The sequence below is a fragment of the Patella vulgata genome, chromosome 7 (genome assembly GCF_932274485.2).
Source record: "Patella vulgata chromosome 7, xgPatVulg1.2, whole genome shotgun sequence".
Classification (NCBI taxonomy): domain Eukaryota; kingdom Metazoa; phylum Mollusca; class Gastropoda; family Patellidae; genus Patella; species Patella vulgata.
Genome location: NC_065885.2, coordinates 51,462,338 through 51,530,276, shown reverse-complemented (window position 1 = coordinate 51,530,276; position 67,939 = coordinate 51,462,338). Strand labels below are relative to the sequence as shown.

The following is a 67,939-nucleotide window of genomic DNA, read 5'->3' as shown; positions in this document are numbered from 1 at the left end:
TTGCCCACGTATTAACTGTCTTTCTTCTTCTCTAAGTATAGCTTTGTGTTGTATAAGCTACTGTAAATATGACGGGTCAAAGACCAGGCAGCCAATGGGTACGCGACATTCCAAACTTTGAACCCCCTGAACACTGTCTTTGAAATATTAGTTTTAAACATGAGCCCGTCTTCGTTTATTTCAACAACAGTATTCAGGGTTTTGTGTCACTGAAAGCCAAGAAAGAGCACTGAACATGTCACAAATGCTACAGTTTCCAGTTACTATACTACTTCAATTATGAAAGTTTGGCCTTTAACTTGGATAAAGATTAAAAGGGATTTGAAATAATACAATGCAGCTATATTTTAGACTGACTAAGGATAAAGTAACAATACAAAGTCAGTCTGGTGAAAAAGACAATATCAACAATATGGCATGGCCTATACCTGACGATAAGATCAGCTCTTGTTGATCAATACATCGCAGTGTGTAGCTTACGCCGACAAATTAATAATTTCTTGCGTCGGGGTTTTCGCTCCCGTTAAACTTGTCTGATCGAACATATACGTTTGGCCAAATTTAAAGTTGTATTATGTAAGAGCTAAATCTGCCCATTGCAGGTCTTTTTCTGGCTTTAAATCTTATAACTTATTACTTAACATTTAGTCACATGACAAGCCTATAATCAACTCTCCAGAACATCGGATAGCCGAGATTTAAAGGGATTTGAACACGCGCAAGATTTAAGAATTTAACAATAAAATCGAGACTTATTCATCTTCAGTCATAACTTCGCCCAGAATAAAGTAATCTGAATAAAATTTTCAATATTTTCATTTCTCATAATCTATTTTAAACTGAGTGTAGCCTTTAACATCTCCACAAGGTTTTTTGAAAAGTTGGTGCTGAATATCGACAGGGTTCGTCTTTTTATGACCCCAATGCCTCACACCAAATTTGAAAACAAATTCGCTAAAACTGTAGACTCTATCGCATTTAAAAGGTTTTTCAGTAAAAGCTGAATATCAATAGGGATCGTCCTTTTATGAACCCTTTCGCTTCACACCAAATTTGAAAACTGTAGCCTTCATCATGTTCACAGGGTTTTCTGCAAAGGGGGAATAAGTCTGAAAAGAAAAGTCGCAGAATGCCAAATGTCGGTAGGGTTCCTTGTCTCAAAACCACAATGCTTCACACCAAATTTGAACAGAATGCGTTAAAACCCATAGGATCTAGTGTGTGCACGAGGTTTTCGGAAAATGGGTAGAATAACTCTGGTACAGAATGTTGCGGAAACTGGATATCGACAGCTTTCGCCCATCTGCAACCACAAGGCTTCACACAAAATTTGAAAAGAATCCGTTAAACACTCTATCCTCTGTCGTAATCACAAGGTTTTAGGAAAAGGGGGCATAACCCTGGTAAGAAAGGTCGAGGGACGGTGCATATCGATAGGGTTCGTCCTCTCTTCACCACTATGCTTTACACCAAATGCTTCACAAGAATCCGCAAAAAATGTAGCCTCTAACGTGTTCATCGGCGAACGGGGTAACAGAAATATAGGCGCACAAAAATTACGTTGTTCTCAAAACAACACCTAGTCAAAGGTAACCAAGCCATATGGATGAAATGGAGAAGGTTGAGTGCCGAGGTTTGGTGATGCTCGAAGCCAACTCCTGGTACTAGTAGACCATACAAATAGTGATAATTTCAAATTTTTAAAAAAAAAACTTTAATTAATTTAATTCTCTGATTGGATCACCCTCCCCAGTTCTGAAATGGCTGCCCCGAGGTCGCCACCCCTTCTGTCATCCCTTTGTTTCGTCCATGCGAATAGGATTTTCGCAATGTTACTCCCTGTAAAGAAAAACAGAAATGGCCATGAAATGGGTTTAATGTCCTTTTCTGCACCAACCGAACAAATAAAGATGGCGGGAAAATGCCATGTAATGTTCCATGAGGAGAATTTTGCAAGGATAGTGGTGCGTACGCTGGCTCTTTATCAAATTCCAGCTGTTAAGGTTCATTTACGTAGGCCTACATTTCATCTTGTACACGGGACGCTGTTCCTTGCCAGGTCATACGAAACGTCAACTTTGAACGCTTTGAAGTGTATTAAAAAAATCGGCTTTGCCATACAAGGGAGACAACTAGCGAATCGTCATCAGGATGCAGACCACCATTAATTTCCCCTCTTCTTCCATTTTCGACCAAAAAAATAACCAAAAATGGCCATACAAAAGGGGGGAAATGGGGAGAGGGGGGTTGCTTTAAATAGACGAACCACAATTTGGTGAAATTTTATTGATGGTCTGCCTCCATGACGTTTCAGGCTATTGGCCATTCCTAGGGCCATAACACCTTAATCTCTGTAACCGCAAAAGAGTCGTCTGTTGACCTCCTGGTCCTTCCGGCCCATGAATATTTAGCTAAATCTCGCACTGTATCCGCGCATGGTTAGCTATCAAAATGACCTTCAAATAGGATAAATATGAAAGGGAATGATAGAGTGATAAACTATGGATACACCTGATTGTTTTTTGTTGGTTAGTTATGGGCGGTTTTTTGTTGGGTTTTTTTGGAGGGTGGGGATGGGGGGGATGGTTATGACCAAAGTTAAGATGTAATATTTTTGTGACAAATGGAGGAAGGTCCGAGACGTGCTGGGATCTCTGATGGAGAGTAGGCAGACACAACATATGAAACTTAAGGGGTTGCCGCCTTGCCGGGAAATTGTTGGTTCTGTGACACATGCTGAATTGATTTGACCATGACAAACCAAACCTTGACACCTTGAGGAATTATGATTAAGAACATACTTCGCAGCAACCAAGAACTAAACGGCCTACGGGTAAATAAAAAAACAACCATCAACAATTACTGGTATTTCACGTTTCATTCGATTCTGTTCGCTAGGAGTAGCCCTTAAAGAGAAGGTGATAAAGATTTAGACACAGGTCGTTGCACCGGTGTATAAAGTTTGCTTTAACCGTGGCTGGGGAAGTTACTGGGGACAGAATAAATGCCAAAAGGGTCCGTGGTAACGCTTAGTGTATTGGCCTTGAGTATGCTAACACCTAAAAACGTTCCCGTCGCAATTTTTATTTTTTTATTTTTCATTTTCCTAAATTCATGTAGTGAGATAAATAAAACAAAGACAGGTTAATTGATTCTGAATATTATGTAATTATTAATCCGGCTGTGAAATATAATCTGGAAATCAGGACCGGATTAAGCTGGCATCGGACTCTTGGCTGAAAATATCACCCGGGGCCTTGTATGAATAGTGAAAAACGAACATAATTATTCTGGTCATTGTCCGTCATACACACAAATCCAATGTGTATGTCAGTATGGTTGATACATTTCTTTGGCACAACAGAATAAATCAAATCATAAATTATTTTTGGAACTAATTTGGGGGGCCTCTTTAACATCGGGACATTGCAGTCCGGTTGCACTCCGCCTAACGCGGGCCTGTTGGAAATGGATGTTGGATGCCAAAATAAAATAAAAGATTTCTCAAAATATTAGCCCGCGTCTTTTTCTACAGAAATTTGTACCAAGCTCAGATGCGTTTTGGTCCAAGGCAAGTTAAACACAAACACGTACCGTTATTACTCATCAATTGGTCCAAGGGCCCAGAAGGGCCAGGGATCCATCGGCCCCAATTGCAAATACATAATTTGACATATCATTTTTTCAAAATAACTAAAATTCATCTTGGTACCCATTGAAAAATATAATGGCCTCAATGCGAAGAGAAAAATGACCCATAAGTGAGGTTCAGGAATAGTGAATCAAACTAATTTCGTTTTCTCGTCGTGTCAAGTATTCTTCACCGCAATGAAGATTATATGATTATAATATAAAATAGCCGGTGTTCGATACGAAGCCAGGGGAATGACGAATCGATGAATTACTTTATTTTCACTGCATAAACATACAGAAATGATGTAACCAAACAGGATGCCAGTTAACTCATCCACAAGAAAACTCATCCACACGAAAAGTTTACTTATGTCGTCCACAAATAAAAATATACGTAGAGTCGTCCACACGGCATAACACCATAATAATAGTTGTTCGGATTGGACGAAAAACCGAGGTCACGTGTACATATTGGCGTACACGTAAAAGATCCCTGGGCAGATGGAATTCGATATATGAGTAGGCCGGGCAAAAATTCCCTAATAGCACACTGTATGGCGTATGCCCGTCTTCATTAGCCCAGTCGGAGCAGAACAGTAAATAATAACATAATATTCCATAGTGATTATAATAATATGTACACCATGTAGGTGTGCATATCTGATACGATTTCATTTCATTTCATTGTATACTCATAGCCTACAATATTAGAAATATGTGGTGGAAATTATAATCGTAAATATTTATATTAATTTTGTGCATATAAACTAGTCCCTTTTCTGAATTATGTTAATATATTGGGGTTATTTTTTTAGAAAAGTCGGTGGTCGATGGCGGTCAATTAACAGGAATCGGAGGTCGCCGGATGTCTCCAGGAATGGATTTAGGGAATGGCGGCTGGAGGCGGCACGTTCCGAAGGGCCCTTTACGGGGATTCGAGGGTCTCCATCGCTAGTATGAATAGATGAGATTTAGTATACTTTCATTTCGATTTAGATATCAACTGGAACCGACGATTTCGTTCCCTATATCTAGCGAAAAACAAACATAATTGGGTTTAACATTCTGCTCTTCTGCAACAACTGGATTAATGAAGACGGACAACGTGCGATATGAATGGCCATTTTGCCCGAGCAGTGTCGTTTCCACCTACTCGTCTTCGGGATCCCGATGTTGGGCTTGTATGTTCCTCGGGATTTTCCGGTGAGGTTTCCAGGTGTCAGTGGTGCAGGACGGGGGGTCTGGCAAGCGTTTAGTCGTTTGAATGGGACGGAAAACCGAGGCGTGTACGTGGAATTGGCGGTAGAGCCGCTGCCCGGGCAAAATTCACCATATAGCACACTGTTCTGCAACTTCCACTTCCGCTTAACCGGTCTACTGACCATTCACCGTCTGACTGACAGGTCGGGATAATCATGACTACTATCTTTACGAAACATAACAGAAAGCTGGAACAAGAAATTGAATTTAGAAACAGAAATACGCACGTTGATCAACTCAACAATAGTTTTAAGAACCTTGTAAAAGTAAAATGAAACTACTGCTAGTAATATGTTCTTGCCTAACCCGAGTGTTTCAGAGATATTATTTGTACTAAACCAAAAGATGCTGCTCCTAATGATAAAGCAATTTAAAAAACAAAACGAACGTAATTTCTAAAGCTGGTGTAATAACCAAAAAGTGAAATATTACTGCTATTCAGAATCGTCAACAATAATTTTTTTATAGCTGTAATAGTTGATAGATGTGTAGAGAATTCCACGTGCGATGGCTATTTATAGACTCGTAGACTCTTGTTCTGACTGTTATCGAACCGCTTGACTAGCCAGAAATCACTTTGAGACAAGCCACTGAAGCGTGCACATTCGCCGTGTCGAGTTCAGATTACAGTAGGGAAAATTTTGGCTGCATGGGGCCATAGATATCCTATAAAGACATAGATATCCTATAAAGACTAGATAGGCAATAAGCTGCTGACTTCCGGTAGAATAGAGTCGCCATATTGGAAGTTGCTACGTTGGTTGTAGTCTGTCAAAACACCGAGTGCATAACATAACCGCATGTTCATTTATTTACAATGCCACGGGCGTTCTCGGCTTAGTGTAGGCCGTTAAATTGTAATTTAGCCCCTTACAGCTATCATTTGGCCGTAACCAAGGGGTCTAGCCGAGGTTTAGTTTCTTCGATCCACACTCGTCATTGTATTGGACTATTGTAGGCCTAACGTAAACAAGGAAAAGTGGCCGTGGTACTGTTGATGATTCATAATATTTGTGTCTTAGTACAGGCGGTTACCAGCGGTGAAATGTGACACTGGAATCGGGTTTTATTATTTGTATACATTTTCTCGATCATATGAAATAATTCTGCTTTGTGGTCAGTAATCAAAATCATGGTAACAACAGACAGTGTCAGACTGACGCTTGTGCAACCTTCTTATAATAAATGGGCCTATATAATTACTCAGCCCGTTCTATAAAATACTGTGAAAATGTCTCAATGATGATCATGGATAAATATATTGGTAACTGTTTTTAACACAAAGTTAAATTGGAGAATAAAACTTCACAGCCCACCCGATACAACTACAATCAATATAGAAATAGAAAACCTGATCAACACTCAAACAAAATGAAATGAAATGGGATTAATGTTCTACTGCTCTGCTCCAACTGGGCTAATGAAGACAGGTCACTCAAACAAAATCAACAACCAAACTTTCTGGAACCCAGGAGGTAGAAGAAGTAATTAAGAAAAAAATCAAGGAGGATTTTATTTTTTTTTTTTTTAGCAGAAATGAACTTTTCAATACTGGATTGATTCAATAACTATAAAATTACTTAAATTTGTGATAATCATTTTTTTAAACACAATTTATATAATATTATTTTTTATATAATTTGATTAATCATTTTTTATTTAAAGATGCATTATGTAAGAGCTAAATCTGCCTATTGCAGGTCTTTTTCTGGATTCAAATGTAATATAAATTACTATTTAGACATTTACATAACAAGGCCATAATAAACTCTCTAGACCATAGGATGGCTCCGACTTTATGTAGATTAGAACACCGCACCCATTAAATAATAATATCACCTTAGCGGTTGGTGGACAATCGAGTCTTCGCTTATTATCTTGGGAATATATTGATCGACAATCGAGACTACAAGTATGCTATTTCTTCTCAACATTTCCAAAGCTCATAAATGCGCCCTGAATAAAGTAATTTGACTGAAATTTTCAATATATTCATTTTAAATTATCTATTTTTAAACTATTATAGCGAGAATGGCCAGCTCTTTGTATAAATCTTAAATAATGCATCTTTACCAATAATCATGTAAATCATTAAATTTGGATAAATTTAAAGGAGCTAAATCTCTAATCTTTGGCACCTAAAATGGATCATAAAGCACGTATTAATGTAATATGAGTGTATATAAACTGCTTTACATTCATATTTTCAACATTTTAATTGTAACTTCTAATCAGTTATTTTCGTCGAAAATTGAATGCCAATCGCTCATGCCTGGTAAGTCCAGTCTACATCACAAGTAAGATTTGATATTTCTTTTCTGCACTGATGCTTTGCCTCGTTACTCAATACGCCTCATTACAACTGGCACTTGAGAGCATTAGAGTACACGACTCGTGTTTTGATTTTAAAACATTCATTGTGTCTTAAATATTGGATATCAGGAGCCCTTATGTTCATGGCAAGATAATAACATCAATATTGAATGAAATGGACCAATATTAAATTCTAATTCGTGTCTCTTATGTCGAAGATTATGGATAATACTGAGTTAGAGACTTGGCTCCTTTAATAATCTACTTTTGTTTTAACAATCTTTTATTGTAAATCCTATAAATTTTAAAATCCTGCGATGTCACCACCATTGTATATATAAAGGCGTCGCCTGATTATTTAATGTAATCATGTAACAAAGGGTCTTATAACTCATAATGTTATGATGAATAAACCAACTCTCATTTCAACTTAAAATCTGTTTTTTTACCACTGTTAAGTGCTGATTTTTAAATATCTGTTTTAACATGTCAAACAGGATGCAAACAAAGCAAGGAAGGTTGTCTGTTTATATGGGAAGTAACTCTCATTAAGCTATGAATGCTGCATTTGGCTAACCGAAATGTCGACAAAAGTCGACATATGTACTTTAATGGTAATGTTATAAATGTCCACATGGGTCAGTTAAGAGTTAAACAAAATGGACTTGGTTAAAGTGTGTCTGCAGTTATCAAATTGCTTGTGGAGGTTGCCAATGCTGTCTTAGTTTGAAGAAAACCGAGACAACTGATCTAATTAAAGACAAGTTATGGTTTTCAACACCTTCATGATTTTCATAGCCATGGTTTGAGTCAAATAAATCAACAGCAAGACAGTCTGTTAAAACACATGTTTGAGGCCGCAACAAGTTTAATGAAGAGTTCACACGACAAACATCTGTCAACCTGCTTAAAGATGGGTTCCCAGAAAATTATTTATAGGGTGGTTATTTCCAATAAAAGTATGGCAATTTTGGTATATATGGAAGGTAGAGATATCCAATCTTACTAGAAAAATACTGGATTCCCCGAAAAACACTCATGGAGAGTATACAGGATAAAAATGTAAGGGTTCCCCTAATCAACAGCCCGATGATTAAGAATTTCTGCATGCGTGATGTCAAAGGTCACAAGCGAACAGTGGATAATCCGAGAATTTAATTAGGATTCGATAATAGTAAGCGATAAAAGACAACATCGTCTTATGTATTCAATGAATTCACCTCTGACTTCCAAGACGTGACGTTAACATAACCTGGTTTGATCGAATTTTAATAGCAGGGCATTCCTTCGTAATTACAATGTTTGAGAAGGATTTGAAGCATAATTATGACAAATTAATTAGTTTGAATATGTTTTTAGTCCATATATACCATTAAATCACCCAGTTTGTACGCGGGAACCAATCTTTAAGTGCTTTTCTGCAGACATTACTACATACACCAGTTTTCTAGTAAGATTGGGTGCCTCTACTTTCCATATAAAAAATAAAGGCTCATTGTCCTTTAAACAAAATGGACTTTGTTAAAGTGTGTCTGCAGTTATCAAATTGCTTGTGGAGGTTGTGCAGTTTTACAATGTGATGCTGTCTTAGTTTGAAGAAAACTGAGACAACTGATCTAATTAAAGACAAATTATGGTTTTGAACACCTTCATGAGTTTCATAGCCATGGTTTGAGTCAAATAAATCAACAGCAAGACAGTCTGTTAAAACACATGTTTGAAGACGCAACAAGTTTAATGAAGAGTTCACACGACAAACATCTGTCATCCTCCTTAAGTGCTTTTCTGCAGACATCACTACATACACTAGACTTTGTGATGGGGTCAACAGTCCACCATTTTGCTTGTTCTTCAAAAGATGGAAGACACCACAGTTATCAGAGGGATACCCAGTCAAAGAATCTTTGCAGATTTGACATGACAACTGTGTTGAAAGCTTACGGATGATCCACCCTGAAATGTACACAATGATATTCAGGGTAACCAAAGACAGTTGGTTTTTGCTGTAGCTGTGGTCCAAGAGGTTCCTTGCTTCTACTTCATACAAGTCAAGTTCACCATTACCATCATCATTTTCCGATTTCCCTGCATCTGGTGGCAAGTAAGTCGATGTACTGGCTTGCACAAGACTTGTGTCATCCTGGGCGATACAATTCCCTTCTTTGGAAACCTAAAAATATGTATGGCAAAAATTACTCCCAAAACAAAAAAATGTTTTGTAAATTGGCAATATGTATTCAGCACACTGCATGGATGTGCTTATATTTAGATTGATACCTCTTAATACCTCCATGATGTTTTGCTATTCATGTGAATAATTTGTTCATTCAAAATTACATGATGAAAGTAGCAATATATTAACTAAATCTGAGACAAAACACCTGGAAAGATTTTCTGCATTCAAAACCACTATTACAAATGTCTGAACATTTTTTACTTTGAACAAGATTGATTTGAAAACCAACAGCTACCAAGTTCCAATTGCTGTCTCTTGAAAATTTTTTCCTCACCTTCAAAGCACCACAATGGGTAATGATTCTCTTGAAAGAGCTTTCAAAAACTTTTGCAGAGGGATTGTTATTCCAACCACCTGAAAGAAATTTCAAGCAAAATGTAATGCAAGATAAGCCACATACAGCGAGTCACGAGCTCAATTATTATCTTCAAATATAGGATGGTCCTAAACATCCCTGTAAGGCCGATTTGGTGATAACCTCATCCAAGATCTGGTTGATAAAAATAACAACATACATGTACATCAAATATTGGATGAACAAATTGAGTTGTGGCACCTTGATTTTAAAGGAGCTAAACCTTTAACTTATTATCCATAATATTCGAAATTAAAAACACAAATTAGAATTCCATATTGGTCCCATATGCCCTTTAAGCAAAATTACAACAATTTTTTACTTACCACCCCGCCGGATCGCATTGAAAAACAATTCTAAGTGGTCCTGGCTTAATTTGTAGCATAGCAGATATTTCTGATTACCAAGAACTTGGTGTGCTATGGTCAATGTAGATTCAATTGCAATAATTAAACCTTTCCCACACATTGACCTAGGGAGAAAAAAATAAAGTTAATCTAGTACAAATCCATTACAAAATATAATACATGACGTAGAAAAAATAAGACTGTTGAATAATTTTAGTACATGTATAAATTAGAAGAACAAATCCAGATGCAACGAAAATAGATTTTAAAACATACATCAACGTGAAAATTAATGGGTTAAATATTCAAATCTAATTACTGCAATATCCATTTCATATAATAATAATGTTTGATATTTGTGTCTTTTAAAAATTTAAAGGCAAGTAATAATTGGTATGGCAGTAAAATTTACAGATAAAGAATCAACCTATCAGTTTAAAGACATTTTTTTGCCTATCAGACTAAATGTCCACACAACTGTGATATCAAAATTTCATGGGAAAATAGTCTTAAACAAAAAATAATTCTTTAAATAGAAATTAATAAAACATTAGAAACAATTAAAGATGCATTATGTAAGATTTAAATAAAGGGATGGTCGTTCTTGCTATAATAGTTAAAATAAATAGTTAATGAAAAATGAATATATTGAAAATTTCAAATTACTTTATTCTGAGCTAAGTTATAAGTGTTTGAAGTTTTGACAAGATAGAGCGTAGATTGTTTATTATCCTAGCAACGATATTTGACAATCTAGACTATCCATTTTAATGTTAAATTTTTTTAAATGGCTCTAATCTCGGGCATCCGATGCACTAAAGGGTTGATTATGTCATGTGAATAAATGTCTAAATAATAATTTATATAACATTTGAAGCCAAAAGAAAACGTGCAATAGGCAGATTTAGCTCTTGCATAATGCATCTTTAAGAAAAAAATCATTCCTGCACAGAAACAAATTACAACTCTTGAGAAATTTAATACAGAAACATTAACTGTCTAACATTTCAAAGCCCAACTCTCATTATGCTACCTTTTAGTTGTCAAAAGGGGCTGGCCATCGAGCATTGTGATGTTCAGAAGAAATGCCTCTGTATCTTTCAAAAATGACTCAGTAACAGCCAAGTTGCTAGCATTAATGGGGCTTTTGTAGCCCTTACCTCTGGGAGATCTACTGTTCAATATATCAAACAGTCTGTCGATACGCTAAATAATGGATACAAAAATTTCGATATTTAATTGTCATCCTCTAAACAAAATTAAAATATGTTTTCTTTACTATTGTAAATCTAGGCTGATTGGGATAAAAGCTACATATATTTACCTCAATAAACTTTACAGTTGCAAGACAATCCTCAAACCTCCTATCACCAATATCTTTCATGGTACGTAGAGCCTTGGCAACAGATGAAGAGAATAGCTGTGTAGCTAATGACACCTTCATTTTCTGCTTGAAAAACATGATGTGACGAGATGATATCTTATTACCCAATCTAAGACCGTCCTCTTCCTGCACTGTATTGAGCAAACTCAGGTACTGCCAGGAAACTTTACCATCAGATGTAACTAAAGCACCATAGGCCTGAAGCATGTTTCTCAAAAGTTTTATCATATGGCAGACGTCAAAAATTATGCACGTTTTGTGTGGTAGACCAGTAGTAATGTATGTTTGCAAATTATTTCCTGTGAAATCAAAGTTAGCACCAAGCAAAGTACACATGGAAACATTGGTGGCATGGCCATCCATAGTTAATGCATGCACCTGAAAGCCTAATTCATGCAGTTTATCAATGGTATGATGAACCAGTTGCTTCTGGGTCTCAGCTGTCAAGACCTTGGTGAAGAAGTAAGCAATGGGTGCTTTCCATCCACCACTCAGTCCAACTAACATGAAGACAAGAGCTTCTTTAGCTTCCCCATTTTCAGCACCATGACCCATATCTACATAGCCACTATACGTACCATCATGCCAGTTGTAATCTATGTGGCGACGGATAGCCATAGCATCAATCATTAGGCAACAACTGAAAAAATGTAAAAAGTTATCATTATATTGCTAAATACCGAGCTAAACATACAACTTGCTTGAGAATACTCTACAAAAGGTCACACACAAATAAACAAAGTAACTGTATTCCATAGTTATATCTCAGAGTTTAGTTTCAAAAATAAGATATCTACATACTCTTTTACTTTTAAATAAATAAATAGATTTTTCACAATCTTGCTCCAAAAAGGTCCATTTTCCTGGATTCTCTCAATATTGAAAAAATAAATAGTGGACCAACAAATATCACTTGTTTCGGTACAGTTTCTGGAAATTGAATGGTTTTACACATATAGGACCAAAAAAAAGGGTTCTATTTCCTGTAACGGATGGAAAATAGGTAGGGTAGGTAGGTGTTATTTTTTAAAAAAAAACTCATATCTAGATCCATAATAATTATGTTGTGTGCTTTCAAAGATGATGCAGGCAATATGAAAAATTATACTATGAGTCGGTCGGGTTACCAGAAACAAAATATTTTTATTTTTGGCCTAGTGCATAAGAACAATTATCTCATACCTTGTATATTCATCTGGGGACTGTGTTTTTTTTTTCTAAGTACCTCCAGCATTGCAACATTCAATCCTGGTGCCGAATCCACACTTTCTATCCAACTAAAAAAGACAAAGCATATTTTCAAAAACATACACACACAAATAAATAAACTTCTATGATAGTACTATATGGACCAGAAACCGAGCATGAGGTCATCACCACCAGCTTGGAATTGCGACGTCATATCTAATTCATTAAATCGATGCAGAATTGTTCAAAGAGAGAGAGAGAAATAGAGTTTAACGTCCACTCGACACAAACTAGGTCATTTTGGGACTAACATATGGTTTAATTTTATTTCAATAATTCGCTTGCCCGTATGGGTCTTTAGCAGTGGGGGGAAGCTTGAGTTCCCGGAGAAAACCAATGAGGTAATTTTTCGAAGAACAAGCATGCTATTTTCATGTCGATCAGACTTGACTTGAATTGATGGAGCCTTGGGCTTTTTCGAAGAGCTTCACCATAAGAACAACAAGAAGAAAAAGATGATTAGCGCTTGGGGTCCAGTTCCTGGTCCAAAAATTCTAAATTTGGTGAGGTTCTCCATCATTCAAGAAAGGGAGAAAGTAAGGTAAGAAATTGTTCACAATCACAGATATATAATTTCAAATAAAATTACCGTCTCAGAGATCTTGGGTGCGGAAGACAAATCTTGACAGTTTCACGAAGGTAATCATATGCCTTTGGAAAACTCAAGTGTAAAGACAAGGCAAAATCTCTTTGATCACTAGTGTAATCCTTTGACGGTCTCTTGAAAAGCTCACATGGGATATCTGCCAAAGTAAATAATTATAAAATATTGTGCATAAGAATTGAGAACATAATTAGGTATTTCTGTTATTAGATTAGAATTTAAAAATATTATACTCAAAATTCGATGAATCCATTAAAAATCATATGGTTAAAGAATAGATTATGTTGTTTTGTTTTTTTTAAATGAATGTCGGACTGAATGTTTTACTATCATTTGAAGTAATTGAATAGGATCTATAGTACATGTAGGTAACAACAGACCTCAAGACAACAGTGATATTAACACTTTGAGACTCAGTAAACAGATATTATTCCAAAGTGCAAAAATAAATACCTCCATATGAATCTAGCTTAGAGCGTAATTCCATATTGATCATATTCTTTTCATATAGATCATGCACCAGAACTTGACAAGTTTGTTTTGATCTTTGCTCTCGTCTCTGGCAATTATGTAACTTCTTTCTGGCAGTTTCAAGCTTTGCCTCCGCTTCCTGCAGTTTCCTTTTCCATTTCATTGGGGAACTGGTATATGAATGATCCTACAGATATATGTACAAACAGAAGTTACTATTAATACAAATATCCAGTAATGAAATATATGTAATGCATAACTTAATGCACATTATCACTTAAAGCTAACTCGCCAGAAGAGTACTGACATTGAATTTATGCTGATGATTTGGGCCTTACTCTGGGAATGAACGTGGGTTCAAATACCATTATGGGACAAACCCACTTTCAGTAGCGGAATTCCTACTTTATCCAAAAAGTGTAATCCCTATAAATACCATTAGGTCATAATTCACCTTATGCATGTGTGATAAAATCTCATGTATGTAATAATTTATATCATCATTTTTTATGAGTAAATATCAAGCAGATAGTTTAAATGAATAATTTAAAATATACAACACTGGAAACAATTAATGTTACAGATTATCAATTCAATCACAATGAATAACATACATGTAATTCTTGGTCACAACCATTAAAGGCTCAATACCACTCTTGTTGTAACTGAATAATATGCCCCAATCTTTATTCTGGTCAACAAATTGTACTATTTTACAATATTTCAATTAATTGATGATACAAATTTAATCTTAACACACCTAATTTAAAAATTTTGAAAAATTCAACATAATGGTTTGAAACGTCGAACGTAAACCTTTTATGAAACTTCCGATTTAAAAATATTTTCGAACCCTCTGGACTATTAAAATAGGATGTAATGGATAATTTAGACAACAGGTAGGACACTTAAACATCTAGTACTTAGATAGAGATATTATTTATTTTCTGGAGCTTTCAAGCCAGCAAGAGTGTTATTGTCCCTTTAAGAGAAAGATGGAAATTACCTGATTTATTACAATTTTATCTAAGTACTCTACATCATTTGGGTCAACAGCAGATGATTCAATTCCTTCAAGCTTTTCATTGCATGAATTCAGGGTACTCCTTACTTTGGACGTTTTGAGCTAAAAGAGTAAAATAATGATTTATTTATTGATCACAAAATATGATAGAAACTAGAAATACACTGTAAGGAATTTAATCATCTAGGGGCATGAATTACTTATTCAACAAGTCATGCATTAGTGAATCAATTACAACATTACATGCCAATATCGAAAACAGTCGAGATCTTTTGGGACTGGGATAAACCAACATTTCAAGTTTCGTCAAAATCGGACAAGAATTGTGAACTGTAGAGAGTCCACCCAAAAATTGTGGACGGACGGACAGGGGCAACGACAATATTCGTCCACTTGAAAATGTGGGCGTATAAAAAGCGAATAAAATAATATCACATCGACAATGACAGATAATACCCACGGAATACAACATCTAGAGAGTGAGAGCCAATTTCAGCAAAGTCATACCTGTAAATGAGGAGGCAGATTGAAAATAGTGGGGGCTACTCCTTCTCTCAGGCGAGTTATTTGGCCTGTTCGGTCAAAACAAGCATCTTCAAAATGCTTACTGCACACAAGGCTGTATTTAGACGGTTGTTTCATCCTCTTACAGTTGCGAATCCATACACGCAAAAGATCTGGATTTTTTTCAGCACTTGGAAACCTGACAATTAAAAAAGAAAATTAATTTCACCTTCGGCGACAGCTGTCAAGATCCTCAATTCTTTACTGTTTCATTATTTATTAAAAAATGCGATGGTCAGATCATTATATGAGTCATTTATACTAAAAATGGAGGATTTTCGATTATTGCTGGTACAAAAAAAAAGAAGAAAATCCAAGTCTGACTGAAAGCCATGATCAATCATTGATCGTCTGGCGGTCAGCTTTTGTTTATTGTGAGTTTGTGTCATTTTGAGAGAAGCCTAATTTGCTGTATCATTACAGTACCGGGACTGTACAGCACAGTGGACGCTTACGGCTTGCCCCGGGATCCATTCTCTTGATATAGGCCTATTGTTTATTTTTTTTTTATAATCGTCTCTGTAGTGTATCCGCAGGTTTGTGTGATGACGAGGTCCTCCTTCAAACTTCAACTTCAATGAAATACTCTGTCGCCGTGTCGGCTAATAATAACTTATAATACACTTACTTGTGAAATGTGACGCCTTCCGCTCGGCTCTGTGGATTCTTGTACGTGGTACAATTTATTGCATAGCATTGGGGTCCTTTTGAAGCCATTGCGAAAAAACAAAATACATGAAATCTAACGCTTATGCCCCAATACTTAGTACTTCCTGTTTACATAGACTACAACTTTCAAGATGGCGGCGCGTTGTGACGTTACTGATGATGCGCACTTGGCTTTGTGGCCTATCTAGTCTTTATAGGATATCTATGCATGGGGCACCCTAACATTATGTCTATGAAGCTGATTGTGTCCTCCTGCACTTACAATTAAGGGGAGGCAACCCCTTTTAAAGCGGACAACCGGAAGTCGTATCTTTAAAGAAAACAAGGAAGATGACGGCTTGTTGACATGTGTGACTTGTTGAGAAGAAAAGATGGACAAAGAAAATCTTACTTTGCGAACTGGTTTTGTTCTATCGCAGGTGGGTAGTTTTATCTATGTCGACACTGCCTATTGGAGTGAGAGTGAAATATTTTGGATCAAATACACAACCTTAGAAATTCATGAGACGTAAAACGAAAATTGTTCTGACTCACACTCTCAGTCAGTCACAGCCCCTATATTAGTATATTATGTCAAAGTACATATAGGCCTATACATAGTGGGTTAGTCACATACTGATGTGTATATTGTAAACATCATCTGTCATTACTGCATTTTATTAATGTCACTGTCCGCTGGAAATGTTACCTTTCCCTTTTATGAACAAAGAATATAAATAAAAAGATTTATTTCATTATCATGTCATATTCAAAATAACTATTCAAAATTGAGACACTGAATAACTGGTTTACAAAACATCCTATTATTTATATTTATGATTGCTCTAGAAGTTTTTGTACTCCTCAACCCACGTATGTAAAACTCTGCAATAGCAGTTTTTAATATTATTAACTCTCTCACTCAGAAATATGACACTATAATATTTGTACTGTTTTAAAATGATTCCTGCCCTTTTTATACGCCCACATTGAAATGTGGTCGTATATTGTCGTCTAGAGGCTAAAGTTAATATCCGATTGACTTTAAATTTATATACAGTGTTTAAGGCCATGAGACGAAGAAGCCTATTGATTTTCAGTGATTTCAGATAATTACTGCCAGAGTTATGGCCCTTGATCACTACAAAAAATCTTGTGGACGCTCTAAAGGCCAAAGTTAATTGACATTAAATTTATACACAGTGTTTAAGGTCATGAGACGAAGAAGCCCATTGATTTTCAGCGATTTCCGATAATTACTGCCAGATTTGACTTCAGATTGATACACAGAGTTTAAGAGCTTGAGACGAACAAGTATATTGATTTTCAATGAATTTTTATGACTTGAACAGCTAAATCCATGATATTGAAAGTTTTGTATACTAAACGTTAGCATGGGGCAGAACTTTATAAAAAACCAAACAAATTCTAATGGTTTTCTGATAATTACTTCCTGAGTTGTTACTCTTAATCAGATTTTAGTGTATTATAAATGTTTCATTACCGAAAGAAGTAAAAATATGCGACAACACTTGTTGACTGCCCGGACGATTTAGCTGCTGTGGGCATGTTTCGTTGCCTGGCAACCTATCTTTATACGCTCACATGGAAATGTCATATACATGACGTATTGTTGTTAGGGCTGGACAATAAATCAATAATATCGCAATATGTAAATTTTATTGACAATATTTTTTTGATCATTAAAAATACTGTAATAATCTAATTTATCTTTTTACTCGATATTATAGCAATTTCTTTAATAATATAACACAACACAGTTCTATGGATTAAACAATCACTATATTATAAACAGTAGAACGTTAAACCCCATTTCATTTCACTATATTATAGTGAATTGAAACATAGTGTAAATCAGATTGGTTATAAGAATTTATACTTGATAAATCTGCACTCAACACTGTTTTGTGTTCAACTAAGGCTGGACAGTAATTTCAATAAATCAATTTATCACAATAAGCTTATGTAACTTTTATTGACATTATATTTTGACTATTAAAGATATTGCAATAATTCAATCGTTTGGACTTGTTACAAGTCTTTATATACAGTATTATTGTCAGATGATGTCATGATATATATAAGTTTATATAGCAAGCTCACCACCATCTTTATTTTTCCGCGAAATCAAATTGATATTCCTGTTTTTAATCCCACTGAATCCAAGCAGATAGATTATCTAGCATTGATATTGCAGTAGATTAGGCTGTGAGAAATTTAGAGCTGTGCGATATTTCGTTTTTTCGATATAAAACTGTCACAGAAATAAAAAAACGTCAAAAATACTATCTTCAGAAAATATCGAAAAAATGCATATACATTTTCCGGAATGCAGCTTAGAATTTGGAGACTCGTGTTTAACTGGGGGTTTGGTAGCCGAATGATCTAACGCATGCAGTTTAAATCTTAAGGCCAGCCATTGAGTCATGTGGCGTGATTTCGATTCTGAGCATACATGTATATGTAACATGAGTGGGTTTTTCTCCGGGTCCTCTGGTTTCCTCCCGAAATGACCTAGTTTGTGTCAAGTTGATGTTAAACCCCATATCTCTCTCTTTGGCTCAAGTCAAACATATCTGGAAAGATTGTATTTCTTAATTTTATGTATGATTTGTAGTACAGAGTTTCAGAAGGCTGCAACCCTCTTGTTCTTTAAATCTGTAATAATGATATATACATATGTACTCAGAAAACTGTATTAATTACACATAGTATTGGTAGCATATGTTCAGTGTAATATTGCTATGCCATTATGTAGTTGACAATGGATGTAAAAACTAGAACAAATTGTAGAGATGACTCACATATGTACAGTGTAGCTGTGTAAGTCATTGCATTATATACAATGAACTATAATGATCAGAGTACATGTATTATATTATAATGTTTTGTATATGAATGCATAGAAATATATATTTCTATGATGAACCCGAGAAGAGTTTTTGAGGTGTGTCTAAGTGACATCCAACAGTGATTCAGTCACCTTGTTATTTTTCAACACATATTATTTCAGTTATTGGGGGGAAATTATTTTAAAGGGACTATCCCGATTTGAACAGAGTCTCAAAAATAAAAGTCTGAGTAAGTATAAAATTTAAGCACCAAAATATAGAGGAATGGTGTATTTATCTAGTCCCAAAAATTCAGCCCAAAATATTGAGTCGTTTGGACGTGAACGCCAAAACTGCTTATCCGGACACGTAACCATTTTAAGATTTCGGATCAATTTTTTCGTTGGGTGACCTAATAATCGATTCCCGTTCCTTTAGAGGTCTATACAGTGAATGACCAATGTGCTGTACTTGATAACGAAAGGTAAATTTCACCTACACATTATTTTTATAAAATAAAAATCTGGTTTTATCCAGATACCGAATAATACAGCTTGGGACACCGGTCTCCGTTTCTAGATTAAGACTGACGGGTTTAAGTTGTTTGAAAACGTATCACATATATTGAGTTAGTTGCTCAGCCCTAAGGTAGAGGATTATAAGGGATTTTAACACAAAACTAAGCAGTTTTATGCTCCGAAATATTATAGGGATTGGCTCTTTAAAGAATACATGAAAAATTTTAAGCTACTGAAACCAAATCTACCACATGAACATTTTTTCCAAAATCCTTTTGATACGGCCACTCTGAAATGCTGATGTATTTTTTGTCCCATGATCTCTTAGAAAAATCTTGTGGACTCTCTTAGAGGATAAAGTTATTAATTGATTGCTTGAATACACAGTGTTTATGTTTATGAGATGAATTGATTTTCAATGACTTACAGTGATTACATTCACAGAGTTATGGCCCATGATTACTTTTAAGAAATGAAATGAAATGGGGTTTAGCGTCCTACTTTTCTGCTCCTAACCTGGGCTAATGAAGACGGGCATACGCCATACAGTGTGCTATGAGGGAAATTTTGCCCGGGCAGCGGCGCTATGGCCTACTCTTATATCGAATTCCAACTGCCACGGGATCTTTTACGTGTACGCCAATGTGTACACGGTACCTTGGTTTTTCGTCCCATCCAAACGACTAGACAGCTTTACTTGTCAGCCCCACCGTCCTGCATCACTGACAAGGGAGAACCACGCCGGAAAATCTGGATGAACTTTCTCGGCCAATGCAGTGATCGAACACCCGACCTCCAGGCTAGCGAGCTATCGTCTTACCCACTTAGCCACGTGATCCCCATGATTACTTTTAAAAATCTTACAGATACTTTAATGACTAAAACTATCACTATTATCCAATTGATTTGTAATGACTAGAACTATCACTATTATCCAATTGATTTGTAATTTATACAGAGTGTTTATGTTCATGAGACAAAGAAGTCTATTGATTTCCAATAACTCAATCAGCTAACCTTGTCATCTGACTACATGTATCAGTACATGTTTTGTATAATATATGCTAGTACTCTGAAACCTATTAAATTTTAATTATTTCTGATGATCATATCATAGGTTGTTACTCTGGATCCGTTTTTATTCGCCCACATTGAAATATAGTTGTATATTGATGTCACAATAAATTTTGGTTTTGATTATTGTGGTGAATACTGATTGCGACAATTTCTAAGAATTTATAGAGTCATTGCCTTTGATATGTCATATAAACTTGCCAATCACCCAATGGCATTATACAGTTTAAATTTATTTTTATTATTTACATAAAGAATTTTAATGTGACAACCTATTATGCTTAGCTTGGACGAATTGGCTGATGTTTGCCTCAGTTTTTTAGACTAGCAACCTATCGTTAGTGTCTTGTCTTGACTGGACATTTCTTGTCTTCATCAAGCAATGATAGAATATATGTAAAATCAATACAGTTAACGATGACCAATTAGAGAAATACCCCTAATTACCATGAAGTAGGCTGTTAATTACTACATGTAAATACCATTGAAACAATTATCATTTAACTTGTTAGCTGAAGTTGTTTTCAAATGGCAAACATGCTTATATTATATATGTACCTAGCCATACACCTAGTGTGGAATTTAATCTTTAATTGTCTGACATAATATACTGATTATACTGGTGCATATGTAAATGTATATTACATCATCTAATTTAGATTGGTAAATTACATGAACATGTATGCTAAATGTAGCATGAAGCTTGAGTTATGATTAATGAATGTTAAAACTATCTAAAACTAATTACTATATTTAATTAGTTAGGATAATATATGCTTGTGACCTGGGAGTAAAATTGTTAAATATATACTTACTCATTGATGTTTTTTTTTTTAAGTGCCAACTAATTATAATAACAGTAATGTAGTAATGGGGGGGGGGGGGGTGGGGGATACAATTAGGTAAAGACATGGTGCATTATAAAAATTTACAATTAGACATATGTAAGTACATGTGTAGCAAGGTGATGGTCATTAGAATTGGAACGGCCATAAATTCATTAGACATATGACAGACTCAGTTATAAATGCATCCATTTATTTGCAGATTTACACTGTTTGTCCTCACCCATAAGAAGGTAGGGCTGTGGTTTTGGAATTTGGACATTTTTGCTTTTTTAGAGATTTCAGTCAGATATGACATAATAATGTTCAACAGTTCGAATTTAAAGCAAATGTCTTGTTACTTGTGTAAGCTGGTTATTGACACCCCCTCCCCTCTATTGTGAAAATTTTATAACCCCTAGCAGGTATGACTAAGCTATACTTTTGGTATTTATAATACATGTGTTTTATCTGAAAGAATCTTGTAAGAGTGTTTGTAGTTGTTTTCTCTGCGTTGGTGAGAGGTTATAATTAATGACTTGTTTGTTATATTATATTTAATGACTTGTTTGTTATTATAGAATCCCAGTAAAAGATGGAAAGTACGATGGTTTACATTAGAAGAGGAAATATTATCATGTTATCATAAATCCAAGAAGAATGTAATGATAGAAACATTTCCTTTAAAAGGTTGTGCTATTGTTTGTCCATGTTTAGATGAACCAGGGTTAAATCCTCAGGTAAATATATTGTTATCTATCTGATGTGTGTTTCTTATCCTGGGGGGGGGGGGGGGGGGGGGGTAAAGTCAGGGGAATGAGCACAGGTAAATGTATTTTTATCAGGGTTGTAATGTTAGGCGAACAAGCACAGAAAAAAGAAAAAGGAGAGGTTGCATTTAAATTTGTTGTATGATGGTTGTGATGATACAATAAAATCTTATCTTATAGTTATACATTATGTTTTTTTGGGGTTTTTTGTTTTTTTTAAATTGATGTTTGCTTTTGATCGAAGGAGCACAGTAAAGAGTAAGAAGGTATTATTTCACCAATAAAAAAATATTTGTTTATTACAGTGTCTAGTGAAAATATGTATGCCTACAGGAGAGGAGTTATTACTACTGGCTGCTGGACAAGAAGATAGAGATGGTTGGGCTCATGCTATAAGTGCTGTTATACGCTCATTAACTTCATCAGAAGAGGTAAGTAAACCAATAAATATTTCATTTCCACTAAATATTAAGAGTTATTGCCCTTGATATGCTTTTATTGCATGTAATGACATGAAGTTTAACGTCCTACATTTCTGCACTGACTGGGATAATGAAGATGGGCATATGCTGTGCAGTAGTGTGTGCTGTTACAGAAATTCCAACTGCCAAGGATTCTTTTACATGCTAATATGGCCATATATTAAATCTGGAATGGCTTACCTGAACCCTAACTCTTGTTCACTGCAGTACAAGTAATGTGTCAAGATGTTTTAACATATATTTTATTTTCAGAAATCTCCTCATAAGATGCCTTTTAAAGATTTTAGAGCCTATGCAAATGTGAGGTGGGTATACTAGTGATATAGTATTATATATATAATTATGATATCCTAATTTTAAACTAAAGAGATATAAATGGCATCCATTTTAGCACATAGGGGTGGGGGTGGGGGAATTGCCGAATGGTTAGCATGTGCGCAGCCGCATTGTATCGTAAGGTCTGTCATTGAGTCAACTGACGTGTTTTCGATTCCCAGGTTGTACATGACAGGAGTAGGGTCACCTGTCCAACCTTGTGGGTTTTCTCTCGGTTCTCCGGTTTCCTCTCGTTGCTAAAGGCCCCTATGCGCAAGCGAATTATTGAAATAAAAATTGAACCATGTGTTAGTCCCAAAATGACCTAGTTTGTGTTGAGTGGATGTAAAACCATCTCTCTCTCTCTCTCTCTCTCATAAAAAAATTGGACATCATCTAGTATATAACCATGCAAAAGAAACTAGAAAGACTTTACCAAGGATGCGTAGAGTGTGATATTACAAACATAGAGTTAGCACATGCATTAATATTTGAATATTATTTTATTTAACAGTGAAATTATTGGAGCAATTCAAGAACCAGGAGCTGGTATTGAAACATCTTCACATGTTAGAGGCAGCAATGTTTATAAAAACTGTTTTAAAGGTACATATTCTTTACTTGTTCAGACTGTTCATACTTTGGTCTAATGTTGAATGTGACAAAAAGCTTCTTTTGACATCCATGTTGAAAATCTTATTTAATGACACAGCAAAGCTGTGCTCGATTGCAGTCAATGTAATTAAATAATGGTTCCTTCCCACCCATGTTCCACCCATTTAATGTATTTTTAGTAAGAAATTGGATTGCAGACTGGATTTTATTGAGGTAAACAATTGAATATTAATCGGTTTGATGTTCGTTTTATACATTTTTATTTGTCCTCATTTAATGTGGAAGTATAAATAATTATCCTCAATCTTGTTAGTCAACTAGACATAAAGATGAATCCTAACAAAAGTTGCACATCCGTGAACCAAAGCATTTTAGCACCTTTAAACCTTCCCTTTAAAATGAATGTTTGATAAAATTTCAGGTAGTGATGTAGTTGATTGGTTAATGAGATGGTCAATTGTTCGTAATCGAGGTAATGGTGCTGCCATGGCACAAACTCTACTAAAATTAGGACATTTTCAGGAAGTAGATATGAAAGATGGTAGTGATGGTGTTAGTCAGAAGTTTAATGATAATGATAAACTCTACAGATTTGTAAGTTTACTCTATATAATCCACACTGACAGAAACTACAATATATATTTATCAAATATTTTAACATTCCTATAAAATTAAACATACATTATGCAAGAGCTGAATCTGCCTATTGCAGGTCTTTCTCTAGGCCTGAAATGTTTTTCTAAATTATTAATTAGACATTAATTAACTGATCCATGCCATAATCAACTCTCGATGGCATGGGATTTCTCCGATATGAAATAGATTAGAACGGTTCAGCCATATTTTAATTTAATTTAAAAATGGAGGGGCGAGACTTAGCTTCGAACAATCAGTATGGTGCTTACAATTATTGCACATTTTGTCAAACCTGCAATGGCTAATATCTTTGCATGCAATAGAGTAATTGGAATGAAATTATACATTTTACATTATCTATTTTCGAAGTATTATAGCAAGAATGGCTAGCTCTTTATCTAAATCTTACATAATGCATCTTTAAACTGCGAAATCACTGCCATCAAGAAAAATATCTAAATAACTTCACTACTTTATTTTGACCTAAATAAAATATTATAAGTAATGTAATGTGTGTTATATTTATATAGACATCTATTAATCTGGGAGCTAAGAGAAATAGTTACTATGATAGTACAGACAGTGAATCAAGTTCTTCTGAGGAAGAAGAGGAAACAGACAAAGATGAACAAAAAACAGAAAGATTAAGGAAAGGAAAAATTTTAAAGGAGTCTTTTCTTTTGAAAAAGGTAAATTACATTTGCAATGGATTAGCATATGATTGTTTATTCAATGGGGGATCACGGTGGCTAATGGGTAAGACACTGGAGATCGGGTGTTCGATCCCTGCATTGGCCGAAAAAGTTCATCCAGATTTTCCGGCCTGGTTCTCCCTTGTCAGTGATGCAGGATGGGGGGCCTGACAAGAACAGCTGTCTTGTCGTTTCGGATGGGACGCAAAACCAAGGTCCTGTGTACACATTGGCGTGCACGTAAAAGATCCCTTTGACAGTTGGAATTCAATATAAGAGTAGGCCGTAGTGCCGCTGTCCAGGCAAAATTTCCCTCATAGCACACTGTATGGTGTATGCCCGTCTTCATTAGCCCAGTTCAGAGCAGAACAGTAGAACATTAAACCCCATTTCATTTTATTTTCATTTCATTTGTTTAGTCAAGCTATATGTGATGTGGTCACAGAATTACTAGAGACATTTATAGAGTTGTAACTAACAAAACAAAGGTTAAATATAAAAGTCCATTGCATAAAAAATGAAACAAAATTTAGATCTGTATTTTGACATAACGATTTTAAAAATATTTTTGATATCATCCTGTAGATACTGTCACAGCCATTTGTCACAAACTATAGGGTTAATGTTGCATTTGAAAGTGTGTTTGATGAATCATCAACTTGAAAGTGTTTTGTTTGATGTATATATCTCATTGTAAAAATGCTTGTATCACATATAGATAATGATGAATTATTTATGACTAATGTATATTCTATTCAGGAAGACAATATGCAAGGAAATGACTACTTTGATTCAGTAAAAGACATTGATAATCACCTACATATAAAGATTGGGTTGTAACCGGATCCTAGACTCACTTGAAATTGTATTTTTATACATGGACTAATTATTAATATTTATTGTTAATAATTATTTTCAGAGAAATTTAAGAAAAGGTTGGAGAGTAATTAAAGCTACATTAAAAGATAGCCCTTTACATATACAATACCAAAAGGCAGCTGATTCTGTGGTAAGATATTAGATAATAAGTAAAAAAGGCATGATGGGAGCACCGACAATTCAAGTTTCCTGGAGGATTGGGGTGCATGCTAACCCTCTGCACCCCGGAGAAAATTTTGACTCCATTAAAGGCTCAATACCACTCTACAATACTACTTTACAATATTTCAATTAATTGATGATACAAATTTCATCTTAACACACCTAATTTAAAAAATTGGAAAAATTCAACTAAATGATTTGAAAAGCCTGACGTAAAGCTTTTCAAATGTGACTTGGATTTATATATATTTTTGAACCCTTTGGACAAGTAAAATAGGATTTAATGGATAATTTACACAACAGGTAGGACACTAACACATCTAGTACTTAGAATAAGGCTATTTATTATTTTCTGGAGCTGTCAAGCCAGCAAGAGTGTTATTGTCCCTTTAAACTCCTCCTCCCTCAAACCATTGAGAACATTTTTAAAATTGGACTCCATTTAAAATAATTGCAGTGAATTTGATACCAAATTTGGGTTGAGGGGGTGCATGCCAACCTCCCATACCTCCCCCAAATTTGGGTATAATAGTTTGATAAATACATTTTCTTTTTGGATACAAAATAGATTGTCTTGCATTAGATGTGCAAGCTTTTTTGAAGTTGGATGAAAGGGGAGGTGTCCCGATCACACCTTTTTTAGGCTATGTGGGGTAATGACCCCCTTCTGGCTATGCCAATGTTGTTTTGATGTTTCAAGATATGTTATATTATATTGTAGTTGATGAGTCCAGTTAAATCAAGTAAAGTATTTTATCTAGATGATAGTACCATAACAGAAACAGTCAAACCTGCTACAGAAAAAGGTAAAATATATCATTTTTTCTATTTACATCCTTATCTTGTTTCAAAGCGAAAAATCAAATATCTATAAAAGTATGCACGAGTTGTTTCATTCAGCTATTGAATGGCATCAAGCTCCATATAATGTTGTATTTATCATATCGAACAGTTGAATAGGTGATTTATCTCCCTTGATAGAATCTACTTTAACATAGGGGATGCTCGATTGAACGTTCCAGAATTGAATTCTCTCAATCCCAAAAATAGTGTCAATCGAGTGAAAAGGAGAATTTCGGAGTACAACGCATGTGCCGACTGCATAAAAAATATCTAAACCAATCATGGCAGCTGAAACATATTTGCTATCTAAAATATGTCACGATTCTACTCACACCACCTCAGCTGTTGGGACTGGCAGAACTGTGATATGACTTAATTCTGTATCACTTGATTGCAGTTCTGTCAATTCGGGACGTTCCAGGCTGACAATCGAACATCCCCTTTATATTGTATTTATCATATTGCATAGTTTAGTAGGTGATTTATCTCCCTTGAAAGGATCTACCGCAACATATAGAAGATAAAATGATGTAGAATGATATATTGATTAGTAGATGGAAGTAAATGAAATACTCTTTAGAAATGGTCACAAAAATCAGTTCCCTTGCATGCTGAAGCATGCTTAAACTAGAGTTATTTCCCTTTTCATATTTTAGATTTTTGTATTTCAGCAGGTGGTTCAAAGTATAAAAGTGCCCGATATAGAGTTAGTATCCGTAATAGTAAAGGTAAATGTATAACACTACAGTATAAAGATGAACAAGAGAAATATGAATGGTTGCCTTTCCTACAGACAAGCTCCAAAACTCCATAATTTCTACTGAATTTAATATTAAACAACCTGCCATTAGTTTTTAGGTTGTAACCATGGTTTGTTAACTTGTTTTTATATGGTATATTGGTAAATGTATTTTACACTTCATTATTACGTTATACATGTAGAATGAACAAATTGTTTAAATTTTGCATTTTACAATTATGTATTTTGAAAATTGAGATTTATATCATTTTTGAATCCTGCATTATGGGATGTTTAATTATCCTCGGTATTCCCATGGGGGAAACACATAGTCAAATTATCCACCCTTGATATTTGTGCTATTTTTATTGACCAATCAAAAAATTCCATAAAGATAAAGAGAGTGGGCAAAGAGAGGTAACTCACATTTTGTTGAAACTAAGATCGCGGAATCATTGTAAACTTTGTCAAAATACTTTAAGACATCTTTTTGTGTGCATGTCAATTCTTTAACATTAAATTTCTTTCAAAGTTTCTTATAATCAAATTTACAAACTGCTGTATTGAGGTGAACATAAACAGTGATGCTAAGACTGGTATTGTAATCTGTTTTTTGATTGGTTCGTAGACACAACCTATGTGGCCAATGAAATCATCAAGGGCAGATAATTTGAATACCCCGTAAATGGACCCAGGGATCAATGGAGTAGATCAGAATGATACCACTGGAGATACCGAGGATGATGTTAAATTGAAAGACTACATTTATTTTTGGTCTTTTTCTACAAACTAGTCAGTTTTACTATTTTCTATGCAAACCTAATCTATATAAAACTGTAAACAAGGTTGTGTATATAGATATGAAATTTGCCAGTTTAGTTATAAGACTCATGTTTTAAGAACAGTATTTACTTTAGATTGTTTTTTAACATAGTTTTATATGTTATTATTTTATGACAGGATATATTCAACTGAATGAATACTTCAACAGATTATTTGTCAGGAATGATAACTTGTAAAATTGATCAGAATATCTACAATTTATATGCCTTGCATCTATGCATGATCAGCTAACAGGTAGCGAAACAACTGCTGATTTTTCCACATACAGATCAAGTTAAAATATTTTCAAAATGGAAACGTAACTGACATAAAGAAAAATGTTGCTTTGTTTTTTGGGCCAATGTTCCCTAGATGTTGGTAATAAAACTGCTGATCTGTTGCCACTATTATTGTTTTCTTATTTTTTTTATGTCAGTTTTCTCTGTTTATAAGTTGTTGTTTTTTTTTTTGTTAAGAGTTTACCTTTTGTTATTTTTTTTTTCTTTTATTAACAAACCACCAAATAGAGAGAGAGATTTTGATCGAGATTCAAAATTTTTATGTGATTTCAAAGATATTTGAATCATTTCATTGTTTAATTAAAAGAAATATGATTTCTTGTCATGTGGAATATTTTATATATACTTTTTAATATGCATGTTTTTATTTAGGTTGATTAGAGAAATTTCAGTGATAAACTCTACACTGATCATTAATTATGTCAACTGGATATTTTCAATGGTAGTACTTTAATTAGTATTACCCTGTTAAACATGGTTTATATAGGGAAAGATCTGGCTCAAACTTACACCACAGTGGTGTAGCTGAAAGATGCCCTCACCCTATTGCAGAACTCACTTGTACCAAAGAATATCTGTCCAATTATGGACAGACTTGTTCGATCCCTGCATTGGACGAGAAAGTCCATCGTGAATTTCTGGTGTGGTTGAATCCGGACTTACCACTGTTATACTAGAATTACCTGTATTCATCATGCTATAAAGATAAAATTGAACATGCTAAGATGTGGAAAACATTCATCCTCTCTTGGGATAATGATAGATTCTTTTAATAGTCATTTTGTTTTGAAACTATATCAGAGGCACAGGAGCTATTTATATTTAAAATGGGAATCATTTTAACCAAAAATAAACAACTTAAAGTCTTCCGATGTTTTTAAATGAATATAATGTAAATTATCATAAATTATGTCATATTCTAATATTAAATGTTCATTCATTAGTCATGTATGTATATACTCTCTTATCTAGTTATTCTGTTAGACATAAAACTTGTTTTTTTAAAATTTATCTGCAAATATGTGTTTGTTTTATCATATAATTCTATTAAAATAGAATGAAGGGGTTGTTAGCCACCAAACTATTTACATAACAATCAGTGCCAGATCTACCTATACGTTTGGCATGCTTTTATTAAACGTACTGTAATCTTAAACATCCGTCATCATCCTCGGCCTTACTCCGTTTTGTTTAAAACACTCTAGTAGTAAGGGTTAGGGATTGGGAGTGGCCTCACAATTGGAATAATTTAGGGTCTTTGTTCACCCAAATCTGGCACTGATGGCAATATACAGAAAGACTTTCCTCAGAAACGTTCATTAGCCCAGTTAGATGTTAAATACCATTTCATTTCAATATAATCTAGGCTATTATGTCTGTGGGTTGTACACTAGTAAACAAAAAATTAAAGATGCATTATGCAAGAGCTAAATCTTTAGGCCTGAAATGTTATCTAAACTATTAATTAGACATTAATTAACCTATCCAGACCATAATCAACTCTAGATGGCATCGCTAGCCTGTGATCTTTAGTGGATTATGAGAAAATTTACTGCATAACTTTCCTTCACGATTTAACGATCAAATGGATAATCGAGATTATGTTGTTTATCGTACTGACTTTAGTAATGATGATCAAGGCTAGCCGGAAATTTCAACCGCTTAGTTCTCGGTTCATAGTGGATCAATTTGAATGAAATTTTCAGCAAATTGCCTTTACTGTATCTAGTTGTTAACTATTATAGTGAGAACTGCCAACTCGTTATCGAATCTCCAATAATGTATCTCTAAAGATGCATTATGCGAGATTGGAAATTCTGTAGCCCAGATTGTTTATTATCGTAGCAACTGTGCTGGACAGTAAAACCTATTGGCCTGATTAAAGGCGATTTTGTAGGGGTCTTAGAACTCTTTATTCAAGTCCCAAGCAACTATTTGTATGTTTTCAAAGAAATATCAATATAACGTCCATATGACGGTGTTGCTGGAGACAAACATCTTGGTAGTGGCCTGGATACCTTATCTATAGCATTGTTGCGTTTTGTTTTGTTTTGGGGTTTTTTTTAGCGAATTTCGTGTTTCAATTATCTCTCGGCAAAGTTAACGATTTTTTTAATTACTAACGGTTATCAAATAGTTCTGTATGTCGGACCACTCTATAAAAAAATTGGAGTCGAGTTACGTAACCCCTATAAAGTAGTTTGACGATTTGATTTGCCAACTTGTCCTTTAATTTTACGCGATGATTGCCCCCGGTTTGATTTCGTATACGTTTTGTGTATTTTTACCGTGCTGAACCATATGTGTTTTGGAGACTTTCGTGTGTCCATACACACTTTAAATGCAATTAGATTGAAAAGAAAACGTGAGTTTATAATTCAACATTAAATTTTTTAATATATCAGACCTGTCATACCAATAATAATATCTGTAGTCTGTGACTGTCTGTAAGAAGTTAACACGTTAATCGCTAGGCAGATATAAGGGGTTAACAATGGAGGAGTTAACGAGCCGACAAAATTCACATATTAAATAAAAGCCTTCGAAATTTGGATTGCTGAAGGGAGAATGATGTGAGATAATGAAATCTAACCAGATGGTAATTTGGACCAAGATGGAAATTGCAATTCCGTCGTCTCACTAATCGGGAAAATGTACACGTCTGTCTTAACGTTAATGTCGACGTAAAACCATAACATGCATAATTTGTTTTGTTTTTTTAAACAGTTGGAATTGCAGAGTGATAAGCAATTCCTGTAAGGCAAACACCTAGACTCTTTTAGAATTGGTAATGGAATTTACCCGACAAAATAGATTATTGAAATATTCAATATCAAAAGACTGATATGTTTTAAAAAGCTAAACAGTGGACATAGGATTTAAATAAATAGTCAAAAAAATAGTTGCTATGTCTTTATAGTGGTTTCGATCTGAAACTTTTGCGTGACAAGGAGTAAGGTCGCCTGCCTAACATCGTGGGTTTTTACTCGATATTGCAGTTTCCTCCCACTGTTAAAGAGCCCTATATCCGCGCATAAATACTAATTGTTGAAATAACATTGTACCATATTATGTTAGTCACGAAATGATCTAGTTTGTATCGAGTGGACGTTAAACCCATTTCTCTTTCTCTCTGTTGCAGGGGCAGATTGGGTCATCGGGCGATGGGCCGGTCGGACAAAAAATTAAAAAAAATAATTTTGTCCAATTCGTCTACAAAACCCTTTTCCTGCTGAACATTATATAGGGGGGGGGGGGGGGGGGTATGGACCGGCCATGGAGCGATGATGATCATGTTGTATGTGGCCGGTGGCTTTAACGGGCCGCCACGCCATCACTGGAATCTGGAATGGGCTGGTATAACGGACTTTCTGGGCCGGGTGTGCTGGGTGTGGGCCGGAATTCGGAATCCTGCAATGGGGATTCCGAATTTCATCCGAAAATTTCATCGAATTCACCCGACACTGTCGCCCGCAAATTTACTAATTATTAAGTCACCTGCACCCTGTTTGTGGGGATGCGCCAGAAACGTCTGCCGATGGTTCGTAACTCCAAAAATATTCAATTTTAAGGCCTCAGCAAAATTTGACGATAGCTGGTCTGCTTGCTGAATATAAGTCCGAGACGATTTCCTGAGGCTGGTGTTTAAAAACATTCCTTGACATTTTTATAAACTCGTTATTTTCAGAGATGAAATTACAGAATTGGGATGTCGGGATTTCCAAAAATTCAAAAATGAATTGTGTCCCGTGCGCCTATGCATGTCCGCTCCCACTCCGTCAAGGCCACCTGTTATTCAGTATTCATAACTGGTTAATAAAATGGTCAAAATTTTCTCAACAACTCCCATTTTTTAACCAGTTAAATTCTATTGACTCTTGACGATACAATGATAATATGTTAATTAATAATATGACGATATGATAATTTCACAGGTTGATGGTTGTAAATTACTTGCAGGTCGGGGTTTTGGCCTAAATTAATCGATTTATGAGCTATATTATTTGACAGATTATAATCAGATATGCCAACAAATCGCATATTTGGGGTTCATTTTTTAAAAATATCTGCTTAAGATAGGGTCGTCCTCGTGCTTATCGGCCAATCAACGTCAGGGGCGGATTGGGCCGGGGACCGGCCCGGACCCCCCGTTCGGACCCCGCGGTCAGTAAAAGGGGGCGCTCCGACACGGGAGCCCGGGCCGGTTCCCGGCCCCAATCCGCCCCTACTCTGTTGCCTAGATAAAATTTGTAGGAATACATTTATTTGTAGCTTAAGTATATCTTTATCAAGTTTTGGTACTGTATATTATTTCGAGTGCGACCTGAGTATATACAATACTGATATAATTCAGCTATGTTTAAATGATTAAACCTATAATTTATATGATATATCGGGGTTTCAATAGTTTGTTGTGGGTGTTAGATGAATTAAATCCGTCATTAATGTAAAACAAAATAGGGTAGACCAAGGGGATGCCGTGAAATAGTGTGGGTTTGACAAACACTCTACGACAATCGTGTTCTGTGATAGCCATTTTCCAAATAAAACCTATCGTCAGAGCGACGGTATAACTTTTATGCCTACTGAAGGAAAACGTAAGAAGAATATTCAGGATTTTCCGTCCCTATTTCCTACTCTCAACAGTATATATGTAGTCAGTTGACAAGCAGTAGGAGGTGACAGAAATTGCAATAAACAAGTTATTTTTTCACAGACTGGCAGAAATATCGTGTGGAAGAAAAATTAAATCCCGTGCATGACATACGCTACGTACATGCCAAGGTGACCTCGATATTTTCGCCCCATCCGAACGACTAGGCGATCTTCCTTGCCAGACACTCCATCCTTATATAATCTACTAAATATATTGGATAAAAGAACATTTGTTCAAAGTTGAAACTTTTATACGACTGTGTGTCAGGAATTATCACATCAAATCTAATGCAGTTTTACTGGGGATTGGAGACAACCAACCATACACCTATAGTATTATGTTAAATGTTGTATTCTGTTACAAAAACATGTCTTATTCAAATTATCTTAGAATGCTGAAATTAGTAAGAAGTAGACAGGAACAACCCAGTTGGTCTGGTTTTAACAACAGTGTATGAAGGATATAGGTTTCATTCAGTGGGATACATTTTTATTTAGTTACAAAAATAGACCTGAACCTTACATATTAACTATCAGGCGGTAGGCTTGTGTAATATACACTGCAGTATTCAGTAGGCCTAAAAATAATAAGTAATATCAAATAATAGCTAATCAAATACTTATTCTAATAACAAACTTAAAACATGCAATTACATAAAGATAACGAGGGAGCCGCGGTGGCTAACCAGGAGGTCTCAGGTTCCATCCCGGTGTCGACCGAAAAGGTTCCTGGGATTATTTCGGTGTGATTTCCCCATATCATTGCTGCAGGACCGGAGAGCCTGGCATGGAAAATGTTTAGTCGTTTAAACGAAAAACAGGTGTCGTGTACGTACGTTGTCGTGCTCGTAAAATAACTCTTTACAATTGGAATTCGAAATAAGGGTAGGTCGTAACGCTGCTGTCCGGACAAAATTTACCTCATAGCACACTGCGTGCATGGCGTGTATGCTTGTCTTCGCTCGGTCGGTGCAGAACAGTAGGAAGCTAAACCCCATTTTAATTCATTTAAGACACAACAACAAAGACAAAAAATAAACAAGAGAGGATAAATCAATATCTGTTGTACGAAATAAAAACGGGATAAAATCTATACGTAACCGTCCTTAATGCAAGAAGCCGAGCAAACCCGGGTAGCAAGTCAAACCAAGACACCGACAGAAAATCGAATGAAAAATTTACAAGTATGAGAAATTGGTACATCGCTCATTCGTGGTTTCTAACGTAGACAAATACTCAACCTTCCGATTGGCGATAATATTTGAACGAATCACGTAACGAGTTCCGTAATGTAAAAAGTCATTAAAGTTTAGAAACCGACGTATATAATGTTTTTATAGTTAAACAATGAAGGAATTATCACAACAAATGATCTTAATATACATCTTTCTTACTCTTTCTTTTATATTTACATTGAACTTATTATTGGTAGGTTTTTTAAACCCAACATAAAGTGACAGATTTCGTTTGGGGTGTTAAATTCTCCCGGGCTGTATTCGCACCCTCAATCTAAAGGCGGACTGAGACGTTTTTGACAACATGAATAAAACAATACTTCGCATTATTCGTTTATTACAGCTTGTGGGGCTTAAGTTGCAATTGGCGAGACTAATCTGGTGAATGGCGTAATTAGCCCTACAAATCTCTTTAATTCGCCCTTTTCTATGTGAGTACTGCCTACATCCAGGGGCTATTGTTGTCGGCTTAATCAGCTAGATAACTATATGAGGTTCGAGTCTGCTAATTGTCCGTATACAAATTATTCTATTCTTTGTTTTTCTAAGGGTTTTTACGCCGCGCTACTTCCAGACGATATTTAATAATTCTGTGTTGGTTTAAGACAATTCATCCTGGCCGTCAACCATTGTTCTATTTTCGTCGTCAAAAGAACTTTCAGATTAGGTAAAGAAGAACACAAAAGGATTAAAGGACGTATCACGTTAATCTTCGAACAGTTCGAATCTACAGCGACAGCTCCCGTCGTCCGATTTTTTCTTTTCTCAAAACATCTGTCTGGAAACAGTCGAGAAAGGACGCCAGCGATTAGAGAAGAATATATATTAGGCCATTCTTACATATCGGCAGAGAAACTCATCTGTAAAGCAGTGAGCAAAATTTTATCCCAAAATGGGAAGCCATAGATCGAATTCGCCGAAGAAAACTCTTCTTATTAGTAGTTACAAGTGTTTCAATTAGTAGTCACAATTGAGTCTATTTAGGAATGGTAACTCTATGTGTTACTAAACCGTTATAATTTATAGTCATTTTTATATACCCGAGTAATGGACACAAAACAAATTTATAACGGTTCATATCCAGCTAAGCGAAATAAGTGGTTTGTTGAAATAGAGCGAAACGAGAATTACAGTATAATATAAACATTTGTTAATCTGTTATGTAGGTCTGTGTTTTGTTTATTACATAATATAAATGGGAAAACTGTTTCTAGTTGATAACATAATCTGTAAAGAAAGGGTGTTTAGTATGCTAAAGTTTAAAATAAACAAACTAAACGTGAATATATTATATAAATTGACAGCAAAATATTTTCAAAGATGTGTCTACAATATACTGAAGCTTGTTACATTTCTAAAAATAACTTTAGAGTTGATGTCAACACGCTGAAATGACACAATATGATACAAAAACTGCCCCCCTCCCCAACACAAAAAAAAAAAAACAAATAAAAAAATAAATACAGAAGGAAATGAAATGAACTGGGTTTTAACGCCCTACTTTTCTGCACCAACTCGTCTCAATGAAGACGGGTTTATGCCAAACTGTGTGAAATGAAAGAAATTTTGCCCGGACAGCTGCGCTTCGGCCTACTCTGATAAGAAGAGTGTCTCTAGTTGTTCGGAATGTACGCAAGGCTATAGCACAAATATGACCTGATGTATTTCAGTTATTAGGCTAGAGGGTTATATGTTTTAGTCATATCACATTCGAATAGCAAATGGGGATATACACAAGTTGACGTCTACTGTATGGACATATACTGTCAGGGCAATTGTCTTGTTTAATTTTTAATTGGTGGCTTTTTGCAATGTGAATGGTATCTGGCAAGGAAATGCGTCTAGTCGTTCGGATGGAACGAAAAACCGGGGTGTATACAATGATATCACATTAAAGATCCCATGGCAGTTGGAAATTAAAATAAAAGGGCACAAAAATAAGACGTTCAACCCTATTTAATTTACTTCTACAGTAAGCTTAGGGTTGGAACAGTCTATCAATATTAATCATTTTTCTGTTCGTGAAAATATAACTATTTTCGCCTATTAACAGAAAAATATCTAAATTGTGCACCCCTATACACGACAGATAAATTTCATTTAAATAACTCTGAATAGCAACATAACTACCATTAGATTGGAATCCATTAGGTGGTTTCAAAAACAAATTAAAAACGTTTACATTAAATAATACCAAATAAAGGGTATTATTCTACAAATATGTCTAAAATTGCACTTTTTAATCTAATCTAATTCGCTTGCGTAGGAGTCTTTAGCAGTGGTGGAAAACCGGAGGACCCGGAGAAAACCCACGAGGTTGGACAGGCGACCCAAATCCTTGTCACGTACAACCGGGGAAGGAATCGAAACCACACCAGTTGACTCAATGCCAGACCTTATGATACAGAGCGCGCACGCTAACCATTCGCCCCCCCCACTCCCATAGTGCTGATCATCTTCATTTGAAAGAATATGAATAATCACCACCTATCACTTTAGGAAATGAAATGAAATGGGCTTTAACGTCCTATGGGCTTTAACGTCCTACTGTTCTGCTGGGATAATGAAGACGGGCATACGTCATACAGTGTGCTATGAGGAAATTTTGTCCGGACAGCAGCGCTACGGCCTACTCTTATATTGAATTCCAACTGCCATGGGATCGTTTACGTGCACGCCATATATAGGGCCTACACGGGACTTCGATTTTTCGTCCCATCCGAACTACTAAACGTTGTCCCTTGCCAGGCCCTCTGTTCTGCAGTATCACTTTAGGGGAAACAGTTCAAATTGTGAGCCTGCAAACTTTGACTAAAACCCACAGAATTGTTTTGGAGAAAACTCAGATTTTAACCTTTAAGGTGACCCTGTCATGCCCCGATATAGTCAATGAATTTCCATTGCAAAACTCGGAATAACCACCATTAAAGAAACACGCCTACTAAATTTGGTATAAAATATTTCAAGTGGTCCAAAAGAATAAATCAAAAATGTAAAAAATTTACATACGGGCGGACTGACGACGAACAAGAGGTATACATACGCCACTTGGGCTAATAAAACTGAACGACGGTCATATCAAAACCAATCAATAATATCACATTCAAAATATAGAAATAGAATAGGTCGTAAACTATAATACCACATCAAAACATGTTATTTTCTCATAATATGTATGATCAAACTAACTACGAATGATATAATGAGTCATTACCAGCAATGGAATATGATAATAATGACGATATGATAATTGGGTATATTATATAATAAGCTATAGGTATAATAATTCTAATACGTGTTAATTACTGTCCAGATCATCTGTATCAATATTCAATCTCTAATTAATATACTATTTAATATCGTACTTATATATTGTTATATTTAGTCAACATCAATATATGTAGGTCTAAATACATTTACATGTATACCATGGAAATGCACAGAATTTGATGTGTCTTTTAGCTGTATCAGAAATATACTATTTCTTTACCCGGTTTTAAACAAACCACTTACTTCTCTGTTTTACATTCTAGCAAATTAATTGTCTTCAACTATTTTAATTGCATATCAAGTTCGGTAGTTTCCTGAATCCTCTTGAATAGTCTTGAATACGCATCGTTTTTAAATCTCTGTCCATTTCAGTAGTGCATTCAGTTAAATATACTAAAAATTTAAAATAGACATCAAAATATCCCCTGTACTTTAACGGATATTTCTTACATCCACCTAGATCAATCTTTATAAATTTAGAACTGAAATAGGGTTTAACGTCCTACTGTTTTTGCACTAACCGGGCTAATGAAGACGGAAATAAATCTAGACAATGTAATTAAACTGTCCAGCAAGACAGAAGCAAGACGGACAGTTCATATTTAAATCAAATAACAACAACACCACCCTATAGGCGGAAGCGGACGTTATACCCAACTACACTAATATATTATTGTCATTATTAAAAATTTGCATAAAAATTCACAAAAGTGTTCCGATGTGGCTTTATAATACAAATATACATTTATAAAAATTAAGATACATAAAAGTGTATAAATAAAAACTTTGAAAGACGAAAATAGATGCACAATAATAAAGAAAACGTTTAGAGTAACGTCAAAAGCTGATAAAAAAAAATAATAAAAGTGGATAAGGAACAAGCACTAGATTCCAAACTCGTAAAACAACGCCCGTCTCATATTTGGTGCTTTATTAGGTGTTTCTAAAATATCAATGTGCGCTTGGTTATGAAGTCATGTGATAATAAAATATGTTTTAAATAATATACTACTCGATACGAAAATAGGTTTATAAAGCGCGATTGTAATAGTCTGTAAAATTGTCAATAAAAGTATAGAAGTCTTATAGGCCTACTAAAGAGATTGAAATTGTGTTTAACGTCTAATCGACATAAACTAGATCATTTCCGGAGTAACACATGGTACAATTTGATTTCAATAATTCACTTGTGCGTCAGATCATTAGTAGTTCCAGCTAAATTCTTACAATATCTTCAAATAAAATTACGGGTCCGTTCTTTTATTGGTTATACAGATTCTAAGCCAGTAAATGAACGGTTCTGAAGGAAGTCGAGGAGGCGATCTTATGATATTTAAGGGATCCATTTTCATATTAAAATGCCCCCCCCCCACCCTGCCCCCAACAATGATGTTCACTTTCGTTCATTTGTAATAACCCAGAAACGATGCAAAACTATATCGAGATAAATTTTACTATAATTAATTGCATCCAACCAAAATCAAACAAAATTGACTTAGAGGGAGAGAGAGAAAAAGAGAAGGGGGGGGGGGTAAATGTCCAGTCGACACAAACTAGTTAATTTTGGGACTAACATAATTTAATCAATAGGAGGAATCTGTAGGTACCGGAGAAAATCCACGAGATATCTTGAAAGGCCCATGTGTGTCTTTCTGACAACTAGTTATTACAATATTATGCAATTGTGAATTTGGAGTGAACGTAAATCCAATGATCTACGCAGCCGAAATCTAGTTTCTGCACTGGCAAAATTCTCCCTCGGTTTCTCATTTTGTTAGCGTAACAATTACCGGTTTATGTTGGTTTAAACGCAAGTATTTAATAACATATAATTACACACAATATGAAATACATAATAAATTATATGGATTCGGAAACAAGCTATAAGGCATACATTAATCCGTCTCAGTCTATGTTGATGACTGAAATTCATACAAACATTTAACCCAAATGTAGATTTGTGTTTTCGTGTGATTTAATTTTGATCGGAGAAAAATTTCTTTTAATATTTTGTTTTTGATATGAAATAGGTATTACGAGTTTCTACTGAAATAATTTAATTTTCATAACATTAATGCATATTTGGATTATAAATTTATATTCTGAGTAAAAATCAGACAAATATCACGGTTTAATTAGACAGCGATTCAATTAAAAATAAAACTGTAAAAATCTTTCTTCTAATCCAGGGTATCAATATATAAATTCTATAGGCATGTTTGAAATCATTAAGGCTGTTTATACCATGATCTCTTCTGACAGGTAAAAACAAGTAAGTAGTGGACAATAGACTGGCCGTTAGTAACCGCATACTGACCAATTAGAATGAGCGAGCTTAGAAAGCAGCGAAACACATGAGTTGACAACAAAGGCCCACTGCGGATTGTTACATAACAGATGAGGGTATAAATCGGTTTGCTTTCCGTTGATTGGCAGTGGGGTCACTGATGTCCAGTACAGGTAGAGAAATAACTCACCTGTTATCAAATCTACAGCTATGAGTTACACTACTGCATGTCAGTCAATATTGATGGAAGGAAATCATGGAGCTTGATGAACAGGTAAGAATATTTGACAAATATCATTTCAGCTAATGAATTCAAATTGTATATTGTTCATTATTTCAGTATGGCAAAAAGCTGCAACATTTTGGTTTTATTTTTTAATTTTTAATAACTAGCATATTAGTTCATTCATAATCAGTGATCATACATTAGATTTCTAATTTATTGATCAAAACATAAACTTTACACGTTTAAATACTGTGCTCAATTTATACTTGATCAGTGTGCATCTATGCGTCTTTGCACGTGTAAATTGCTGACTTGTTGACCTATTTGCTTCCGATGTAAACATTGACATCTCTGATCTGTTCAATCTGAAATATCATCTTCTGTTGCATCACATTTTATCCTACATTTCGTTTAAAATTACAATATAACTCTATATCTTTAAAGTTTGAAATAAATTAGAAATTTAACATATGCTTTATCTTAAAAAGAAAACAATAAATACTCAATACTTCTAGTAGATCCCAAACGTGGAACATTTTTATCTTTCGTATATACATGGCGCATAAAAACTTGATGGCATTCATTAACAAATTTAATGGTCATTAATCAAATTGAATAGATTTTCGAACCGAGAAAAACGTTGACAATCATATCATGTAACTATTAATATGGTTCTGGTGTCTATTAGGGGAAATGCAGCAGTTTAGGTTCTATTTGTCATCATCTTAGAAAAATATTATTATAGAATGGTTTGATCGAGTCATTCAGAAAATATGTCAAGTTTGTTCATATAACATGCATATTAATGTTACCGTAAATAGGACGTGTCGCTTTCACCAATGTCATACCGAAGTTCCATGCGTAAACTTCTAGCAAGAGTCGCCTTATTTTCAACCTTATGGCTTTTTTAAGGGTCCTCCGGTTTGCTCCTATTGGAATAAAATTATAATGTAAGTTAGTCGCGAAATGACCTAGCTTGTGTTGAGTGGACGTTAAACTCTCTGCAAGGGCCTATATTTACTCTTGTACAAGACTCTCTTTTCTCCTTTATTTCGCATGGTGATTTGTGCTAAACTCGGAATATTTTATCAACACAGTTAACAGGCACACCATTTGGTGAAATCCTATTTGTCATTTTGTTTTTTTGCCATCTGAAAAATCTATTCTAATCAAACCGAAAAGTGGTTTAAAGTCAATTGGTTTATTTCATTCAAAAGCCAGGCCTCGACGTGCTATTGTTAAATTTGAATCATAATAATAATACGGTGGCATAAAGGTGAGCTGTTACCAGTCCTCAGTGAATAGAAACCACCAACTTTTTATGCTTGGGTGGTTGGAAGTTATTTGCCTGGGGCCATGCTCGAGTGTTATCTCTATCGATTGTCGCTTTCTTGTTATTGTCCAGTTTGAGCCAAGTTACGTAACTCTGGAACAGGTGAAAGCACACGACAATAAAATAATAGACGACGCCATTGTTAAGAGGATCATTTTCCCTGGCGATAGAACAAATTACGTACCCGGTGATGCCGCGGGGATATAAGTAACTATAATATGTACACGAAACTTGGCTTCAAGCTATACTTATTCATTACTTAACCATTTCAGTTACATTATTCAGTTAAACTAAATTTGTTTGATCAGTTTTCGTTAAAGAAACATAATGTGAAAAAATAATCCCTTCCGCTTTGAACATGCGATGTTTCTTTTCATTTTAAGGCGATAGCAGGATCTGTAGGGGATGAGCACCTCGTTTATTATGAATTCATTGTTGTTTTCGACAGGATAATGTCTGGAATCCTAAAGACTTAAAACATATAGACGTCAATAAATTCAAATCATTATTACAAACGTTGCTTAAATTTGTCAGGGTTCAGTTAAGCACAAGATGTTAATCTTCATTCATAAGAACCCATTTTAAGCTCATTTTCATGACGGTACAAGTGAAGAGCATTATTAGCATTTTGACTTTAGTCGAAGAAGGACCAAATGCAATTCCTGTTGAGAAGTTATGTAGTTTTCGCGGAACCCCATTTGATAGAGGATTATATTTCAGAAAGCAAGAAACCATTTCGATAATTTCAGTATTATTGATTTTTGGTGCGTACACGAAAAAAAAGCCCTGCACTATGAATGATCTGGATGCTTTGCTTTTATTTGTTGACAGATGAAACCTATTCGGATCACTCAAACCGCCTGTCAGTAAATGGCACTGGTAGAATTCACGGAGTTAATTAAGGTTTCCGTGATCTTCCTGTGACATATACTGACAACCGGAAATCTACGAAAGGGGTCAGCTTGGGTTAAGAAACAGTTGGATATCTACTAAAATATAAAGATGTCTCTTTGATCTTCCAATTATGGCATTCTTGAATGTCTATATTTTTTTAATTTGTTTTTCACACTGTCTTTGATGCTTTGGATTAAAAGATGAATTTCTGGCCTGCAATATTGTTCTAGATCATAAACCTCGCTTGTCCATTTCAATATGGCGTGTTGTAGATTAATTAGGAACTGTATCGAGCAGGGTATTAGCATATAATAACTATCATTAATTCTACATACGGAACAACGACAATTTTACATAGTGATTAATGCAAGATCATTACTATTCTCCGGTTCTATAACACCTATACTATTACCTTTCGTGATGTTGTGAGGAAAAGCAATCATTGATATTAATAAACAACTCGGCTTTATATGAGAATCAGCACTTGGCTGATGAAACTTAGATGAATGCTTGTTATATTATAGCCGCCGATCTCTCCAAATCCGAGTATATAATTCAATAACGGCATAGTTTAAGCAATACTAGCAATGTTTTCGTCTAAGCATTCCTTTGATAATAAAATACTTTACCTTGGTGTATATTAATGAATTAAATTTTTGTGACAAATGAAGATTCTTCAAATTTATTTACAACCCATTTATAAATAATGCGATCGTTGCCCACCTGTTTCGCATAAGTTTTAATGTTTCTCATGCTTATTAGGCTTATAAAGACAGAGAATTGTATTAGTCATTTACAGGTCAACTCAAAATGAGTATATTTCATATACTTAGCCTTGTGTGTAGCAGTTAATTAAGAATTGATGTGCGCATATGAATCTTTATAGAAATGATCTAAATTAAATCTGGAGAAAATGCAATTTTATGAACCATAATTTCAATAGTTATACTTGTCAACTCAAAATGAGTTAATATATTTCATAATTAGCCTTGCATGTAAACTAAGAATTGATGTACGCATATAAATCTTTAAAGAAGTGGTCAAAATTAAATCTGGATAAAATGCGATTTATCCACAATACTCGTCAAAATGTTAGCTAAACAGTACAGCAATAATGTTAGTTATATACATTACAACAATATATCGTGTTGTGTTATATATTCGACATGCCTGGTTGGACATCACTTGTCCTTGAAAAACAGACTGTCATCAACTACAGTGATCAGGTTACCTGCTCCGCCATATTGTCGCTCAATGATGCAGTGCTCAATTTCAACTTTGTTAGAATTTTGATGCTGGAAGCGCGTGCCTTGGAATGCTAGAGAGACAGACAGACAACGGTTGATGGCGGACGCGAGAATAGACTGTCATAACGTCGTATGCTGCATAAATAATTTCAACAGAATAACAACAATTATGTCTATGTAGCTGTATCTGGTCTTGGCACTGGTAGAATTCACTGAGAATCCTAATATCAGTGATTCACCGGTTCCAAATTCGGTCGGCAAAAATCATCTAGAATTGATTGGAATCTGTGGTGATTGGAGTTTGATGTACGGTGACAAACAGATTTTATGAAAAAGTGATTGATGGTGATAGTTAACAGATATAATGTCATGTTAATGGGGACCGGATGTGGAGAGAAATAAGCCATCAACAGGTAAGAGAGGTAGACATCTCTCTATAATAAATTATGTCATCACGGGGTTAAAACTTAGCATGCGAATCATCTCGTCCGGCTGTCACGCCCACATATTCTATCAGTATGTTGATTTCGCAATTGTTACATATTTGTACTTTCTTTGGCAGTTTAAATGTAAATAATAGAATTAATCGAACAGAAATTGTTTAGTTGCAGAATTGTTCAAAGCTCTGAAATATATTTGGAAAAACGTACACTGTAGCCTAGTTGAGTAAATATAGGTCTGGCCTCGGCGTTGCATACCTTTGGATGAAGACCAGTCATTGTCTAAATAACCCGTCTATACAGAGCGGGAAATAATAATTCACACGTTGTCTTGGTAGGTGTAAAATTTGGAGAAGGGTTACTATTACTTAAATTGAGTTGACCTCTTTGATTTGGGTCAAAAATAAAATTGTCGATTTCACTGGATTTTAGGTGTTGATTTCTGTTATGTTGAAAAATACAGTTATAGATAAAGCCACCTGATTTTATGTTGCCATGCCAACACAATAATAGAAACAAAAAAAACATTTAACTTCTTGGTTTTGACTTAATTTAAAGGGGTTAAGCTCATTAAATGTGTAGTAACAAGGAATTCCCAGTAAGCTATTTATGGTGACAACCATATTCAACAATGCTATTAACTTACCTAAATTGCATATTGGGGGGTATTTTTTATATATATTATTGGCCTGTAGAAGATTTTGTTTAGCTAGACACATAAATTATTTAACTTTAGTCTAGTGTGATTGTCGCTTCTTCTTCTTTTTACTTGGAGCTTTACGTCCGCTTCCACCTACTACCGTCGCTTCCACTGGTCTACTTTTATAAGATATTAATGGTCTCTTCCCCAAATGGTTGCTGCGCATTATCTGAAAAATGTGTTCAGCTTCAGTTAATTCCACTAAATTTGAACTCATAGGTGATCGGATATTTTTTATTTTTTTCCATTATAGCATGAATTTCGCTTCTGTGCATGTCTGAAAGCTGTCTTTAATTTGAACGATGATTTTGGTGTCTATACAAATCACACCAGTCTTGCGTTATGACGTCAGTCGATCAGCTGAGGGGAGTCCCGTGTGCATTTGTATTCTCCCTCAATTTGACTCTTGAATCATGCCGATGACCCCCGTGAGAGTAAAACCAAACACGGGCGGTCACTCTGAATCATCGGAAGGAAGGGTCAAATTCAAAATTGCGTCCAAGATGGCCAATATTCTAATAACGTACAGTTTTCTTATTCCTTTCCTCAGATTAACTTTAGCAAACCTATGATTTGATTCTGGTGATCTGCCACACAGAAGCAGAGAAAAACAGAAAAATCCCAATAGACTGGGTATTTAGGTTGGATGACCAAAAGATTTTAGACGAATATCTCATGCTTCATAGAGATGACGTTAGGAGCAGACTTGAAAAGGTAAACTTAAAAGCATATAATGTACCATGTAAGCAATCTGTAAATCATATACGCACATAAAGACATTAAAGAGGATTAAAAAAATAACAAGGAAGGAACATCAGAAGGCGAGAGGCCTATCGAAGTTAATCCAGAAGACGATGAAGAAGTCAGTCCATGTACAAGAGCAATCTTCACTCCCCACCACCCCAATCGCGAATGAATATAGTCCAAATTCTTTGACAAATGTACACTTTAATATACGTCGTCTTGAAAACAGACAATTGCCTTCAGAAACTTATTTGCACACACACATTCGGGACGTTCTCGTTTCATCATTGATTTTCAACTATGTGCACACACAAACAATACAGATCTTTTTTATAAACTGGGACACAACTTCCTTGCTCTTGAACTGGTTTCTTTGTTGTCCCATGGATTAACCTTGATCTACTTGTTGAAGTCTTTTACTAACCTCATCATAAGAAATGTCTCTGAAATCTTCTTTCGGCCACCTTTCGGAGTGCCACCTAATTAATGGTATGAATATCACTTACCATTGGACGTCTGGAATAAATCGAATGCAATATCTAATGAGTATAATCATTTATGTGCACGAATATTATGTTTGCATTTGTATTTACTTCACACTAATTCGAACTTGTTAAAAAGCAATCAAGTTACCAGAAGTTCAGAACCTACCATGGAAATCAGCATTCTGAATGGAATGATGTTTAACGTCTTACTTTTCTGTATCCACTGAGTTAATTAAGACGGACATGCACCGTGCACTGTACTTTGTGAAATTTTAATTCAAACTGTCACCTTTTTATGCACGCCAACATTTGTTATTAAATGATCTTCGATAACTTGTACAGTTTTAATGGATAGGCTTACGTTGAAGATGCAGTGCACTTCATCAACGTCATTGCCAAACATACATTACACGTGGTCAAGACACGTATTATTGGCATAAACAGAGAGAGAGAGGGGTTTAACGCCCACTCGACCTAAACTAGGTCATTTCGGGACTAACACATGGTCCAATTTTATTTCAATAATTCGCTTGCGCGTAGGGTCTTTAGCAGTGGGAGGAAACGGGAGGACCCGGAGAAAACCCGATGGTTGGACAGGCGACCCTATTCCCTGTGACGTACAAACGAGGAATCGAAACTCTGCCAGTTGAGTCAATGACAGACCCTATGATACAGCGCGCACGTGCTAACCATCCCCCCCGGAATATAACAGATATTTAAGATAATAAAACAGCATTTTATTGGGATTTTTCTGGCTGCGATTTTCCCTCAAGCGCACGATGAACGGAATAAGAGATTAACATTGTCCGAATGGGTTGTAGATGATCATAATCAAATCATAATATGTTTGCTAAAGTTAATCTCGGGAAAGGAATAAGACAACTCTGCCAATTAATGATTACATTAATCCTGTTTTTATACAACCACATTTTCATGTGGACGTATATTGTCGCCGCCTTTGTTCGTCCGTCTATCTGTCTGTGTGTCTGTCCCTCCACAATTTGTTTGTGAACCCTCTACAGGTTACAATTTTTATCCGATTTTAACGAAACTTGAAATATAGGTCTATCTCCCAAATAATGCGGTTCCTTTCGATACTGGTATGTATCGGACCATAACTTCATGGATTGTGGCCCCTTTTTAGCTTATGAATACACTCTAGAGGTCCCAATTTTCAGTTGACTGCAATGAAACTGATGGAAATGCATGTTTATAACCCAAAGGTCTTGGTTCCTGTCGATATTCGCGCATATCGGATCGTAACGTCCTGAATTATGGCCCCTGATTGTACGAAAAATCACGTTTTTAGCTTGTGGACCCTCTAGAGATCACAATTATTATCCGATTTAAAAAAAAAACGTTCGAATATATTACCGTTACACCGTAATGTCGGCTGAGTTCGAATTTCGTGAAAATCGGACCAAAACTACCGGACAAAATGGCCGCAACCTAGTATGCAAATTGTGTAAAAATATAGTACATCAAGGTGTTGGGCCCTCTATAGAGGTCACAATTTTGATCCGATTTTGATGAAACTTGAAATTCATGTTTATAATCCAAAGATCTTGGTCCCTTTCGATATTCGCGGATATCGGATCGTAACTACCTGAATTATGGCAAATATGTAAATAAATATGGTATATCAAGGTTGTGAACCCCCTAGAGGCCACAATTTTGATTCGATTTTGATGAAACTTTAAATTTATGTTTATATATCACAAAGATCTTGGTTCCTTTCGATGATCGCGCATATCCGAACGTAATTTCCTGGATTATTGCCCCTGATTGTTTGAAAAAACACATTTTTAGCTAGAAGTCACAATTTGTATTCAATTTAAAAAAAAACGTCTTAAATATATCACCGTTACACATCAATGAAGGTTGAGTGCGAATATTATATCTTTATAACGCAATGATATCAGCCCCTTTCGATATTCGCGCATTTCACACCATAACTTCTTGTATTATGGCCCCTGATTGTATGAAAAATCAGGTTTGTTTTTTTTAGCTTATTTTCTATCCATCTCTTGCAAAATGTGGGCGTGTCTTGCCTAGCAACCACTGGTTTTAATAACTTGGCGAATGGTTTTGATATGAGACGAATTAATATAAGCCTTTGGCTTGTTTTTGAATCCTTACCCTTGATAGTGTAGGCCTATGTATCTTTAAATATCAGTCATGGCGGTCATTTTGAATTTCACGTCATAGTGACGCCATAGCATAAAATTGATGGGATTTTTTACAGTGGTATCGATTTCCTATAGGTAGACACTATACATGCTGAGTTTAGAGGTTAATATTCACACGTTATAGAGGGATTGGTGCACCTGTATATTAAATTTTATCCATACGGTTTAATGTAACTGTTCTTGAGAATGTAATCTGATTAAAACACGATCCTATTTCGTTTCGTTTTTATACTTCAAAATTTCGTTTTACTTGTCTTTACTACACTAGGTTCTGGAAGAGTTGTTATATAACCCGCGTTCTGGTTGATGTAAAGGATTAGCCAATGAAACGGCTAATCTAGAAACATCAACGCTGATTGGTTAATCAAATGTCTGACGTCATAGGGTCAAATGCCGCTCGTATGACCCCTGACGCAAGCTTCCACTATAAATGGTCAGATCTTCATATAGTAGAGGCCATCGAAAGTATAAAAAAAACGAATCAGACTAATGAGAATGTGTCCCCTTCTGTTGATTTCTAAGTGTTAAATTGGCACCTGGCTGTTAGGGTGATTAAGATTATTGATTGAGTAATCAAGTTTAATTAGTAAGTCATCATGTAAGCCGCCGCAGCTGCAGATGTTTTCTAAAGGTAAGTTATGCAGTTTCCGTTGAATAAAGTGCGCGTTTAATAGTAAATGCTAGAGTTTCACATTTAAGAAAATTATAGGAAACTAACCATTTGTCTTTGCCAGATCGTGAACTGTATTGAGATCTGGAATAAAGAGTCGCGAAAAGACGTATTATCGACAAATAATCTAATATTTGATTTAAAATCGTTTACAATGTCAATCAGGGAGTATATCGACAAACTAAATTATAGGGGTTTCCGCGATATAAATAAGCCAAAATGGTACTATTACAAAGTACAGCAGCAAACTCAACGACAGTTTCAAACCCGTTTAATTTTAATTAAGTATAGAAGCGGTCTCAGAACCGAGCCCCGTGGAACACCAGCATCAATGGTGTCGATATATTTTCTGTCAAATAAATAAACTTTAAAACAAATCAATAGCACCCCCTCCGTCCCCATTCTACTAGCATGTAACACAGCCCAACGGGCAAAACCATTTAAGGGCATTGATTTATTCGACCTACTTTTCTGCACCAAAACCGGGATAATCAACACAGACTTGGTCAAAAGTGTGACAAATCTACCGCCTTGAGAATTGCACTAGTTTTAAATATTATTGTCAATGAAGAAATTAAAGACCTTTTTATAAATATATTTCTTAAAAACTTCAAATATTGTGATTAAGAAAATTACGAGTCTATAATTACCGTGGTAATTTGTGGGTCTATTTTTATACGCCCACATTTTCATGCGGACGTTTATTGTCTTTGGTTCCTTTCGATATGGGCATGTATCGAACCGTAACTTCATGGATTATGACCCTTGATTGTACGAAAAATCACGTTTTTAGCTTGTTGGCGCTCTAGAGATAACAATTGTTACCCGATTTTGATGAAAACTTAACAGGTATGTTTATAACAGAAATACTTTGGTTCCTTTCGATACTCGCACTTATCGGACCGTAACTTCCTGGATTCTGATTGCACGAAAAATTTTGTTTTTAGTTTGTAGTCTCCCTAGAGGTCACAATATTTATCCGATTTTAAAAACTGTTCAAATATATCATCGTTATACCTTAATGACGGTTGAGTTCGAATTTCGTAAAAATAGGACCGAAACTGCCAGACAAAATGGCCGCACCTCGTATACGCAAATAGCGTAAAAGTATGTAATACCAAAGATGTGGACCCTCTAGAGGTCACAATTTGTATCCGATTTTGATGAAACTTACAAAAATTCTTTATATTCTAAAGATCTTTGTTCCTTTCGATATTCGCGCATATCGGACCATAACTTCATGGGTTATGATCTCTGATTATACGATTGTTTTTAGCTTGTGGGACCTCAACAGGTCTCAATTTTTATCCAATTTTCAAAACCGTTCACAGACATTACCATTACACGATAATGATTGTTGAGTTCGAATTTTGTGAAAATCGGACCAAGATCGCCGCCCCTCGTACGCAAATAGTGTAAAAGTTGTATTACCAGGTTAGTGGACCCTCTAGAAGTTTTGATGAAACTCAAAATGTGTATTACCTAAAGATCTCGGTTCCTTGTTCGGTACTTATTCAAGCAAGCCCTGCAGTAGTAAATACGACCCCTTTAAAAGTTTACCGCCCATATAAACAAATGAGATAACAAACAAACGCTCTGTACAACATTCCAACTGAATTAAAGAGAGATATATATAGTTGAGGTATAATGTCCACTCAACGTAATAATTGTCGGCTTGCTCGTTGCCGAAGATATTGACATGAGAAGGTCACAATTTTCACCTGATTTTGATGAAACTTGAAATGTATGTTTATAACCCAAAGATCTTGGTTCCTTTCGATATTCGCGCATATCGGATCGTAACTTCCTAAATTATGGCCCCTGATAGTACGAAAAATCGCGTTTTAAAAAAAAACGTTCGAATATGTGACCGTTACACCGTATTGTTGATTGATTCGAATTTCATGAAAATCGGACTAAAACTGCCAGACCAAATCCCCCCCCCCCTCCTCCCGGTACGCAAATAGTGTAAAAATCTGGTATATCAAGGTTGTGGACCCTCTAGAGGTCACAATTTTTATCAGATTTTGATGAAACTTGAAATGGATGTTTATAGCCCAAAGATCTTGGTTGCTTTCGATATCTGATCATACCTTCCTGAATTATGGCCCTTGATTTTACGAAAAATCGCTTTTTGTTTAGCTTGTTCTCTACCCATCTCTTTAAAAATGTGGGCGTATCCTGCCTGACAGCGGCTGGTTGATTGGTTCGTAGACTATAGCTACAATCAAGGCCAGCGCAGATAATTTGAAATCGTGGAAACCCTATGGATTAACCCAGGGTATAGTGGAGTAGAACGGAATGAGTACACTGGGGATACCGAGGATGCACATGAGTCACCGCTGAGAACTGGGAGTTGGGAGTGTAAAATCCCGAAGATTCTACTAGGTCCCAAGCCCCCATTTTGATCCGACACCTCGTGGTCTTCCCGAGTGTTTCGGTTTCCTGCCACTGCTAAGACCTCTACGCATAAGCGAATTATTGAAATAAAATTGTACAATACGTTGAGTGGACATTATACCTCAACTATATATACCTCTCTTTAATTCAGTTGGAATGTTGTACAGAGCGTTTGTTATCACATTTGTTTATATGGGCGGTAAACTTTTAAAGGGATCGTCTTTACTACTGCAGGGCTTGCTTGAATAAGTACCGAACAAGGAAATGCATTTATTGGTCAAATTATGTGAATTATTTGGGTGAGAGGATGGGCTCTTTTGATTTTCAGCGCTGCGCGAACTTTCGTTCTACCGAAAACCTTCTTAACGTGATAGAGGTTACATTTTTTAACGGATAATTTTCCAATTTGTGTGTGTGAGAGGGGGGGGGAATGGGGTTTACCGTCCACTCGACACAGACTAGGTCATTTCGGGACTAACATAATGGTTCTGATGCACGGTTTGATCAACACAACCAAGATGAAAGAGAGAGAGGGCGAAATGGAGTTTAACGTCCACTCGACACAAACTAGGTCATTTCGGGACTAACATATGGTTATAATTTTATTTCAACAATTCGCTTGCGCGTAGGGGTCTTTAGTACTGGGAGGAAACCGGAGGACCCGGAGAAAACTCACGAGGTTGGACAGGCGATCCTACTCCTTGTCACATACAACCAGGGATTGGAAACCGCGCCAGTTGACTCAATGACAGGCCTTATGATACAGCGCGCACGTGCTAACCATTCGGCCATCCAAATTCCAAATTCCAGATTCCAAATTCCAGATTCCAGATTCCAAATTCCAAATTTGCTGCTGTAGCAAAAAAAAAAAAAAAAAAAATGCCAGTCCTACCGAGTAGCAGAGTAGCTCACTGAAGAGGAACTTTGCCCCAAACTGTTCAGGGGATCACGTGGCTAAGTGGGTAAGACGCTAGTCTGGAGGTCGGGTGTTCGATCCCTGCATTGGCCGAGAAAGTTCATCCAGATTTTCCGGCGTGGTTTCTCCTTGTCAGTGATGCAGGACGGAGGGCCTGACAAGGACATGTGTCTAATCCTTCGGATGAGACGAAAAACCGAGGTCCCGTGTATACATTGTAATGCACGTAAAAGATCCCTTGGCAGTTGGAATTCGATATAAAAGTAGGCGATAGTGCCGCTGCCCGGGCAAAATTTCCCTCATAGCACAATGTATGGCGTATGCCCGTCTTCATTAGCCCAGTATAGGAGCAGAACAGTATGACGTTAAACCCCATTTCATTTCATTTCCAAACTTTTCACATCTGCCGAAGCAAACCCGAACTGGAATATTGTTATTATACTCTAACTGATTAGTCAAAAGCAAAAACCTATCAGATCAGATTTGGATTTGGAATCTGGAATTTGGAATCTGGAATTTGGAATCTGGAATCTGGAATTTGGAATTTGGAATCTGGAATTTGGAATTTGGAACGGGTATTTATCCGGCCCAGATAGGTAAACAAGAAGTAATTAGTTGTGTAAAATTACAATTTATATAAATTCTACTTTGTTTAATTGAGGGGGGGGGCTGCCAATTTGCTATTTTATCGGTAAGACATGAATTTGGAATTTGGAATTTCGCATTTGGAATTTGGAATTTGGAATTCGTAGCCTGCAGTCCAAATGGACACAAATTGGCCGCAATGGATATAATAATGTAATATACTATTCAAAAAAAGTAGGGGATATTTGATTTTGGGGGCATAATACTAAAATATGCAAATGACTACGAAAAAAGTCACTATAGAACCTAACAGAAGAAACATTTCCAGTTACATGTGACGCCCAAACGCACCAATAGCTACCGCATGGAATGCAGGTGATGCTTGGGATCATCATGGGGGTCCAACCCAAGATTTGCACGACTCTGACTTTGAATGTTACAGTCATTGTGGCATTGAATTCCAGGGTGGAAACATCAGTTTAATTGTTTTAGTGACCAGAAAACAAATTTTGATATGCGTCGGCTTACCCAAAATGAAAGGTTACGCGCCCTTGGCATGCTACAAATCGGCACAACACAGGCGGTTGTGGCGCGGACGATGAATGTTTCTCAGTCTGTCATAAGCAGGCTATGTTCCAGATACCGTGATACACAATCTGTACAGGACAGACCACGCTCAGGTCGACCAAGGGCGACAACTCAAGCCCAGGATCGATTTATCCGTACCTTGGCCTTGAGAAATCGTGTCATCACAGCAAATCAGATCAGCGCTCGTCTTCAAACAGACACTGGTGTGAGAGTGAGTGGCCAGACGATTCGGAATCGACTGCATAGGGGTCACCTTCGCGCCCGACGTCCTCGCGTGATCCCTTGTTTGAGAGATCATCACATTCAGGCAAGACGTCGTTGGTGTAGGGATCGGCAACACTGGGATAATCGACGCTGGAGCAATGTGATGTTTTCAGATGAGTCAAGGTTCACTGTTGATTTTTTGGACAGACGTAGGAGGGTGTGGCGTCGTCGAAACGAGCGCTTCCAAGACGTTAACGTCATCAGACATGATCGATTTGGGGGTGGTTCTGTTATGGTGTGGGGAGGCATCACTGTTGCTGGAAGAACGGCTTTACATGTTGTTGCAGGGCGTGTTACAGGCCAGTACTACCGGGACAACATCTTGGCAGTCCATGTTGTGCCGTTCGCACGACGTCATGGCCGCCGTTTCATCTTCCAGGATGACAACGCAAGATGTCACAGGGCCAGGATCGTTACAGGTTACCTCCAACAACAGAACATCACCACATTACCTTGGCCAGCACTGAGTCCCGACCTCTCCCCCATCGAGCATGTCTGGGACATGCTTGGACAGAGGTTACGTCAACGTCAACAACGTCCTGCCAATGTCCAAGAACTTGCTGCTGTGTTGCAACAGGAATGGGACAATCTGGACCAAAATGACTTTAGACGTCTCATTAGGAGTATGCCACGTCGGATCAATGCTTGTTTGGCAAACAGAGGAGGATTTACCCGTTACTGACTTGGTTGTGATGATGTGGTAACTTTGCTGTTTGACCCCGGGTATCATTTTACCCTTATAATGGCCAGTCTGTGCCTTACTTAGTCTAACGATCATTTGAAATAAATCGATGAATGTGAACTTCATTTCATTTTGTCATTTGTTTCTTCGTCAGTTTCATTAGGTGACTTTAATAACACTTAAAAATCAAATATCCCCTACTTTTTTTGAATAGTACATGAATGTATTTAAACTAATTTACATTCAATCGTCTCTGTTTTTTACAAATTGAATGGCAGTCTTTGGCGTCTGGTTATTCCATTTTATCCGGCAGTATTCTCCTGGGGATATGGTCAGCCTCCTTCATCGAGTCGCTTCATTACAAATGGCACCCGAAAGCATTCTGGCATGCGAGTCGTGTGCCAATTTTAAAATTGTCATTTTGTCTTAAATATTGGATATCAGAAGCCCATTTTTAAAAGGTAAGGTAACAACATCAATGTTGATTTAAATTGACCAAGAAGTCGTGTTTGCAATGTCGGATGATATTGGGGTAGTGACTTGCCTCCTTTAACACTGGTTGTTTCCCTTTGTATGTGTATTACAATGTTCACAATTCTTTAGATCGTTTATTAATTTACATCTTCACTTGATAAACTAAACAGTTCTAGTTCAGAGTTTTTCTGAAAACAAGAGAATATCATATCACATTAAATAAATTTCAAAACTACTAATGTTCATAATTATTCATACAGGTTGGTCTTCTTGAAATTCTGCCTTTGTTGGTTTCATTCTGATTGTTGATGGGGGGGATGTTTATTGACGTTATCGGAGGATTATGTTGTGCAGGGTTGTTGTGGTAGTCACCCATTTGTTGCAATGGCGTGTAGGAAGGTTGAACTTTAGCGTGACATGCTCTGATATATTGAAAATTTCTTTTTAAGACGTTGCCGTTTCTGGCTCGTGTGATATATTATGACCTTGGATTGTCGTAATAGTTGATATTCTTTTTCTGCCTTTCTTTCTTAAAACTGTTTTGAGATTTAGCTTTTAGTTGTTGCCTTGAAGTAAGAATTTGAGTTGTAAGTCTATCCCCTAGTAATAATTGCGATGGTGACTTATCATGAAGAAATGGAGTCTCAATAATTCAAAATTATTAAATATAGATATTTTCAACTTTAGCTTTAGATAACATCTTCACATTATCACAATATTTCACAGTTGTGACCATACATTCTATGCATTCTGTTGCTTCATCAACTTTAACATGCTTCCACCACCTTTTACTCTGTGATATTACAGCAAAAGCTAATTTTCTTGGCGGATGAGTATGAATTTTGAATTTTGGCCATCTTTAGGAACATTCATTCATATTGTTTTAAAGTACATATCTTTAAATTCATCAAATGTATTAATTAGTTTCAAATTCTTTATGGCCTCTATCAATTTAATCTTCGACTTTAGTTGTAGTTTCATACATGTATATTAGGACCTAATATTGGTATACAATATATCCTGCTATATGTTTAGTGCCGGATTAAGTGCAAATGGGTTTCTAGTCGTTGGGCTGACAAAAAAAGTGTAGTGTATCAAGTGGTTTGAATGGAACGAAAGCACGTTAGTTAAAATTCGACGGAGATTAAGCGGAAACGCTGATGTCAGGGCGAAATTTCCCCCTCGTTATACGCTTAGTTTATGCCTGCATTCGGTTGACTGATTGGTGCAGAAAAGTAGGACATTAAACCCCATTTCATTTAATAATATATTCACAAAGAATAACCAAGGAATTCCATTTGGTTTTCGCGGTTCACTAACAAAATTCGCTTAAAGTTCAGTTTTCCAGACAATAAAAGAATAATCTTCTTTTGCGTATGACTCTATTCGTTGGAACATTTTAATAGACTAAAGCATATATTAATGTAATATGAATGTATATAAAGTGATTTATACTCAATTTGGAAAAAAATATTTTAATTTATAATCAATTATGTTGGGTCTAATACGTGAATGAATAGTCCAAATTGAACGACAGTCGTTTAGTTTTGCTTAGCCCACGTTTATTATTATTATATTGTCGTTTGTAAATCAGGCATTACTAATAACTTACGAAAAGGGTATGTTTTTCTTTGATCATTACAAATGGCGCTAGAAACCATACACGACTCGTGGGAGAAACGTACGATATATGTGGGTAAATGGTATTTGTTGCAGTTGGTGTAAATAACCCGGTTTGGTTGGTGTGGATCGTTGCTGTAAGCAGTCATTGGTGTCGTATTTTTGGTCGGTGTTTGTTCTAGTTTTAACATCGTTTTCAAAGATTGTCGGAACTCATGGTCCAGAAATGGTGCAACGATACAGTTACATACACTCGGTATCAAAACAGATGAACTGCATTAAACCCTAAATGGTCGACTGCATGGTGATCATCACGACCACATATTCGCCGAACAAGTCGGCAGAGATAAATATCAAAGAAAGACCTGCATCAGGCAGATTTAGCCCTTGCATAATACCTGATTAAAATATTAATAATATAGTCATGGGTAAAGTTTCTCAAACCTCAAATCTACTAATGTCATTTTTATTTCTGAGACAATACCTAATTATTCACGACTTAATCCAGACCAAAGTGTAATTAAATTTATTATTTAATATTTAATTCATGATACCTTGTTTCGATCAATGTCCAATTTATCACATCTTTGTAAATACTGAACGCCGTGAACAGAATTGAACCGTTTTAGGGCTGATATTCTTTTTAGAGGGGGGTTGGATGGCTGAATGGTTAGCACGTGCGCGCTGTATCATAAAGCCTATCATTGAGTCTACTGGCGTGGTTTCGAATCCCCGGTTGTACGTGACCATAATCAACTCTCGATGGCATCGGTTTTCTCCGATATTAAATAGATTAGAACAGTTCAGCCACATTTTGATTTAAGCTAAAAATCGAGGAGCAAGACTTAACTTCGAACAACCAGTACGTTGGTTGAAATTATTGCATACTCTTGTCAAACCTTCAAAGGCTAATATCTTCGCTCGCAATAGTAATTGGAATGAAATTTTAAAATTATTCATTTTACATTTGCTATTTTCGAACTACTATAGCAAGAATGGCTAGCTCTTTATCTAAATCTTACATAATGTATCTTTAACAATATATTTGCTTATAATAATTTTTCAAAAATGTATTTTTGTGATTAATGCGTTATAACTAGTTTTATAAAAGCTTCATTAAGGGATTGCCTTTATAATAATAACTGATTTATACAATGTGGTATGGTTGTTCTATAAATATCTGCATTCTGAAATAATGGTTCAACCCCAAAAGCTGGCCTTTTGTTGGTGGTGATTTGTCGGCACCTGTAACGTGAAAAATATTTCAAAAATAACATTAGGCCTGAGCTATATGACTAAGTGTAATGTCTAAAGTCTGTTACGACCATGTGGTCTGAATCCGATTTCTGATTCAAGGGCAAATAACTCGCCTGAAACCGATTCTCTTTCAGTCGATATAATAATACCAAGGTGAGAAACGGTTGGAATTAAATAATTGGGGTCAAAGTCCACTACTCTAGATTCCGTCAACCAATGGCAAGACTCACTAATTTTCGCGAGGTAGACAATCGAGTCTACGATGACGTTTTAAAATTATCCACGTGATTCTCTTGCGCGTAGGGGTCTTTAGCTGTGGGTGGAAACCGGAGGACCCGGAGAAAACCCACGAGGTTTCACAGGCGACACTACTCCTGTCGACCCGATGACAGGCCTTATGATGCAGTGCGCACGTGCTAACCATTCGGCCATCCAACCCCCACTAACTTAAAGCAGCAGAATCGCTAATATTTGGGACCTTGAGATTGACACAAATGGATCGCAACACATATAATAATGTAATATGAACGTATGTAAACCGATTTACATTCAATCTTTTCGTTTTTACTCTAATTTTAAATCAGATATGTTCGCCGAAATACGCCAGAAGTCTCAATCGAATGGCAATCTCTAGTGTCTGGTTATTCCAGTCTACATCGATATTATTTATTGCACATGCTCGCCAGATATGAATATGACGTCAACGTTTGACCTGACTTGTGGAATATGTCTAGCATTGTTCTTCGAGTCCCTTTTTACAAATGGCACTGAAACGCATTATGGTACACGATTCGTGTACCAATGGTAAAATGTTTATTTTGTCTAAAATATAGGATATCAGAATCCCATCTTATGTTGATTTAAATTGACAAATAATTTGTTTTCAATGTCGAAGACTTTGGATGATATTGGGTTACAGACACTCTAAGCTACTTTAACTATGTCGAGGTATTTTGCAGAGAGAGAGAGAGAGATAGAGAAATGGGGTTTAACGTCCACTCGACACAAACTAGGTCATTTCGGGAATATATATGGTTTAATTTTATTTACATAATTCGCTTGCGCGTAGGGGTCTTTAGCAGTGGGAGGAAACCGGAGGCCCCGGAGAAAACCCACGAGGTTGGACAGGCGACCCTACTCCTTGCCACGTACCACCGGGGATTCGAAACCACGCCAGTCGACTCAATGACAGACTTTATGATACAGCGCGCGCACGCTAACCATTCAGCCATCCACCCCCCCAGGTATTTTGCAACATCATAACGAGATAACAATAGTTGTATATAATATTATCTATTTCATTTTATTTCACAATAAAATATTCAAGATGAAGTCGTTGGTTGTGATTGTTCTTCTCGGCATAATATCAGGTTAGTATTAATGAATACCATTTATCTGATTAATATACAATGGACTCGGCGTTTAAATTCGTAATGTGGATATTATAATTTCGCTGATATTATTTTGACGTTGTATTAATTTTTCAGTTTAGTCAGAGTTTAGTTGTTTTAAATAGCATTCTTTTTTAAAAGTCGGGATAGTATCTACAGTCACAAATTGTCTCGATATAACAAAACAAGCGGTGGCCATGCAAGATACGCCCACATTTTTCAAGATATGGACAGAAAACAAACTAAAAAATAGTGATATTTCATACAATAAAGGGTCTTAATCCATAATCTTAGGGTCCGATACGCTCAGGTATTGACAGAAACCCAGACCTTTGAGATATAAGCATATATTTTAAGCTTCGTTAAAATCGGATAAAATTTGTGACCTCTAGACGGTTCACAACCCATGGTATTACATACTTAAATGCACTTTTTGCGTGAGGGGGGCGGTCATTTTGTTAGACAGTTTCGGTCCGATTTTCACGAAATTCGAACTCAACTGCCATTATGGTGTAACGGTGATATATTTGAACGTTTTTTATATCAGATAAAAATTGTGATCGCAAGAAGGTCAACCAGTACAATCATGGGTCATAATCCATGAAGTTATAGTCCGATGTGTGTGAATATCGAAAGGAATCGAGATCTTTGGATTATACACATACCTTTTTTCAGTTTCATCAAAATCGGATAAAAATTGTGATCTCTATAGATTTTCCACAAGCCAAAAACGTGATTTTTCGTACAACCTGGGACTATAATCGAGGCCATTACGTCCCGATAAGTGCAAATATCGAAAAGTACTAAGATCTTTCAAGTTTCGTCAAAATCGGATAAAAACCGCGACCTGCCATGTAGAGTGTCCACAAACAACATGTGAACGTACATACGGACGACGGCAATAATAATGACTATATAATAAATGAATGAAATACTTCTTTAAAGACACGTCTGCGCCAACCAGGATATATTATTGCGCCAAACATATATATGGTGATTTTAGTCGAGACAAAGACGACAATATACGTCCACATGAAAATGTGGGCGTATAAAAATTGGATAATGGATGAGTTGAATTTTAATCAGGTATAATATAAGCTATAAAAGTCTTTGACTATAACAATTACAATCTATATCGCGGAACCTGAATTTATTGACTTCAATTCCGACAATAAACAAGGATCATTCTGTGTCAATTCATCTAAAAGATTTCAAAATTGAAGTTAGCCAACAAGATGTTGCTCCTGTGGTTGGAAGTGTTGAGCCCATCGAACTTTTAGAGAAAAACTCTTGTTCTGTATCCTGCTTCACTGACAAGACTTGTTCCACCTGCGTTGTTATATCTGGATTCAGTTCGGTGTCACGTATAACTTTCTGAATCTTTAAGATAGCCGAAGAAAATTACATTGAATCTGTGTAATTATAGAGATTTCATGAAATCGTTGAAAATATCAAGGATATCGAGTAACACCTGTGAATCCCCTAATATACTTCCAACGATTTCATGACATCAATATTTCTATGGTCCAGCTTGCTCTATTACAATAGGAAATGTGGACAGTATTGAAACCCACATTATTGATGAAATAACCATTTTAGGGTGCCTTGTTATTGACAAAAAATGCAAATCATGTTCTCTTTATACGCTTTAACCGTTGCAGAATAGTCATTTTACTCCTACAATTCACATTTGTCAGTTGAGATCAAATTCAAACACCAACGTTGTCGTTTGGGTTTGCCAATTCCATGGAGCGGTGTTATTATTAGAAGAGTATTCTTGTATGTTGTCTCAACCAGGAACCATCATTCTTATTAGTTTGACTACAGACTTTGACGTAATTTTCCAGTGAAAAGAAATGATACAATTTCCAAGTACATTGGGCGAGTATAGTAAATATTTCAAAGTTTTATGTGAATGCTTTTTTAAGTGATTCCCATGATTGTATAATTTGACAACCTTAGATATAGAAATAGATATAGAAATAATTATGTTTGACTTTCTTGGAAAATATGCAACTGTCATTTTAAATCTGATAAAAAAAAAACGCTATCACAGCTTAATAGATTGCTATTTAATTTACTTAATCTTTCAGTTGACCATTCCTTTATCAAGTAATAATATCAGTTAAATTTCCACACTGTTTCATATTGTTATTATTATTATTAAAAGCTGATCAAATCATTATCAATACTTTATAGTGAGAACTGTCCGCTCTTTATCTAATCTCCCATAATGTACTTTTAACTAATGTAATTATTTCGTATAGTTGGCCTATTTACAGTGTATTATACGTTTTTACAAACACGGAGAAATGAAGAAAAGTGAACCAAACTCCTTTTTTCGTAATCCACTGTATTATATGGTGTCTAACTTAAGTTCCTATTCGTACTCAGCCTTTTATGGAATTAAAATGGGTGGGCTATAATTATGGAAGACCAAACAGCTCTTTATTCAGTGTTCTTAATTCTTAGTTCTTCATTCATAGTCCTTAAATCTTATTTCTTCATTTGTTGTCGTATTTCAACAATTGTACACTTAAATCAACATTTGTATCTTAAAATCATTATTTGCTTTACAAATTAGACATTTGTCATATCAGATTTGTAAAATGTATTTAATTTTATTTTAATATAAGACAAAATTTATTTTAGTAAATAAAAAAAATAATGTACATTTACATTTCATCATAGACATACAATGAAAAACAAATCTCGAACAACAAATTTCTAAATACAAAACTCCAAATACAAATGTTGCAAAACATTTCTCCAAAAAACATTTCTTCAATAACTTTTCCCCAAAAACATTTCTCGAAATTCATCGAACCGGAACATCATGTCGTCATAATATTCCGGTTCGATGGATTTCGAGAAATGTTTTTGGAGAAATGTTATTGAAGAAATGTTTTTGGAGAAATGTTATTGAAGAAATGTTTTTGGAGAAATGTTTTGTAAGATTTGTATTTGGAGATTTGTATTTAGAAACTTGTTGTTCCAGATTTGTTTTTCGTTGTATTTCTCTGATGAAATTTAAATGTAGGCTATTTTTTTATTTTCTAAAATTCAAATAAATTTTATCTTCATATTAAAATAGGCCTACAATTAAAATACATTTTACAAATCTGATATGACAAATGACTGATTTGTAAAACAAGTATTGATTTTAAGATACAAATGTTAATTTTAGTGTATAAATGTCGAAATACGACAACAAATGAAGAAATAAGAATTATGGACTATGAATTAAGATATAAGGACTAAGAACACTGAATAAAGAGCTGTTTGGTCTTCCATATATAATATGTAGGGGAGGGGATACACAGATACGCATATATGTATAATGGATTTTTATGATTATATGTCTACACTATTTTATATTTACAGCTGCCCAGGCTTATTATTGCCAGTATTATGACAGTTTTGGTACATTGAAGCATAAATATTGTTCGTATGGATGCTGTGGTGGATTTCACCCATCATCACTCACAGCTTGTTGCACAACTTACATTACGACGTAAGTGTAAGTTTTTATATTTGCCGGTTCGTCTTTCTCATTGGTAAATTGCTAAATGCCGCTCAAAGAAGGTACACGTATTTATAATGAAAGTAAGCCAAAATATCACCCAATCTTACAAAATGGCATCCTGGGTATACCCAATGTTGTTTTTCCGTTCTACTCCACTAATTTGACTTTGTGTTTCCCCGTGAATTTACCCGTGTTTTAGCAGAGTAGAACGGAATGATAGCCTACTACTGAGGATCCCGGGAACTGATATTTTTTTACCGACAGATTGTTGAAAGTAAGATATTCTCCAAAATAGTTTCTCTTTACGCTAAACGTTATAGGTTAAGCAAAACTTTGTCACGTGACTGTTCAATTTGCCCGCTATTTTCTTCTCTTTATTTGATGCATGTAATTTGATGTAAAGTGCATTGAATTGTGACTAGGTCATTTCGAGGCCAAAATATGGTTGACTTTTATTTCAATAAGCCACTTGACTCAATGACAGACCTTATGATGTAAACGAACGCGTTCAACCATTCAGCTTGATTAGAAATACAGTTTGGATATGGTTATTAAGAATTGGTTATTATATATTGTTGACCTGTACGCTCAGCTGTATATTAATGTTTGTAAATGAAGTAGTTATGTGTAGGATAAAGCACGAGACTGAGGTTATGCTGGGGAAAGAAAGACTGGAGAAAATAACCGGAGAAAAAGAAAAACCGAGACCGACAGGCCGAGGTTTTTCTGTCGAGGGTTTTTTCTGAAGTCTTTCTTCGCCAGCGTTACCGAAGTTGAGGACTTTATCTTGCTTATAAACCGTCTGTTTACATGTACGCTAGAGTAGAATATCCCAGAATTCCCGTAAGAAAAACCTTATATTATCATGTTTTCTTATGGAAAAAAAACACCTACCCTGGACGAATAACCCGTTACAGGTTTAAAGAAAAACTTTCAGAGGAATAACCCCAAATTTCCATGTATCAAAGCCGGCCCCGAATTTCAGACTGCAAATTATTCCGGGCATAGAATATACCCCAAAAATCAAAAAGATTTACTGTTACAGGTTTATAAATATTTGTATTGCAGGACAGTTAATATTGGTACTGTAGCTGGAGCAGTTGTTGGAAGTATTGTTTGTCTAGCTGTGTTTATAGCTATTATTATCATTATATGCAGAAGGCGCAGAGCCACCGTAATTTACTCAAGTGGTGGCTGTGGTCCTACGGTCAGCACAGTTACAAGTAAGTTCTAGTATTCTTCCCTGCGTTCGATTGTCACCAAGTCTGCAACTGTTTCATCAAATTAAATACTGGTTGATGTTAAAGCGTGTCTGATAGTCTGGGACGAATGCGCCCAAGTCGATTAATGGAATAGGTCAAAGCTACCCTGACGAATTTCGACGTTTCTTTCAAAGAAAATCACGCTATACATTTCCTTGCGAGAAGGTTACGTGCATTTACAGATCACAGTGAAGCCTAGATGAAAACTAATACCATAAGCATGTTTCAAATATTTTGTTACCATCATTCTCCAACTCTTTCAATTTATTGATCACAGCGGGACAGCAACTATATAGTTGCTTTCCTCCACAGTTAATTATGGTCCCTAGCATCGTGATTGGTGTCGTGATCCTTTTCTCCGGAGAACCAGGACGGCTCAATGAGTAAGGCCCTGTGTGGCTAACAAGGCGGTCTCGGGTTCGCTCCTGGTGTTGGCGGATAAAGTTGCTCGGGTTTTTCCGGCACGGTTCCCCTTGTCGGTAGTACAGTGTCTAGTGTTTTGACGAAAAACCAAGGTCCCGTGTACACATGTGCTCGCACAAAAGAACCCTTGACAATTGGAATTCGAAACAAAAATAGGTCGTAGCACCGATGTCCGTGCAAAATTCCAATCATTGCAAAACTGTATGACGTATGCCCGTCTTTTCCCCCAGAAAGCCCTAGCTGGTACTATCATGGACTGTATTACATATATACGGTCCATGATATTATTTGAACTATTTGCGGGACTTTCGGCAAAACGAAAATACAGGAACTTGCTCAGTGTTTTCAAAAGATGCTTCCTCGTCACTTTACCTCGAACATCGCTGCATATCACTAACATGTACTTAAATATTTTTCAGCAACAGCACACCCTGCTCCATATACGTCTTATGGATACAACTAACCTCATGTTATTTATATTTAGAGATTGAAGGTATTTGATGTACTCAAACACCAAAGATATTTAATTGATTCAAACACTGTCAATCTTTTATTTATTCACATACTGATGCTGTTAGTTCGTTAAAATCGGTTGTAGTTTTTAAGCTCTTATGTAAAGATATTTGTAATTTCAGATGTAAAATCTATCGTAATTTATTTAACATGTAAAATCTATTGTAATTTATTCCACATGTAAAATATATTGTACATTAGTTCACGTGTAAAATCTATTGTAATTTATTTCATGTGTAAAATCTATTGTACGTGTACTTTGTTTTACATATAAAATCCGTTGCAATTCATCTTATATAAATATGTAAAATAAATTGTAATTTATCTCATATGATAAATCTGTTACAGTAATTTCGCTCATAATATGTAAATTCTATTGTATAATCCATCTCCTATGTAATTGCATTGTAATTTTAATACTCTTCTACATATAAAACATGTTGTAATTTTGTTCACATTATTTCACTTTTTATGAATTGTGTACAAAATATGATAGATAATAATGTTATATTATTTGTGTGTATAATTTATTAAATGCATGTGTATGGGAGAATAAATCTCTGAGAATCATTTGTATCACTTTTGCAAATCTTTTCATCTCCTCTTGTTTTAAAGACCTTTGTGATAAAATGACTTGCGTACAATAGGTTATAACAATACTTGGTGCATATTTGCATTATATTTCGAAATACTGGCTGCGAAAAACGAAAATAGTTGATTTTGAAAAGGACATAATCTAGGATTACTTTTGTGATCATAAAAAAATCTAAGTACTACTACACACGGAAGAATTAGTCTTGTCACATAATATGTATACTGGTCAATTCTGTGATTTATTACCCTTTACAAATACCTACTATGTCATTTTCTTGTAATACTTTACAAGGAGATGATTCGAAGGATCATTATGGTACCGCAATCTTTCCAAGCTTTTACTAATCATAATTTGATTAAAAAAATAAATAGTTGTTCAAGCGCGAAGCATGAAACGAAGATCTCAGAATTGGCAATAAAAATTAAAACTCTATAAATAAAATATAAGACTATGACGCATCTAATATACATTCATCAGCAGGTGGTAGTTCTGCTAGTCCTAAGAAGGAATCCTTCCGAAATTCAGAGTCGTGCAACAATTTGTATATGGAAATATTAAAGTTACATTATTGGAGATAAGAAAAAGAGCTGACAGTTCTCACTATAATAGTTAAAAACTAGATAATCTAAGGCAATTTGCTGAAAATTTCAGTCAAATTAATCCATTATGAACCGAGAATTAAACGATTGAAATTTCGGCTTAGCCTCGATCATCATTACTAAAGTCTGTACGATAAATTTAATGATTAAATTATGAATGGAAGTCAAGCAGCAAATGGGATCTTAATCCAGTAAATATCGCAGTCTAGCGATGCCATCGAGCGTTGATTATGGTCTTCATAAGTTAATTAATGTCTAATCAATAATTACATTTCAAGCCTAAAGAAAAACCTGCAATTGGCAGATTTAGCTCTTGCATAATGTATGTTTAATAGTGCCTTTTTTTTCGCCGTAGACACATCTCAAGTCATGTGCATGTCGTAGGTTATAAGTCTCAGATAAGTTAAGTAAAAAGTGAATGGGCTGCTTATTCTGCCAATCTATTTAATGTTTGTTGGTAAGATTCCGGGTTCTGATACTTACCCTTTTGTAAAACAAACAACCCTTAATGTAGAAAATTTTCGAAAATAACTGTAAAGATCAAAACTGTAGGACTAGTGTCATATTTAAATGGTCCACTGACGGCGCATGGGGTATCATTTTGTTTAAAAATACCAAATCTGGTACGTCATCCGGGTCAGAGGGTATTAAGTATTGTTTAATGGTCGAGAGCCAGGCATTAAGCATTAAGTAATATTAACAACAAGAGGGTCGTGAGGCCCGAGTGTTTTTACAATATATTACTATTACACAATGTCTTAAGCTCGAGACCATTAAACGACTTAAAATACAGACACTCCACACGTGCTTTTACAGTGAAATACTTCACTCGAGTCCAATATTTCACAAGTATAAATAATGTACGAATGGCAAGTTGCCCGTACGATTATTTGAAATAATGGTACGCCAACATCAAAGGGTGGCGTCATATCTGTATTGGGGGGGTTGGATGGCTGAATGGTTAGCGTGCGCGCGCTGTATAATAAAGTCTGCCATTGAGTCGACTGGCGTGGTTTCGAATCGCCGGTTGTACGTGACAAGGAGTAGGGTCGCCTGTCCAACCTCGTGGGTTTTCTCCGGGTCCTCCGCTTTCCTCCCACTGCTAAAGACCCCTACGCGCAAGCGAATTATGTAAATAAAATTAAACCATATGTTAGTCCCGAAATGACCTAGTTTGTGTCGAGTGGACGTTAAATCCCATTTCTCTCTCTCTCTCATATCTGTATTTTAACATTAAATACTGTCCACTGAGAAAATCAAAATAATCAGAAGGGAAATGGTTCCTTTGCGCATTTGTAGTGAATTCTTTCATGAAATTATCCACAGATGCTTGTTATTTCGATTTTTTCAATTGTTATGTACATTTGTTAAAAGTTGCTGCAGTAAATAAACTTTGAATTTGGCATTGCGTTTTTAATGGCTTTGAGTGTACATCTACTTAGGTTTATGCGCTTCATCTTGGTTGTGGGGGGTTGGATGGCCGAATGGTTAGCACGCGCGTGCTGTATCATAAGGCCTGTCAACTGGCGTGGTTTCGAATCCCCGGTTCTACGTGACAAGGAGTAGGGTCGCCTGTCCACTGCTAAAGACCCTTACGCGCAAGCAAATTATTGAAATAAAATTATAACCATATGTTAGTCCAGAAATGACCTAGTTTGTGTCGAGTGGACGTTAAACCCCATTTCGCCCTCTCTCTCTTTCATCTTGGTTGTGTTGATCAAACCGTGCATCAGACCTATTACTTAAATCAGACAATGCACTCTTATAACGAAAACTGGAAACATTGAAATATTTTTCAAATTTTTGAGACTGTGTAACAAAGTCTATAAATGGTGATTTCAGCTCAGACCACAAACAGA

The 67,939-nt window shown here is 35.7% G+C and overlaps 1 protein-coding gene and 3 long non-coding RNA genes across 6 annotated transcripts; 2 read left to right on the top strand and 2 right to left on the bottom strand.

Moving 5' to 3' along the window:
• Positions 1 to 9,281: 9,281 nt before the first annotated feature.
• On the bottom strand, positions 9,282 to 13,423 carry LOC126827827 (uncharacterized). Its single transcript, XR_007682885.2, has 6 exons — positions 13,366 to 13,423; positions 12,711 to 12,805; positions 11,469 to 12,168; positions 10,124 to 10,269; positions 9,717 to 9,796; positions 9,282 to 9,376 (listed from the first exon to the last, which is right to left on the bottom strand). It is a non-coding gene; the product is annotated as an uncharacterized LOC126827827 (long non-coding RNA).
• Positions 13,424 to 13,489: 66 nt separating this feature from the next.
• On the bottom strand, positions 13,490 to 16,233 carry LOC126827689 (uncharacterized). The gene is made up of 5 exons (XR_007682837.2): positions 16,068 to 16,233; positions 15,383 to 15,578; positions 14,858 to 14,977; positions 13,834 to 14,038; positions 13,490 to 13,519 (listed from the first exon to the last, which is right to left on the bottom strand). It is a non-coding gene; the product is annotated as an uncharacterized LOC126827689 (long non-coding RNA).
• A 153-nt stretch (positions 16,234 to 16,386) lies between these two features.
• Positions 16,387 to 29,620, top strand: LOC126827688 (pleckstrin). Of its 2 annotated transcripts, none has more exons than XM_050557142.2 (10): positions 16,387 to 16,527; positions 21,937 to 22,095; positions 22,431 to 22,556; positions 22,860 to 22,912; positions 23,437 to 23,528; positions 23,959 to 24,131; positions 24,704 to 24,862; positions 25,785 to 25,874; positions 26,628 to 26,712; positions 27,424 to 29,620. In XM_050557142.2, the coding sequence occupies exons 1-10, from the start codon at positions 16,480 to 16,482 to the stop codon at positions 27,561 to 27,563; spliced, it is 1,125 nt and encodes a 374-aa protein (XP_050413099.1). In that variant the 5' UTR covers positions 16,387 to 16,479; the 3' UTR covers positions 27,564 to 29,620. The 2 variants fall into 2 exon arrangements, with proteins under 2 accessions (XP_050413099.1, XP_050413098.1); XM_050557141.2 differs by having other exon boundaries at positions 27,421 to 29,620.
• A 14,135-nt stretch (positions 29,621 to 43,755) lies between these two features.
• LOC126828164 (uncharacterized) lies at positions 43,756 to 65,087 on the top strand. 2 transcript variants are annotated; one of them, XR_008788834.1, is made up of 6 exons: positions 43,756 to 44,170; positions 45,448 to 45,611; positions 59,099 to 59,141; positions 62,547 to 62,676; positions 63,757 to 63,911; positions 64,793 to 65,087. It is a non-coding gene; the product is annotated as an uncharacterized LOC126828164 (long non-coding RNA). The 2 variants fall into 2 exon arrangements; XR_008788833.1 differs by lacking the exon at positions 59,099 to 59,141 and having other exon boundaries at positions 64,793 to 65,086.
• The last annotated feature ends 2,852 nt before the right edge of the window (positions 65,088 to 67,939 follow it).

Bases quoted from the DNA above. Each gene is read 5' to 3' on its own strand.
- LOC126827688 (XM_050557141.2), top strand. From the start codon at position 16,480: ATGGACAAAGAAAATCTTACTTTGCGAACTGGTTTTGTTCTATCGCAG. The intron at 16,528-21,936 runs GTGGGTAGTTTT...TTGTTATTATAG, and splicing joins CTGGTTTTGTTCTATCGCAG to AATCCCAGTAAAAGATGGAA. The intron at 25,875-26,627 runs GTAAGATATTAG...ATTATATTGTAG, and splicing joins AAAAGGCAGCTGATTCTGTG to TTGATGAGTCCAGTTAAATC.